The sequence below is a fragment of the Ciconia boyciana genome, chromosome 2 (assembly GCF_034638445.1).
Source record: "Ciconia boyciana chromosome 2, ASM3463844v1, whole genome shotgun sequence".
In the NCBI taxonomy this organism is placed as follows: domain Eukaryota; kingdom Metazoa; phylum Chordata; class Aves; order Ciconiiformes; family Ciconiidae; genus Ciconia; species Ciconia boyciana.
Window position 1 is genome coordinate 151,425,303 of NC_132935.1, and position 72,089 is coordinate 151,497,391.

Sequence of the window (72,089 nt, forward strand, 5' to 3'; positions counted from 1 at the left end):
CATGAAAATTCTCATTAGCCTGTGGGAGGGACACAAAGGTTTGGGTTATAAGGACCTATTATTATTTCAGATTACATAAGGCTAAAGAAAACTCCTTTATGAGACTTTTAGGATACAGTCATCTGTTCCCTCCTCATGCTACAAGCTCTCTGTCTCCTTCTTTGATGTGAGTAGATCTGTAACCTGGCTTCTGTAATTCCCGTCAAACCTCTTTATAATATTGTTCATTCTAATAATGCCACTGATAACACTAAAACCAGCCAGTTCCCTAGGACACAGTGCAATAAATGTTTTATATAGCATCCTCCCTATAAAGTATCCTGAGGAAAACTTGACAACGAGAAGTGGAGTAGACAGGAAAAATTTGGGGTAACATAACTTTCATATGGGCAGTGGGAGAAAGTTTTGTACATTATAGCAAGGTTAAATATAGGCTGAGTCAAGACAAAGAGAGTGAACTGTGGTAGAAGTGGGAAATGTGCACTGAGAAAAGGTTCTTTTTCTGATAAGCGGAGAAATGGAGAATATATTTTGAGATTCAGGTTCAGAAAGGTGATAACTGATGAAGCAAAAGAAGTAGTGAAAGAGCAGATCAGGGAACAGACATGGGGCAGAAGGGCTGGGAAAATGTCAGTGTCCGGGTGCTCAGAAGATGAGGCAAGCCTGAGATTTTGAAAATTAAGGAGGACTTTGGCACTGGAGGGGAAACCACCAACAGGAGCACAATGTTCTGCTTCCAGCAGGGAGCACTCGGGCAGTGCACTGACCACTCTCCTCTTTGAGATACAGGATGATAAGAGCGCGTCTGAGCCTGTCTACATCAGGCAACTCACTGAACCCACTAACATGATGGATCTGATCCAGTTCATTTTAGATGGAGAAGGCTCAGGAGACTCAATACGAGACGAACCAGCAGGCGTTCGCTTGATGCGTGTGACTGCGTTGTCCCCATCTTAAAACGGATCTTCTCTCACCACAGGAGCTGCTAGCAGTTGCCTTGAAGAGCACTGAGCAGTCGTCTTGGAGGAAAACCCAAGGTCTTCTCAAACACACTTGTTTTACTGCACTGAACATGAGGCTCAGCAGACATGGTTGTTGGCAATGTGCTGTAAGACAAAAGAAAAAATGGCTATGAAAAGCTGTGGCATCTGGGACCCTGTTTCCAAAGTGCAGGCAGCATCTGAAGCCTGGCCTTATGGGGAAAAAGGGAATGTGAACATTTTACACCCCAGCAGCCTCTCTGCAGCAAACAGGCATGAGCCCATGAGGATTTAAATATAAATGTTTCTGATTTTGACCTGCCTCTAATTCCTTTTGATCCTTAAGACTAAACTTTGTTCTGCTCATACATGTGTGGTGCTGGTACTGTAGAGCTGCTCTTTTTTGGAGGACTAAACACTCAGGATGTGTCCTGGGCCTGTCCTCTATTTGGTAAGGTACAAAAACATCCTGCAGCCTACTCTGTCAAGGGCTTGTTTCTCTGTGAAAATCCTTTCTCTTAATCCTTGGTTTACGATTGTCTGAGAAAATACTCTAATGAGCACTGAAATGCTGAAGGGGACTCTCCCCTGGGAGGGATGCTGCTGCCCTGATGCTGCAGTCCCTGTGCCGTGCCCTTCTCACACCCTGACTGCTTGATGTCAGGAAATCCTGGCTGAAAGGAGGAGTCTAGTCCTCAGGAGAAGAACAAAACCTGAATCATGAAGTGCTCTTAATCTCATAGTAAAGTTAATTTATATTTTCCTTTTGTCTCACTTAGCTCCTGAGAGTATTCAAGTGACCTCTGCCTCTAAACATTGGACATTTCCATTTTCATTCTAGCATCCCCATGTCAAAGACACAATTGAGCTTTCAAGGGAAATCTGAGAAACAGAAGCAAAAGAGATAACGGAGGCTTCTGAAGCAGTGGTGGTGACAGCCCAACCGGCTTCAGTGCATTTGAGTCCTCCCTATTGAGAATTTTTCTCACCTTCACATAAAGGGCCGGTATCTGTTACAGCCACATGTGTCGGCGCTACAGATGCACCCTGTTGATTAGGTGAACTTTGTGTACCTGATCTCGGCGGTGTTCGGAAGCCCAGACACAGACAAGATGTTCTTGTTATTCATGCCTCCCCTACTCAGGTGCTGTGTGTCACTACTGTAACTCAACCCCTAAAGATTTAGTGCTGAAGACCCCATCCTGTGTGCATCTACCACCAGCTATAATGCTGGTTATTGTAAGCTTCTCTGTGGTTGCAATGGGGCTGGCTACAGAGGCAGCTCTGTGTGCTGGTTGGGCCCACTTTAAAACAAAAATGCACTCAGTAGGGATGGAGAATATGGTAAATATTTTGAAAGATGCTGAGGCTTTTGAAAGGCTTTTGAAAGGCTAATCATGCTTTCTAGCTGAAGGTATGGCTGCTTCTGTTGCAAAACATTGAAATAGGATAAATTCAGTTATCAGACTGTCATGGGACTTGAATTATAATGCATTGATATATTCAGAAACAATCTGGAGAAACAAGCTGAAACTGAGATGACAATGTTCACTGATGGGATCATCTTAGAGAAAGCAAATTTGACTGGCAAGGTGCAGAGGAATCTCACAGTGCTGAGTGACTGGGTGACAAAGTGATAGCTGAACTTTGTAATCCTGACAAGTGAAAAGACATGCACAGGAGGCTGGGTTGTGTAAATAACTGTATAAATAGCTAGTGCAGTGTAGCCAGCAGATTGAAGAAAGTGAGGCTTCCCCTGTACTTATTAGACCAAACCTGGGACACTGTGGCCAGTTTTGGGGCCCCAGTATAAGAAAAGCTTTGGTAACTGGGTCCAGTGGAGGGCCACCAGGATGGTGGTGGCTGGAGCACTTGCCCTGCAAAGAGAGGCTGGAAATCGGGACCTGTCCGGCCTGGAGAAGAGATGGCTTTGAGAGTCTTCCAATATCTCATGGCTTTGAGCAGGCTCTTTGGTTCGATGACCTCCCAAAATCCAACCTGAGCTCTTCTATTATTCTGTAAGCCTTAGGAAAGTTAGTTCCAGTAAGCAGTTTTATCTAAACATCAACTGCATGGATGGGAGCAATCACAAGAAGTAAATAGAACATTAGGAATTATTAGCAGAGAAAAAACAGGAATTATCAACATCAAATAGTATAAATACAAGGTGTGCCTGGATCATGAACATCATGTGCAAACCTGTTCTCCCACCGATAAAAAAGGATAGACTACAACTAGAAAACGTAGGTGGAAGGGAAAGAAGGGTAATTAAAAGCTTGAAAAAGAGACAGTAATTCATGTAGGACTATTCTTTTTGGAAAGAAGGTAACAGGGGAGGTATAATATGGTAAATAAAATAATGATTATCACAAGAACAAGATTATCACAAGAGGGGGAACCAGGTAGCAGGTTCAAAACAGTCAAAGTGAACCCCATCTGCATTGTAGATAGGATGTCTCAAGAAAGCAGCTAGCTTGTGACTGGATAGGAGAAAAAGGCTGGATTTTATACATGACACGTCAAGATTTCTATGCAAGTTTTTCAGAAAATGAAGAAAATCTAAATAAGAATACATTACAGCAATACTGCTATTCAAATGGATCTGGACAATGCATGTATTTAGCAGTTTACAGGTTTATTAAAGAAGGGCTTCACCTTCTCTTACTGTTAGTCCTATCTCTAGTCCAGTACAGCTTCCTGGAAATAACAGGTTAAAATTTTATTCTATAAAAATCAGAGGCTTTGCTACAGAACTAATTCATTACTGTATATAGCATATACCTATTTATATGTACCTTCTAAAGGTGTTTTGCATTTACCTGGTATTGCTATGTATGTATGGGGCAGACAGGGCAGCTGGCCAAGTGGGGTGTTAGCCTGTGGCCATGCTTGTGGGCAAGGGGGCTTGCAGTCCCTCCTGCAGCCCTTGGGGCAGACACTGTTGCTGCTCTCTTGTCAGCGGTACTCAATGTCACGGCTGCCTGATGGAGCTCACATGCTGCCACTGGAAAAGTGATGGCTGCATCACACACGTTTGCCCACACCCTGAGCAAAGACATTCCCAGTCCCAGCAAACGTAAGCCTAAGTACTTTGATTGCTACGGTTTTCCTGCTTTTATTCATTTGCGCTGGGTTTTCTTTTTCTATCCACACCAAATAAATTTTTAAGTCCACTCAACATACTGTATTTTCTTTTTTTCCTGAAGATTTCCACTTCATGTAATTTAAAAATACTTCTGTGTGAGTTTACTGGCAAATTTTGTCTCCGTATTTTGGAGTAAGCAGATCAGACCCAGCACTGAAAATTAACTAATATCTTTTTTTTTCCCCCTGAAATCCAGCTCAATTTTTCATGTAGTTACTCAGTATACAGTTCACATACTGGTTGCATTTTGTTGAAAGTCTTATTAAAATCTCTGATGTTAACAGCCATAAGAACACCCATAAAAGAAACCAAAGTGATCTAGGAGGGTTTCATAAAAACCTTAGGTTTCTGATCTACTTGGTTGCTCTCGCATGCCGAATATTCCCAGTTTCATCCAGGACTGGGTTTAGATGGGTTTGTAAAATGAGAATGTTTTATTACTCACACATTCCCATTTCTACAGACTGGATTGAATTCAGACCCCTTTGGTGCTATGCCCAACATCAAAAAACCTCAGTTTGAAGGTAGATTCTGCTTCTTAACTCAGCATTGGGAAACTTACATTAAAGAAAAAAAATCACCATTATAACTAGACTTTTTAATTTTATTCCACATCTTTAAAGTTCCTCTTCCAGCTTTGAATAGGTTCAGTCTCAGATAGAGCTGATCTTCTTATGATTACTGGAAACTTTGAAGCTGTTTATCCCCAGACAGAAAGCTGAAGGTAGAGAGTCTGTAAAATTTTCCACATAGCGCAGGAATACGGGGAGAAAAGAATTCAGAAAGGAGACGCAGGGCCTTTCTCACGAACTTGAAATCCTGGCAAGCAGCTCCTTGAAGTTGTAATTGAAAATCAATCTGATATATAATTAAATTCTAGTCATCACATATGCACCAACTAGTCTCTTCAGCTCTTAGCCAAGGCAGCGGAGGAACGGGGCTATCGATCAGGGAGGGCTCCTGCACCATCAGCAGCACTAAGTGGCTCCGCGCGGGGCTGCCCTGATGCACGACTGGCAGGCAGCGCCGCGCAGCCCCGAGACGGGAGGACAAACAGCCGACTCCAGCGAAGGTGTCCAATATTCCCTAATCATTTAAGTGCATTGCACAGCGAGCCCGGACTAGTCCCACAGTCTCTGTGCTGCCATCAGTCTTTCCAATAAATGAGCCTTGAGCAGGCTCCAGAGAGAAAAGGAAAGAAGGCTGATCAATTTTTTCCAATATTAGGTTTTCATTTTAACTTCTCCCCCTCAGCTGCTGCTTGGGTTAGGTGCTCTGTAATTATACTCATCAAGGTCTGTCAACATAAATTGACAGCCTGGTTTAAGGGCATAATTCTAGTTTCTTTACTAAGTCAGAGAGAGAGAACTAGCATTGATTATTTCTTTAAAGAAGAGGAACTAGAATGGCTTTTTTCAAATTATTCAATGTTTTTAAAGCCAAGCTATGCAATCTATACATGGCCCTTGCTGATCTCCCTTTATTCCTGACAAAGAGAAAAATTATCTTGTCTGCTGCTCTAGACTATTTTGATATTAGCATTAATATTAACTGACTTGTGTTCCTCTTTGGCGTTACATTATTAATTTGTCTAGGTATTTACAATGCCCTCATCACTGTATGCATTGAACCCTGCCAAAGTGTGCATGCTCACACACTGCCAACACAGAAAACCTTGCTAACTTAGAAATGAAATAGCATCAGTAAATATCACTCTTATACGGAACAGGAACATTATATCTAAATGGAAAAGTAATCATGTCTAATGAAACTAATGGAATTCTTAAAATATGTCACTAAATAGCTGGGCAGGGGGACTGATTGACATAATTTATTTGACTTTCCAAATGAGCCATTAATAAAGTCCCTTAAAAAGCCCCTAAGAAGGTAGGCATGAGACAGGGGGAAGAAATATCCCAAGTCAAACAGTAGAAGAGCAGGGCTGATAGCAAACCCTGTGAGGCCGGGCCGGCGGGTGGGGGCTGCAGGCACTTGCCTGTTTAGACGCCTCCCAGTCCTAATTATAGGGCTGTTTTTCATGCTTACAACTTTAACTGTTTGTGCAGAAATTTTCCCTGCCGGTGCCTGCCTCAAGCTGACTTGTTGTCTCTAAAAGAATTTTCTCTTCAAACCAATCCAGCTCCCGTAGCAAGAGAGTCATGGAAAAAAATGTATTCCTTTGCTACTTGAAAGAACAAGCAAACAAACTCCAAACCAGTAACTTTTTGTCTGAGACTCCAGTGCCCCCGTGCTGTGCCTGGAGTGTGTGGGAGGGACTGCCGTGCTGCAGCGGTACCCAGCCCTCCCGGACCCTCACACCCGTGCCCTGCCTCAGGCTGCCCTGCTCACAGCATCCCACCCCAAAAGCGATGCTGCCTGGTGCGGGGAAGCCCCCCAAAGTAGGAAAGAAATGCAATGTAATGTGGTTGCTACTAAGACAGCTATGATTCAGCGGAGGGACAAACTTGTCCTCGTGTTGAGCATGACTCTGAAAGCAGGACAGGCCACGGGGTCCAGCTGGGCAGCCAAGTGTGGAGGGAAGAAAAGACCTTGTACGTGTCCCCGGGACAATGAAAGGATTCAGGAAAGGACAGCAACGACACACAGCAATTATTTTATTTGGGTGTTCTCCTTCTGCTGTGCATATAGCTGCTACACTGTGTCCTTGGACAACAGCCAAACCTGGACTTTTTCAGGACATTGGTCTCATGTGGGTTGTTGTGCTAATCCTCTGCCTTAGGAGGAGAGACCTGGGCTGTCCTCTCCTCCTGCATTTTTGCTGTTGTCCCCATAACCATTTGCCTTCCCCTGTTTTCTTTTCCTGAATTTCACCACTCTGCATCTCAGGGGCAGCTCTGTGGTTTTATTTAGGGATGGGCTAAACCCTGCCTTTAAAGGGACTGGTTAGGGAGAAGTTAAGATGGGTGGGTAAGAGGAGAAATGGCAGAAAAACAGAGATAGGGACAGGAGGCCCAGATGGGAGACGCTGGGACTGCAAATCAGGCAGACTGATGCTGCGATGGGGTCCTGGGAAGCAGGGCTGTGGTTAGCAGACGCTCGAGGAGACAACCGGGGAAAAGGCAGCCTGGAGCAGAAGGGGTCAAGCCCTGGCTCAAGTGGGCTATGGCACATTTCCCTCGAGAAATGAAAGAAAGTTTGCTCAGTCTCATCATTCGTCTGACATCCTCATGCAAAGCACCGCATGCCCTGCCACTTTTTTTTCCGTATTAGGGATAACCGCTTGCCACTGCTGCTTCGTTTTCTCAGGTGGCTAAAATCCAAGCACCACGTCCAGCTGTCACTGAGGACTGCACCAGTGTCACAAGGATGCTGCCTGAGGGTTGTATTTTATTGTTTTTTCCAAAAGGTCCCTGCTGAAAAACAGTGTTAAGAAACATAATGTAAAAATGTTACCTGCAGTATTGAAGTAAATGTTTATGATGCATAATTCTTTCTTTGCAATGTGTTTTCAGGACATGGAATAGTTCACTAGTTTGTGTTGAGGTCAGTGAATAGTTTCTGCAAGAAAAAAGGTAAAAGGAAAACTGGAGCTATTTCATTTTGTCATGTTACATATGAACTTGAAATGAAAGATTTGATTTACCTATACTTTCTTATTAAATGAAGATCATAGGTATGCACAAGATGTTTTTATTTGGTTTGAACAAAATGATCTTCTGGTGGGGGATAGCCCCATTTTCCAGCTGGGAAGCTAAGGCACAGAGGCTGAGGTCAGAGACTACTTGCTGAATTTGGAGCACGTGCCTGAGATGCCGGGATCTTGATTTTCTATCATTTGGCATCAGGCTGTACTATGTATGTGCAAAGCACAGTTTGCATTGACTTGGTTCATGACTGAGAGCTTGGGAACTTCAACAAATCAGATCCTGAATCGCATCGGGCAGCCAGGAAAAGGGACAACCCCCTGTTCCTCTTCAACATGCGTGATGCTCTGAGGGCCTTGGGCTTCCTCTGATCACTGTCTCTGCAGTGGGGCACTACTCATTTAAGAAAAGATCATATTCACATTTCTAAACAAAAAATAAGGAACCTGAGGGCCTGATGCCGTGTAGTGCATTTTGCTCCAGAGTGAGGATCCCCCACAGGCAGCTGAAACACCATTCCTTTTTCTTCTCATTAAAACAATGAATTCCACTTGGGTTTGTGTAGGCTGCCTGGAAGGAAATGCACAGAGAAATAAGAATTTCTATTTTGACCCTTCCCAGCAAATTCAAGTCCTTGGTTACAAATTAAAAATGAGCCCAGGGGCTATGGAAATACCAAAGAAAAAGGGCCGTAAAATTGTTTTCCTTTAGAAGGAATAGAAGACTGTATGCAAACCTTCTTAAGCATCCTGTAAGGCTCTCTCACATGCTCACTAGAAACAGGTCTTTCCCTTATATTCAGAAATAAGAATTTGTGTAACTACTTTGAGTTGGTTGGAACTGCTGTTTAATGTGCTTGGATAGGACTCACGTAGGGGCAGCGTGACTGCTTGGGCTCCAGTGTGATCACAGAATCATAAAATCATAGAATGGTGTGGGTTGGAAGGGACCTTTAAAGGTCATCTAGTCCAACCCCTGAGCATTTTGAGTAGAGTCTTTTGGATTAAGTGATACCTGCAGGTACAATTACATTGGAAGCTCTCCAATGTAAAGAGCCATCATTTTGTCCTGTGTTTGCTGTGCACCATTTCAGGACAGTGCCCATTCTTACATGTTGGTAATCATGTCCATAGACCCTGGTTTGCTGTGTTCTCCCACTCTGCAGTCCAGGAGAACCCTGCACCGGTAGCTCCTTAGTGTGCACTTCACTGTCACCAGTCCCCGGCCAGGTATCTTTTCCCCTCTCCTGATACTTTTTTTCGTTGCTGGCTATTTCTCTTTTTACAGAATATGATTTCCTCATGACAGAAGCCAGGCCTTGTGGAAATTTGCTATCAACTCTTGGCGCTCCTTAAAATGCTTAACTAATAAAATCATGGAGCCTGGTGCTTTTCCCTTTCCAGTGAATGGGAACAAAATATGAATTACCTCTCTCTCAAATTCCTCTACCTGGCTCAGTCAAATTTTGTTCTGATGAACCTTAAAAACCTGGATTTGAATAGGGATATGTATGGTAGTTGCTCCATCTTTTCAGTGCAGCACAATTCCAGGTTTAAGTCTAGTCTCTTCTGCCCTCCCCCAGCCCCATTTCTGTTTGCTTCAACTTCACTTGAGTAATTTGTCTGCGTGTTGCTTTCTCTCTCCACTCCTGGAAAGCCATTAGAATTGATTTCTGTAAGAATTTTAAATACTTCTGCCGGTCCCTGTAGGGCTGTCTCAGAGTCTGCACAGATTGCTGTCGGTTGGGATGGTACTGGACGATGCTGCATTCACACCAAGGGAGAAATCCCTCTTCCCACATCCTTCTGTTTCACATTTCTTTTCTGGGCTTCTAAGCAGAAAATTTTCCTGATGCTTTGAAATAAATGGTCAGTGGAAATAAATATGAAATCCTGGCTCCATGGAAATCAATAGCAAAATGCCTGCTTGACTTCAAAGGGCTGACCTACAAGGTTAATGGCACTAATTTAATGCTGCACATAAGATAAAATCCACTTGTGAGCCTTGTACTGTACCTGAGGAGCCGAGGGTTAAAATGTGACATTGTTACTAGCTGGTGTAACTGAAACAGAACCTCATTTTTCTCGGAGCTTGGACAATTGTGGACTTTGTCATCCTTTTCCTATAAGTAAGCTAATCTCTTTATTGATATAGTGCACACCAAGTACTGCAGTGATTTGCGATGTGGGAAAGCCTTTTGTTGCAATTTCAGCATGGCCCTGAAAGCAGCTTTAACGACAGAAATGGAAAAACCAGTTACGCACGCCAAATCATTATTCCGAGAGTTTCTCCAAATGATATGAAGGAGAACAAGCCTTACAATACAAAGAGATTGTGGAAAATCTGTAGGCAGCGTGTGAATCACATTGTAATGCTTCTTTATGGCACACATGGCATCACACACTTTATTTAAGTCAGAGCCTGACAGACCAAATCCGTTTGGAAGAAAGGTGATCGGTTCTGCGGAGCTGCTGGGCATGAACCAAATAGGTGTGGGAGGCATGCCTGCAGTCATCTGTGAAAATGTCAGGGCAGAACAGGGGCATTGGGAAGACTCCAGAAGCTGGATGTGAGGTTTTAATTCTTGTCCTAACCGGACTTGGAAAGGTATTTCTCTAGATTCAAGTTAACCGGTTCAAAGCCTTATTGCTTTGGGTCACATTTGCACAATGGAATTATAAACACATATTTGAGGAAACCTGAAATTAAGTAGTTAATTACTAAGTTTCAGGATTTTTTTTCTTTTTTTTCAAAAGAGGGCCTAGGAAAAAAGATCTGGGTGGCGAAACGATTCATTGAAACATTTTTGACATTCAGTCAAATGTCTTAAGTAATCTGACAAACTGGTGGGATTTGAAATTGCTTTTGTTCTTGTTAAGGCATTGTTCATCTCTGCCTGCATAGTCCTGCCTGCCCCACTTCTCTCTCCGTAACAGCCCTGGTTTGTGCACAGCAGAGGAGTGAAGAGAAAGCCATGATAGGGCCCAAATGGCTTTCCTGCTGAAACATGCCTGCACCCCACCCAGTCAGAGGGATGTCTCAGCCAACTTATTAGCCCAGTTAGAGTAAGCAGGTGGTAATGTCCATCTTTAGGTGCATTTCAGTGGTTTTGCAGCCTGAAAAGTAAAAAGAATGGATGTAGTACTATTTACTGCCTTACATTAGCAGCCCAAAGAAACCTAAGAGCAGCATCTCGATTTGGCCATACTGGGAACCCCGTCTCAGGGCTGCCTGGAGTTTATTGTCATTTTATTATTTGCACAGACTGTACTGGGATATCAGGCTGGGCTTTGTAATAACTCCAACTTTGGTCAGAGGTCATGGGATTTGCTGGCAATTATGTTCTGTCCTTGGAGAACAGTCACACTATGTGCAGGGAGGTTTTGACATAATCTGCCTCCCTCCAAAGGGAATTTCTTCAAAAGCTGCTTCCTAGCACAACTCCTGCTACACCAGGCTGGGACGGGAAGGCATCTCCCTCACCACTGCCTTTCCTGCCAGTTGTGAGGGGACTATGTGAAGGTCTCCAGAAGCAGAGTGGGTTGCATTAAGCCTAGAAAATTGCAGACTTTTCAAGCTAGAGTTTTAGACTCATCTTTTTCTGCCACTGCAGCAGCTAAAAATATGTTCTCAAAATATTTTATCCAAAAGTCAGTTAACAGTTCTCTCTACTACATGATTCAGCTATTGCCCCTGTGTACTTTTCATTCTAAAATCACCCTATTTTTAAAAACTTTCTACAGAAAAGGCAACATCAGGATAAAATATTAATAAGTATGTCTACTATGGTAATGAATATTCTGTTTAATCAATTATAGCCTAACACAATTCAGGTAATTCATATGATTTTCATATAGTGCTATGGGTGCCACAGGTACTACCTGAGATGGGGTTGCCAGAACTTATTATTACATGGTGTGGAGCAGTTGTGCAAGTTATACTGAAAAATGGAGGAAAAGAAAAAGATTAAATTCACTAGCAAAGCATGTTGCTTAAATATTTGCTAAACTTTATGCTTACAAATATTTCCTGTGTACTCAAAAATCATTATGTGTTTTTGATAGCTTCACAGCATCATAGAAACTTGTTGAAAAACTTGTTGAATTGGATCTCAGCCCTAATTCTTATAATATGATATTGGATGATTTGGGTAAATCCAAATTATTAACATCCCTTTCCTCTTTGAATACAAAGGAACTGTCTCCTTAAAACTGTGATCTGGTTAGCTGGACACAGAGAGAAAAGTCTTAATTTATGTGACTACTTTATTTACATATACTAGTGCTTACCTCAGTTCTTATGAAGGAGAGCATGACTTCTTCTCTATCCTGTTCTGCATCCCAAGTTGCTTACAAAATGGTAGTTCTCCTGTTCTGAGCAAGGAGAGATACCTTCCCCAGCCAGCTTTGGACTCTGACAGCACAAATTAGTTCATGCTAACAGCTTTATGTGGACAAGCAATGTACCTTTATTGTTTTAAGCTAGCAAACACTGTAATAATATGTATTACCTGAAATCTCATTAAAAGTCTCATTTTTTAATGAACTGTGTGGAAGAAAAGAAGTGATTCTGCTTTCCACGTGTGGCACTTTGACCTGCCCAGGCTGCAGCACTTGCACTGTGTGCATCCCCCACTGGGCAACTGTGCAGGGGTAGTGGTTGTGTGACCACATTTTCCCTGTTCACGTTGCTTTGCTGTCCGTACTGCTGTGAGAAGTCCTTTAACACCATTATACTATGAATTCAGTGGAAAAAAAACCCTGCAATTCAGCCACACATGCACGCAAGTGCTTCCACTTTTATTTTTTGATCGAGCCCTGCTGTCTGCTCTTCCACTTAAAAGTGACCAGAACATCTAATCTGTGATCACAGAACATACCTGAGGTAACCACAGCAATGGTAGATTGGTGTGCGGAAACTATTTAAAGTGTTTAAGCTTATTTTCATGACATTTAGCAACTGGAAACAACAAAAATCTCATGTGATCAGTGTGTACTTTGCAGACCATCGATTACCATGTCCCTAGCCAGCAAAATGCCACAGCACTACTTGCCTTGCCCCACTCCCCAGCTCTCATCCCTTCCCCCGTGCAGGGAGCCAACGGGCAAAGGTTTGCAGCTGTCAGAGTTTCTGCCTCTATTAAGCATCTCTTTAAGACCAGGAAGCTTGGAAAATGAAGACCTAGAAATTAATATCATTTTCTCTACCTTTCTGAAGCTAATCATCGTTCTTTGGGGTCTCTTCAAATCACAAAGTTTCATCAACAGCACATAATAAGGGATGTCTTGTTTCCATTAGGGTTAATATCACAATTTTGCATGATTATTCGTAGTACATAACTCAGTGGAAACAATGCATCTTTTGTAATAAAGCTTCTACCAGAAACCTTGGATGTTTTACAAGAAGGAAACATTGGCTAAGACTGCAACGTAAAAATGTGGTATATGATTCCCATATAGATGCGTAGTATTAATATATGCTGCCATGCCAAAAAGCTTGGTGGTATGCCACATTCAGAATGGGAGGGATGAGGGAAATGTATTTTTCTGCTGCCTTTCCATGCATTTTTTTTCAAGTGAGGGATGTAGTACAATATATTCATGTAATAATATGCTTAAAATCACTTGTGTTCAAATGAAGCAAAGAGCTCCAGAGCATTCACTGCATCCAAAACTATGTCCTTACGGTTTCAATTAAAAGGAAATTATTTGCTTTGTGAAACTTTCCCTGGATCTTTTATTCTTCCTCATTGTTTGAATACAGCTCTAAAAAGCTACTGTACTTGAAGTTGCTAATCAGATTTCAGTTCGTAACAGTCATATGTCATATCACATCATGTCACATGAATATTGGTGATTCAGTCCAGTCTGCAATAATGAAGGTTTCATATCGTCTTCTTTCTGGCCTTTGTAATACATAGTTTATGCACTCCAGTGCCCAAGAGTATTTTCAGGTTTTCAGATTACTTTTTCTGATACTTCCCGACAAAGTGGCAGTTTAATCTTTCAAAACATGGCGTTGATTACATTAGTTTTGTGCCGAGCATGTGCTATTGATCTTTCCTTGACAAAAGAGGAATGCATATAAAAGCAAGCAGCAATGGCCAACTAGTCATTAACTGTGAACTTTCCTATACTCCTTAACTGTCCAGTATAGTAAGTTCTTTCAAAACCGAGCATGAAAGGAAACTACATCCAACCCAAAATGCATAGTGTACATACATCACTCTGTGCCCAAATCCCTGGTGTGTAGCGGTGGTTTTGTGCAGTTGCAGTTACACAAAGCGGACTCAGTGTACATAGCTGGTGGGTCCACCTTCTGTTTGTTCATTGGTTTTCTTCTCAAGAGCTCAGTGTGCCGTACCTTCATCTTCTATTATTTTTCCCTGCATCAGCCGCAGCTGTGATGATCCAGAGTACTGCTTCAGCCACTCCAGGGAACTGGGTATTTACTGTATTGTCCCCAAACCCTGCAAGATACCAGCATCCTTCAGCCATAGCTTCATGTAGAAGTAAGGACTTGTCCCTTCCACAGTCCAGTGTGAGTTACTGCATCTGCTTTCAGAAGAGGTCCACTTAACACAGCATACAGCAGTCTCCTCCTGCTTTACACCATGCTCCTACCTACTGAGAGTGGGAATGCTCTTGTTGACTTTTTCGCATAGAGGTATTTTCTGCAATCCCACATAAAGAAATGAATTGATGGTCATTTAGATATGGTGATATGAAGTTGTAAGTATCAGCTAAGCAGCTGAGTAAAAGAAGGAGGGTTTTATTTGAAGTGCCGAGTGGAGCAGATGCGTATCTTGTCAGTTTCTCACTTTACATTATGATATTTTGTTGACTAATTGATATTGCGACAATGAGGGAACTGCTTCCAAAAGAGTCAATTACTTAGTCCAAAATGGCTAATAAAAATGTCCTATGAATTGAAATGTAGTTCAGTTTGAAAGGAAATTATATCTCCCTGGAGACTAGTAAATGGTTTGGGAAAAATATGTTCCACTGTTCACTTCTTTGTTGCAACAATATATGCTGGAAAATATCCTTTTATTACATTTGGTTGACTTTAAAGACATACTGGTTCAAATAAATTGATGGGAGAATGAACCAGGAATGACTTCTTGTGAATGCTGCTAAATTAAAATCAATGAACTGTAGGCACTCAAGGCAAACGAGTCTTCATCTACTCAACATTTCCTTGGGCATTTTGCTGGCCAATTTTGCAGCCATCGGCAAACCAGCAGCTTTCTTTTCCTACAGGCTAGTTGTTGTTGCTTTGTGTTGTTGTCAGCCCTAATATTTTACTAGCTGCTGTTTTATTTCCTTTTCATCCACTGTCATATCTGATCACATCACTCTAAGACATCTTTCCAAGAGCAGTCAGACCATCAATAACATCTGTTTTATCTCTATATTTTCCCTAGGTTTGGCGTCTTCAGCATGATAGTTTATGACTGTTTTTCCACCTTCATCAGTCAGACTACTTTATGAAGATGGATAAACAACATTATCTCCACTTACCAGCTGGAAACAGTGATGCAGAGAGAGAATGAGTGGCTTCCCAAGGCCACAATGAGTCAGTGCTGAGCTACCCAAAGATCCTGGTCTCCTAATGCCCAGCCCATGTCTGACCTGCTATGGCATGGCTCCTGCATCTATGGGAGAAGCGAGGCCAGAGATTCATGCAGCACTGGATCCTCTGGGCATTGGTGTTATGGGTGCAGGAAAATACTGTCAGATTTGCAAAAATGAAAAAAAAAAAAAGTGTTTAAGTGTTCCCTAAAAATATTTATTGAATATTATCAACAAAACTTTCGATATGAGAGCTAAATGCTATTCAGCTGCAGTTCAGCAGAGATTCCCCAGCTGGTTTTGGCTGAGATAGCCTGGTGCCAGCAGCCATCTGGCTGTACCAGCACCTTGCCAAGACACAGGGCATTGGACCAGCTCAGCTATTTCTAAGTTATATTGATGCTGTTTCTGAAGATGAGCGAGCCCGCCTTCCAAACTCCCAGGATGTGTTGAGGCATTTCTTGCCAAGTAATATGCACAATGGGTTACTTGTGGTGTGCTCTGGGAAATACAGACTGTATAGAGACCCCAGCCTTTATTCCTAATTATAGCGAAATCCCCAAAAAGCTGAGACGTGGGTGGGTTTTATACTTTTCCAAAAGCCAGAGAAATCTACATTTTCCTTCCCCTCAATCTAGATTAATGATTTCATAGCTTGTCAGTAGCCTTTAAATAAGGTTAGCCTCTGGCCTAAGAAGTTTCTTATGGTTCTTCTCCAACAGAAGAACTGGTCTATATTTGCCCTGTTGTAATCTTTCTAGAAGCATCTGCTCCTTGCCATGGTCAGAGACCTGAAATTGGAGTAAGATGGACATTTGGCCTGTCCTGGTGATAAAGTAAAATTGAACTTGTTTTGAAACTTCCATGCTCATGCACATAGAAGGACAGAACCAGACAATAAGTACAGTCTTGTGGTGCATCTTTGGTAGACTGTCATGTATTAATGCCCCAAGTTTGTTAAAATGAATAAATCCCATTTGAAATCCAGAGCAGTGAAGGGCCTGGATTTATCTCATTTGTTTAGGCTATGATGAAGAAATGGAAGCACAGCATCCTTTGATGTGAATTTCATTCCTAGAATTAAGATTTCCTGTTTTTCTCTGTTGCTGGTGCTTTTGATCTCTTGAATTGTTAAAAGCCATCTCATTTTAGAGTGATATAGTTGAACTGAAATACTTAACTATGACTCTTGAAAATATTAATAACAACAAATATCTAGTCCATTGTGATTGTCCTGTCAAGACTCCCTCTGAACAAATTGCAGCCAGTTAAACGAGGGCAGGAATTCTTCTTACAAAGGGTTTTGGACAGAGAAATATCTGGTTTCTTATGAACACGAAAAGCATGTTCAGTACTTGTTGATAAAACACCAAAGAAGCAAGCTTGTTTTTGAAGAGTATTGCTGCTGCTTGTGTAGGAAAATGCTGCAGTTGTGTTTAGTGAAAATATGCAAGCGTACTTGGATTGTAATCCTGAGTGTCCAGCATGCCTGCTGCCGTGTTTCTACATGATAGTCCTCTTTCACAGTTGCTGTAGCAGCACTATTCTGCATGTATGAATAAATAATACAAGTTATGACCCCAGTATGGAGATTTTATATGACAGCGAACAACTGGTTTAAAGTTCATTCTGGCTACTGCCACACACAGTCGGCTTTCTGGCTCCCTCTTCTTGGGCTAATGTCTTTGGTTTGCAGTAGGCATCCATTTTATCACAGTGATTTGTGAGCCCGTGTAAGCACCCATGACATACAGCAGAGCCCTTAGAGTGAAAAAGCTTTTTGTTTTCTTCTCTTCATCTTCACTGAGCATCTGTTTGGCTGCTGCTTGATAAGATGAAAGTAAATTAATGAACTTTAATGCCTTGGATGCAGGAACAAAATACACAATTGTGAAGTAACTGATAAAAATGACATAACATTATATGCAATTGCAGCTTAATACATGCAATATGGTTTCTGCAAGAGTCAAACGGTGTCTTTCAAGTTAATATTTTAATGCAATACGAGGTCTTTGCCCTGAGAGAGTCTAACTGGTAAAATCCCAGATGGGCTCCACTCTGTCTGTTGCTTATTCTCACAAGACTATCATGAGGGCCATTCAGAGGATATCTTTTCTCTTTCAAATTAACCCATCATGAATAAGCAGTGGAATCTTACTACCACGTCCCTGCAATCCAGCCAGTATCAACTTTCTATTTCCTTTTTATCACTAATCTAACTGACAAGATACCAGTTTTAAAGAAGACCTATGGAGGAAACAGATACACTGATTTTGCATTCCGTTGCTTCTTTATCCTGTGTGTAAAGAAGGTCTGAAAATGTGTTTGTTTTGGCTTTTTTTTAATACCTTGTCAAATCTGCCTGCATGGTTTTATTGGGTGATTTGTTGACGTGACAGAGGGAGAAGCTCTTACTGGCACCCTTCTATCGTGCCTTTTCAAGCCATTAGATAGGTAACATCTACAGTGGGATTAGGCTGTGCTTGAGGGCCTGGAAGAGTTAGGGTTCTCTTGGGGAACTTGAGTTTGAAAACAAAAATATCACAAAAGCCAAAGCATTAATTCCATTTCCCTTTTACATGAACACCTGAGTGGTGAAAATAAAAACCTCAGTATCATGAAACCTCCTGAAGAAACTGGTGGAAGACAGCTAGCTCATGGCATCTGAGCATGCCCTCCCAAACCCACAGTGGGGGAAATGGCAGGAGAGGAGGATGGATGGGCAGAAGGGCTATATCAGGGCAGGGCACAGCCCGCAGTGCTTGGGGATCTCATGCTGCAGTTAGACGTGCGGTTTCTCTGAGAACAAAGCTGTTTAAAAAATCCAAGCTCCAAGCCGCCATTCTTCCTGCCTGCGCTGCAGTTCACGGTCTCCTTCATCATGGCATTATACTGTTTGCAGGGCTTTCTCAACCAGACATGGAAACGACGCATTAAAGACAAAAACAACTCCCGCAAGCCCACAACTTTTTCTTGGAAGGTTTCTTAATTCAGATCGTTTGCATGATTTGCATGATGGCATGGTTTAACAAACAGTTGCACTGGTGCAAGCAAAAATATGCTGAAATATAGCACGAGGACAGAAACAGCAGGCTGGGGGCAAGAACTTCTTAAACAAGCTTTACTGTTACGGAAAACAGTCTCCTAACTGCAGCCTGGGGCAGTGCTGTACCAACTGGGCAGCTGTGGGAAATGCTTTTGCAACTGAAGCCTCCTTTATTCTTTAAAATGTTGTTGTTCCCAGCCCCTCCTGTAATAACAACGCCAGCAAAAGCTGAAGCGTGGACACAGTTACAAAAACCCATGCAAACAGTAGTTCAAAATCTTCTGGAATACAATTATTTTCATCAGTCCTATAAACTGCTTCTTTGCTTCTGGGGGGGTTCGTAGGAGAGCTATGAAATGGAGGAAGGGCCTCTGATGGGAGTGCAAGCTCTCTACCTTGCACTGAAACATTTTTCAATTTGTACGTTAACTACTTAAAGTGGTCTTAGATGCACCAGATTCCTTTCCATTCACTACGATGTAAGCTCATGGTGTAAGACAGAGCTCTTCCCATGCTGTGATCGCACCAGGGTCATGGTCGGGGCTTTCACAAGCTCTGCTGCAGCCCTGTGCTGACTCCTTCTCCCATAGGGGACGTGAGCAGTGGTAGAGCCACTGTCTTGGTCATTTTCTCTTGTATCTATGGCACTGGAGGAAGAGGAGGAGGTGCAGGGAATGGGGTCAGTCTGGCAATATCCCTGCTAGCATCCCTGCTCTTTTGCTTAGGGGGTACTTGGGCAGGCGATTAAGAGGCTGCCCGTCTTCACTGAAAGGGACCCATTTCAGGGTTCCCATTTTAGCCTTGCCTTTGCTGACTCTTGGACATGAAAAAAAAGTCCCTGTAACACTGGTGATTCCAACAGCTGCAAGAGTCCTTGCATTTAAGATAATGCTTTACTCACTAGTTTTAAAAATCTGCTTTTCTAAACTAATCTTTCCTCAAGCTGTAAGATCTTGGGCACATGGACCTTGTCTACTTTTGCATTTGTACATTTCTTAATATATTGGGAGCTGACACTATTCAGCATCTCTGCCACAAGCATAACAGATGCAATAGTGAAAAAGAAACCCCAAGGCTTGTCAGCCCTGATACAGATAAATTGCAGCTCTGGGCTGTGCCTCAATACAAGCTGCAAAATGTTATTCAGCCACTTGAGTATGAAGTACTTCCCCTCCTGCTCACTAATATCTCTCAGCAGCTTCCTGAGAATAAGATTATAAACTGCATATATGGAGCAATCCCATGTGTGTGCTGTTCCAGGATAGCCCTAATCCTTCCTGAAGACACTTGGAGTATTTTTACTCCTCATTTCTCTCCTGTTATGTGTCCATCCTGACAAGCTTGCAGCATTTGTATTTGTTCTTGAATGATGTGATTAAGAAAAAAATCAGATGTCTCAAAAATTTAGAGACTGCGAACAAAGAGCTAATCATAACTGGTCAGTCCTTGCATAGTATTACTCTAAGAAGAGTTATTTAGGTGCCTCATTGTGCCTTTGTGTATCTTTTTAGTCTATTTTTTAATGTTTAATCACAATTTCCTAGATTTGGATTGCCTGTCTGGGGCTAATCATAGTATTTCTGTAATATTTTACCCTTAAGCTATGATACAATCTCAGACTTAACAGTGGCTTAATACAGATTTTAAGAGCTAGAGTGCCTTCCAAACTATCCACATTGGATGCAGGAGGGGCTCCAAACTGTGATATCCCGTTGTTCCAACATATGGAAATCACATGTGGGGAAAGCCCAGTATCAGAGTTAATATCTGCTGGGCAGTTTGGACAGCTATTCTGCTGTAGCCTTCTGTTGTAGCATATAATAAAAAAAAATGCAATAGAGATAAAACTGGTAGCTGTGATTCAGTTTTAGTGTTACTGCTGACACAGGAGAAATTAGGTTGTGATTCTGGCTGTTTAGGATGGTGAAAGCAGCCTAAGCAGCTAAATCAAAGAGGATTTGAGGGACTGTGAAGGCAATGGATCAAAACAAAAGCAATTCTCTTCTTTCCCCATCTCCCTCTCTACCCTCTTTGAGTCTGTTCTAAGTCGCCCCTAGCAATTATGTTTTAAAAAGGATAGTCGTGCTTAGTAGGACGGTCTTCTTCTAAACAAATGCCAGTGCATTGGTAATAGCAGCTAGGAAACAGGCGAAACACTGAAAAATCTGTTCTTTGTTTTCTGCAGGAAGAGATTAAGAACTGATGGTAGGGATTTTTCTTAAGCAGCAGCAAGTAAATATATTTATTAAAGATTACCTCAAAGCCATGTATATTCCAGCTCTGTGTATAGTTGTATTCTGTGATAAAGACTAAATCATCTGCATTGGAAACAATGGGATTTGGATTATGTTCTTTAAGGATTATGTGCTGTATGGTTTGCAATAGATGAAGAAGAGCCGCTACTTCATTGTAACAAAGGGACCAAAAGTGTAACTGCAGGATGATGACTAGGTGTGACTCAGTTCTGCAGGACTTGGAGCCATCTCAGTCCTGCAAATCACTTAAATGCATGCTGACCTTAAAGCAAGTGAATGTTGCCCTTCACCCCAAGGGCCTGCAAGGTCTGCTGAACTATAGACACTGATGTAAAGAACTATGATTACCTACAGCCTAGGGGGAGGCGAAGATCCGCCTTGGCTCGCAGGAGGATAGATGAGCTCATGGTCCCACACACGCTGGGGTTCCCAGCAGACACAGCTGAACGGGCTCCAAAGCTGCTACCGCTTTCCCAGCAGGAGAAACTATTCCCGCTTTCAAGAGTTTAGAAGCAGATTTTTATAGCAATTTGAACTTTACCCTTTTCCTCCGGAGGAAGTAAGCACCTTTAAAAACATTCTCTAAGAGAAAACAGGGAATAAGCACAACTATGGGAGAAATCGGATGTCTAGGATCTCCCTGCAGCTCACTTTTGCAGTGCAGCGTTGAGGTGATACAGGAGGGAAGGGCACTCACAGCCAATTTGCAGTGTTTGAGATGCACTGTTGTGATATACTCCTGTAGAGTTCATTCTTTATCCAGGTATGTTGTAGTAGGTGTATTGACACGTTCTGACACGTTCCTGCAGACAATATTCTAGTCACCAGTGACTGACCCCATGTGAATTTAAAAACTTATTTATTAGGAAATCAGATGAAAGGTAGCTTTATGCAAGCCAGCTACAGTTGTGAAAGGAAGCCACAGTCTAGATGAAAGGGAACGCTTAGTCCAAAGTAAAACATGTACTGTGTTTGGTCACATCCCTGGCGTGACAGAGGATGGCTTCCTACCCACAAATGATGATATTGTCTTCAGATAATTGCTCCCTTATCAGATAAAACACTGAATTTCTCATTAAGAAACGGGTATATTCTTCTTGGGGACGCCGTGGTGCCAGTCCGCGACGTGTGGGTGGGGAGAGAGCCCCGCCGCGACGCCGGCAAACCCAGCCAGCTCTGCCGGGACGCCGGGCTCGGCACTTCCCAACAGTTTCCTTTTGTTCGCCTTGACAGCAATTTCAGACAGCGCTGCAAATGCCCTGTAACTCCAGTGCCTCTTGCTTGTTCCTGCTGTGGCACTGGGAGCTGTGGGTTTTGGTGCTGCCAGCTCTGCCTCTGCATCCAGCGAGGAGAAAACCACGGCCTTGTTGGAAACTGCTCAAGTTCGTTTGGATAAAGGATGTTTGTGTCTCTGCGTTGCGCATTCGTATGTGCGCACAAGTCAAAATGGGGGGTCTGAAGCTCTTGTGGAGTCTCACAGCCATGTCCGAAAAGTGCAAGTGCACGCTTCTGGATATTTTGGAAAGCTCTGCTGTTGACCCTCATAGATGTGCATGTGCATGTATAATGGACACCCCTCACACACTGCGGTCCCACGTGGTGTCATTCAATCTGCATCACCAGAACTTCAGAAAGTTCCCCACGAGGATGAGAACTGGGAGCTCAGGGTCGTTTCTAATATCTGCCTTCAAACAAAACACTTCTACACCCAGAGGTAAGGCTGCAAGTGTATTTGTGTTGTGCGTGGCTCGTTTCCGAAATGAAATTAAAGATCAGAGACAAGAACTCCATACATTAAAACTTCCTCCAAAGTGGACGCTGGAGTAGGTAACACTGAGCGGCTGAGGAGGTGGCCTGTAAGGGAGGCAGCCTACTGAGCACAGCCAGGTGCTCTGGACTGGCATTTCACCCACGTTCCCAAAATAGCATTCTGATGAAAAGGTGCAGAAGTATTTATAAGGATCAAAATTACCCATCATTTAATGGGAAAGTGATTTTATAAAGACCTGGTAGGCCAGGCTGGTGTTGTGTTTGTGCCTCTAACATGCCATCGTTCAGATGGTCTCTATGGCTCAGGATGGCTTTTATCACTCTAGAGTGGAGTAATGCTTTCATGGAAGAATGTTTTTGCAAGTAATAGTGAGTAGTACTAATGAATGAATAAATTTCTGGATTTTGCTGTGTTTTCAGATAATTCACAAACACACATGTAAAATTAATCCACTCAATGACTAATTGTCAATTCACCCAGCTGCAGTTGGGTTGATCAGTGATTTTCTTTTTAAATAAATAACTAAATAAATGTAGATTGCTGTTTTTAATTTTGTCAAGATTCCTCAAGAAAGAACCAGGGAACTACTGTCAATGATTGGCTATTTCTCCAGAAAGCTTTCAACACATCTTGTGGCCTCTCCTCCATGCCAAGTACAAAGCGTATGTGAGCCTTGCCGTAGTAAGCAGCTTACCAGATTAATTCTGGTGGGAGGCTTTACATTTATTGTTACGACCTTTCACTCTAAGCACTGATGGGGAACCTAAACCAAATTATTACTTGCTGAAGCTCACATGCAGTAATTTGATCACAGAGAAAATATAATGAGGAACTTATTTGTATTAGCCTAACGTCACTGATTAAAATTGAATTAGTCCTGATTTACACCAGCCTGAACTGAATTAAGTCAATAATGCCCATCTCCATTCAAGGAAGTACTGTGAAAAGATGCAAAAGATGCCTAATCACTAGGACTACTGGAGGAAAGGTCATTTCTTTCTTATTAGTTCAAACTTTGTCTATCATGAATGGTATGGTAATTCCTCTTTGTGCTGCAAATGAACTGCCAGCCTTTCTAGCCCCTGCAGTAACTTTCAACACTGATTATACATGAGATCAGCTGTTCATCTGGACTTTTAGCACTTACTGTTTGTATGAGAAGTGCCATAAACTATCTGGATCTAATGCCCTTAATGATTGTAAAAGAACTGGTAATTCAAGTCTTGCTTTTTAAATAAAATTTTTATCCTATCAGTAGGGTTCAGAGATGACTGTAGCTGGAGCATATTATCTCATTTTGAATGGCCAGTTTAAAGAGGTTTTCTCATTTAAACAACAAAAAAAAGTCTTTTAACTGACAAATATTGTAAGTCTTTGGATATCTGCTTTGTGCCCTTAAGGGACAGCTTACTGCAACTGCCCAAGTCTGTAAGTAGAAGACAGGATATTGTCCACATAAATTTAAAAAAAACTTTGCAACCTTTAAATCAAAAGAAGAAGTTTTCATATTTTTCAGAAGAGCAACTAAAACCTCTTCAGGCATAATTTATGCCGTTGACAGCCATTGCATATATAACATCAGGAAGTCTGGTTTTAATTCATGTAATATTCCTGGGGAGGTGGGTGGCTTAGTTAATAAACTTGATCTTTCACCTTTGGAATCAGATTGAGTTCCCTTGTTGAAACACACCTGTCTTTAATTTGGATGCTCGTTTACTTATGAAGGTTACCTGCTGACCTGCAAGAATCAGAAATTGATGTCTAACACACATCACCAAGTCCACAGGCAGACGTGCAGTGAGAGGAGCACAGAAGTGGTCATCCGCACCAGGCAGAAAGCCAGAGGAGCATCCTGTGGTGGACCAAGAGAGCCGTCAGCATGGGTGGAGGGGAGGAAAACCACAGCTTCACCAGGTTATCACGGTAAGGAGACATCTGTTGCTACTTCCTTCCTGAAGTGTCTAAGGCTGGAGACACATATCCTGTCCCATCTCCCCTGCGCTGCCATGGTTGGTCTGCTCAGGGGGTTGCCAGCACCCACCTGCTCCAAAGGGAGCAGTGAGGCTGGGGTGGCGGGGGCGGCTGATCCTCGGCAGGTTGTTCAGGGCCGTCAGGGGCACCACTGAAGGCATTCGCAGACAAAACAATTCAGCATTTACGGAGCATGGCCCTTGTAAGATGGAGGCCATCAGAAGCAGGTATTTTTTTAAAGCAACTGACTCCCGCATGCTAACCCAAACCCCAGCCTCAACCCTATTATAACCAGGAAACAAAGCCCTTCAAAAACAGAATATTCCGCCTTGATGCCCACACATATCCGGTCTCTTCCCAGCTCTCATGTCCCTGGGACATTCAGCAATTAAAAGGATCCTGCATGCCTTAGATTCCTTGGCTCTTGCTTGGATCCATCATAAAATACCCAGAAAACAGTCCCTAAAATAAAGGACAGCATCAAATTTTGACTCCTGTTGACTCAAGACACTTCAGTGTCCTTAACACGGTCCCTGACCATGAAGACAAGGGGACCAACTTCTACTCATGCCCTAGCCGGCTGTGCAACAAGGCACCAGGTCACTTTGTCAGGGGCTGAGAAAGGCCTCCAGCTCCCCTAGCAGCGGAATTATATGTTACTTTATAGGCCCTGGAAAGTATTACAATAATAATGACTTGAAATACGGTAGATTCTGGATCACTAGGCTAATACCTTAGAGTGCTAGACAAGGCCTTAGCCCGCCAACAAGTGTCTGCTCACTGACTTACTGTGCTCTGCCTGATACAGCAAGAACAGCCTGTCTGCCTGCTTTAGATTTTGAAACCCTAAACCTAACCCTAACCCTAACCCCAACCTGAAATGTACCTGGGTAGCAGTTCAAACAGCAAGAGACCCTCTGCTCGATGTGCTACAGTCCCCTCTTACATCCCGTCTCCCTGTCCGGCCACTGCAGGATGCTGCAGTAATGATATCCTAAAGTACTTTAGGCTCAGGACTCCTAAACAGCTTTAACCTCCAATGTGCTCAGGGGACCAGCCACTTCTGTGAGTCGTGATGTGAGTGCAAGTGCCCCACTGAAAGCAGCTCTCTCCCTGCCTTTCTGGGCTCCACGGGTTATGACAAGAACAACCTGTCTGGCTGCTTTCGCTTCTCTGACTTAACCAATTTCAGCAATGGGATGGCCCCATGGGCTACATACCACTTTAGGGGTAGATTTCTCATTGCAGAAGTTAATGTATTTGAAGACTTTTTCAGAGAGGCATCCTGTAAAGCCTAGGCAATATACTATGGGGGCTGAAGGCTGTTGTGTCCTGTTATATCGTTGCATCTCACAATACTTTTCAGGTTAGAGTTAGAGAAAATGAAGCAGCCAAACAAGTTATACTAGCTGTATCCTGCACAGGCCAGAAAGATAGGGAGAGGATTCATACTAAAGGGAATCAGGGCTTTTAACGTAGCTTATGGTCCCCTGGGAAGTTATGATATTAGGGATGGGATTACAATTAGGACATGGGGATATAAAGCATCTGGACTGTTTTTATGCAGGGCACAGAGAGTAAGAGAGACATCTATTTACGGGCTTAAGGCTGGAGCTGTCTTGGATTATATTTACTACTGTCAGGGTGATGGTTAGAGCTAGGGACAAAACCTAAAGCAGTCAGAGGGGCTGTCCTTGCTGCATCCTGCAGCTCCTAAAAAGGCAGGAAAGGCCAGAAGTTAGAGACACGTGGGTAAGGCAGGGCATGGTCCTGTTTACATAGCTGCCTTGGTTGTGGGGTGCAGATCCCCATGCATTTACAGGCATTTTTCTTAAGTTGCTCTGCAGCAACAAGGCTTTGGGAAAGAAGAGTTCTGCTCTGGAGGTTGAAGTCATTACATCATTGTGCATGACACAGTGTCTTTTATATTCCAAGAAAAGGTCCCATCAGGAATGAGGGAATAAGCTAAGTCAATGTCAGGTTTAAAGTTTGAGTTGGAGAAGTGAAAGAAAATATTATTGATGCCTTCTGCAGAGCTAGGAGGGTTTTATGGAGAGGAGTGGTATTTGAGGGGCAAGATCCTTTTATCGTGACTTCAGGTAGGTATGGCCTTTCGGTTATTTCTGAGCTTATGGATAGGGATTGGTCGTGAGACCCAAATGCCTTCCCTGTGGGGTGGTGCAGGGACCAGGCAGAGGGTGAAAACCTGGTGACGGGCTGAAGGCTTTCCCTCATGTCTCCATGTACACGGAGAGTCCTTGTACATCCCAGTCTGGGACTTCTGGTTGGGAATAGGGATAGGAACTGGAAGCAGCCAAACATGTTTTTCTTGCTGTATGTGCAGAGCTCAGAAGGATGAGGTGAGAAGAGGTGTTTGGCAGCCCGGAGCCCTTCTGCGATGATTGCAGAAAAGGTACCGCTCCCCACCCACCTGCCTTTGGGGTCCAGGTCTTGATGTGCCACCTTGCATGCTACAGGCAGTAAGGGTGGAGACAGCTGATAGGATTGAGAAGCTTAGTTTGAGTATGAAATAACTCCTGCTTAAGTGCATTTCAGGCTGGGTTTGGGTGGGGATTTGGGGTAAAGCTGGAGGGAGCAGAGTTGTTTTAGAGAACCAAATGCAGCCAGAAAGTTTATTATTCTTCAGTACTGCAGAGCACAGAAAATTTTGATGGGAACAAAAGCTCTGGTCCTTATATTGTTATTTATTTTATGGGATAGACAACTTTTTGGTTATCTAGATTCTGTCCCCATCTTCCTAGAATAAAAAAGGCACGGCAAGGATAGACTTTCTCGCTGCTGTAGTTTCTTAAAATGCAACCCTAAGGCCCCCACCTTCGTTTAAGGCATTTTCTTATGAAAATCACAATATACTCTCAGTGAGATGTCTCCAGGAAGCCAAATGGCACTTGAATCTGCAAACAAGCTCCTGGACCTCACATGCACCACTCCCCCCCATGATGCTCCTCCACCTGCAGGATGCAACAAAAATAACCTGTCTGACAATTTTGCCTCTGTAACCCTAACCCTAGCCTGAAGTGCACCCACATAGGAGTTCAGAAACCAAGAGTCAGTCTAAGCCCTTCAACTCTACTATTAGCTGCTTCTCCCTTAGTGTCTGCGGGATACATACTCATACTTTTAGCTACATTAGTCCCCAGACCACAAAAGGTTCCCTCAGCCTGGTAGGTCATCAGGGAGCCAAATGCACCCCTCCCTCTAGCCCACTAACACTCATCCTTGGGTTGTCACAGCTCTGTGAGAATAAGTTCTGAGTCTATTAGTTTCTCTAACTCTAATCTTAAAATGTGACTTTCTCATGGGATGAAGTGCTACCTTAACATGTAACATACGACTTCAAGTTTGAATTTCACAAATCCTTTCTTAAAAAGTCCCCAACTTCCTAGACATAGACCTAATAGTGAAAATAATCTGCCTGACTGCTTTAGGTCCTAACTGTGATTCTAAATCATAATCTTAGCATGAAATGTAGAAGAACAGTAGTTCATAGCCTGGGACACCACAGAAGGTCCTCACACCACAAGTAATCCCTCTTCCTTTTTCGTCCCCGAAGAAAGTCACAGTAATGATAGCGCTAGCTCTGACCCTATCCCTGGCCCTATTTACCCAGTCAGTAATTCAGATGCTCAGAGGTAGCATAAAGCCTTCACCTCATAAATTTGCAGTATTATCTTATAGTGTGGGCTTTTGACGACACCACAAAAATAGAGTCTTTAAGTGCACTAGGTTGTATTACTCAAAACCCCCAACGTGATATGTAGCCAGGTCATTTCTTCTTCTAACTCACAAGATAAACCCCGGAACTCCCCCCTAACATCAGTCCTATCCCTAACTTCCCAGACTTTTCAGGATGGTGCAAAAATAAACTGGCTGTTTGCTGTGGGTTTTCTAACCATAACCGAAGCCCTCGCTGCCCTTGGGGTAACTGTAAAACTGCACTAACATCAGTCCTGTTCTGTGTTGCTGTGCCCTACAGGGTGCAGCAAGACTAGCTTGTCTGGCTGCTTTAGGTTGTCTAACACTAACCATAACCTGAACCTTAACCTGAAAGGTACTCTGGCTCATGGAGTAGATCACCCAACAACCGCACACAGGGCCTTCAGCATCACTAGGAACAGCATTGTCTTGTATTCTTTTTACTGCAATATGCCCCAATAACAATGCTGAGAAATGCATTAGGTCCTAGAACTGAAACTTAAACCCAGCCTGTTCGTTGCCTCTATTCAATGGCAACACAAGGCAGAGAATCCTGCTAATACTAGTCTTCGTCATATCTGTCTGAGCCTTGTGTGATGCTGTCAGAGTAGCGTGTGTAGATCCCCTAGCTTCTCAAACGCTAAATCTAAGTTTAACGTCCACCTATTTGGCAAGGCTTCTGGGTCAGAAACCCTACATTACACAGCATTGAGTAGTATCACTCTTCTCCGTAATGATCTGGGATCTGAAAGATGCAGCAAATGTAGCTTGTCTAGATGTGTTTTCTGCCAGAATAAAACCTGATCCTGTCGCTAAATCATAAAGAAAGGAAGTGGCTCATACAACAAAAAGCAATATAAGATGCCCAGACTCCCTCTGCTTTGGTCTTTCTCCCAACCTTTCCATCTTCCTCAATGCTTAACAAATATAGTTTGTTCTTCAAGATGCTTTTGGTTCTTCATCCCCAATACAAACTTGTAGGGTGCCCAGGGACCTGCCATTACATAAAAATTAAACAAGGCTGAGAAGTACTTATACTACTTAGTATGTTAGTTGCTTTCTAGACTCTGCAGAATGCAGAAAAAGTTTGGGAAAAAAGTTTGAAAAAGTTGCCCTCCTTCCTTTGTCTTTGGAAATGATCTCACATTAGCAAATACTACTCTGACTTAACCAGAAATTCATAACAGTCCCTGGTTTATAAAAATGATTCTTCAGCATTTCCCCTTGCCCTTACCTAGCCCAGAGCTTTGCTCTGGGAATTGGCATTTTCTGAATCTTATCGAATTGAGACCAAGAATGATGTGTGCAGAATTCTTACAAGGGATTGTCAAATATCACGTCTCTGCTGTTTTCTAAGGATGAAGGATTACTTCATTGATTCATATTGCTTCTTCCCTTTACTTTTTTTTTAAAGACTATTGTACCTATAAAAAGTCCAGTACTTTTGTTTTGAACTAGTCTAATAGAAATGCATTGAACAGTGCATGATGAATACATAAAACCATATAATGGCAAAACTCTCCATAACATCCAGTAGAAGTTTAGTTATTGGTACCATGAAGCAAAAAATGTGAGCTTGTACAAAATAACAGTTCAAATGCATGCGTTAAGCTGGTAACAAATGCATGGTGTATTAACTTAGCCAGCAATGAAAAAAAGAGCTGCATTTGTGTGTGGACAAACTCCTGGAAACTCAGTTGAGGGGTGAGATGGACCTTTGGGTGGAACTTGCTCTCCCATAAGAATCAGTGCTCCAAAACCCTGCACTCAGCACCAAGCCAAGTCCCAAAGGGCTATGGAGACCGTGTCTCTGAGGCACGACTTGAAATCACTTCGACTCCCAGTGACCACTCTGTGCAAGGGCAGCAGGATTTCCCAGCGCTGGCTCACCACAGCCGTTCCCCTGCCAAATCCCAGCTGCTCCCTAGGGTACAAGAGCTGGGAACAACTAAGCAGAAGAGGGAGATCTTGCCAGATTGCCAGGAGATACGTGGGCAGAAGGAAGACTTTCTCTAACTCTCTGTTAAGTGGAAGATCTCTTCCTGTCAGAGAGCAGAAGGATGAGAGTGTATGGGAGGGAATAAAGTGGGTACAGAGGTGAAGGCACGTGGGAAGGAATGTCTATGTAAAACACAAGTCCAGGTGGATGAGTATGACAGCAGCCTAAGCATTGCCTGCATTACCTGCTCTTGATGGACAGATCAAACCAGGGAAATTATTGGTGCTACTGCCAATCTGAATTACAGTCAGTGCAAAGAGGGCTAGGATTAAAATTACACCTAGCCACCAGGAGATAAGCATCCTTGATATTTAAAGGGGTTGGGTACTAGGTTGGGTACTATGCAGCAGGCAAGAACATCCTGGTCTCTCCCCATGTGACTGAAAGGGATCTTCCAGGTTGAGCCCAGTGCCCAGCTCTAGCAGCAACTGACTGTGTAGCTCTCTTCATAAAATTATCAAACTTCATTTTAAAACCAGGTAGGTTTTGTGCCTCCACTATTCCTACTGGTAGGTAGTTGCAGAACTACAGTCCTCTGATGGTTAGAAACCAGCTTCTGATTTCCAAGCCAAGCGTACAGCTGGTCAGTTAGAGGTACATGGAGCAGAGTCTTGCTCTGTTGCTTTCTCTAAGGATTTATGTTGGTTGTGAATGGAAGGGACAAGGGCTTTGTTTGGGAATTGTGCATGAAGCGACTCCATTATCTAAGGAAGACTGATGGCTTCAGACTCCGCTAGACCCTGAGAAGGCTTGCAGGTGCAATATATACAACCTCCTGGCAATGGGAAGTGGTATGTGACATCCCTTAGTTATCTAAGGTGGCTTGCCCATTGAGGCATTAAAAGCAGCTGCCTAGGGATCTCAGGCACTTAGCACGCAGAAACATAACTTGACCCAAAGCTCAGCTAAAACTGTATAAAACCTTAATTTGGCCAGCTCAGCATGAGGGCAGTTTGATCTATGAAGGCAGGTCTCTGTCAGAGGTAGGACTACACCAGTGACTAGTGCTGATGCTGTGCTTGTCTTCATCTGCTGTTCCTATTTATCATGCAACCTTCTCATTACCTGGTGACACAGCTGGGTTTGGGAACATGGCTGGGGACATCTGTGCTATAGCTTAAATGCAAGCCTCTGTGCCAGCATTAATCTGTCTCACACTCTGATTTTTTGAACCCAAGCTCGTGTTCATTTTGGAGCCTTTGGAAGAGACCAGAGCATGATCTGGGAGGGGAAGTTGGACAGCTTGATTGATTTTGCCTGTTAGCTTGTTGCAAAATACAGCCCTCTTTGCAGTGCGGATGGGACAGATCCTGCTGCGGTTATGGCTGTCCAGATGATCCTCTAACCTGTATATCCAGCTTGTGGCAAAACGGCATCCCCACATCAGACAGAAAAGCTGTCTGGGGCCTTTGCTAGAAGTCCTTCATGTTACCTAAGGGTAACCAAGGAGGCACAGCTGCCCTCTTGGGTCTATGATGTTAAATCAGAGCTTCTGAGAGATGGCAACACAGTGCTCTTTGCTGCTTCGTTTGGACATAACCTGAGCCACCATCGTTGTGCTGCTGTATGCAGAGCACACAGGGAGATGGGACTGCGTACCTGTGGTGCCCAGGACATCGGGCTGTCCCACTGCCAGGACTGTTTCAGCCTCTGGTTTGGGACAGCAGCTGCTGGTGCTCCTCTGTGAACTGTGTGAGCAGCTGCATCGAGCCACAGATTTTCCAGGAGTGAAGAAGATTTTGGTCCATGACAGTAACTCTGGTGAATGCAGTGCATGGTCCTGGAATGAACGTTGAAGTTTCTTGCCAGCCTCCCAAAACAGAGTGAGGCCATTTCCATCCCTAATTAGCTCTATATAAATTGGATCTGCGTGAGTCTCCATGGAGAGCGGGGCAGCCTTGGGAAGCCATTCTGCTCATGGCCCAGGTGCTAACCAACATCTGTGCTGTCTCGGTCTTGCCTGGGCTGAAGTCGGATACCATGTCAGTAAATACGTATTTATTGCTTTACACACATAAACCTTGCACAGAGCACAGCCCACATATACACGTATTTGTCTTTGTACTGTACACATATGAATTTCTTATTTTCTGAGGACAATGTTTTAACTGGAAATAATGTCTGGAAGCAGATGGGCTGAGCAGCCTTTGATGAGCAAATGTTTATTGTTAGCTTCAGCAACAAAAGCAGTCATCAGTTAGGGCGAGTGCCACGACAATTGAATGATGATGGTTTTTAGTATTTCTTTGTATAGAAAAAGGCTGGGTTGACTGAGCTTTAAAATCCAGCGTTGTGCAAAGGTTTTATCTGCATAGTCAAGTTTCTTTTATTGGTCTAGCTGGAAAAAAGTCAGATGCATGCAAGCTTTCAAGTGCCTCTGAAGCATTTGTTAGGGCTTAATTTGATTACAGACTTCATAAATGTTTTGTAGGGTCAGTTTTGTTTCTTTAGGAGTCTTTTAGCTTATTCTCTTCAGATTTAGAGATTAATATTACTTTCTGAATGGAACACAGCCTTGTAACAGGCGGAAAACTATTTCTTTTGGGACACAATAGGTAGCACAAAGCAAACTTGGTATATAAGAAATAGTTTAGCTGAGAAACAAGGTCAAAATCATTGGGTAAATCATTGGGTACGTGGAAGGGGGGATTCCACCTGTGGAATCACTGCAGTGGATGAGAAGACACCTGTGGGGTGAGAAGACAGGCCTGTGGGGAAGGGTTAGTGCTTGAGTCCAACCAGCCCGTGAGGACCAGCTCCCCAGCCCTACTCAGCAGTGGGGAAACTGTGAAAGAGATGCCAAGTCGACTTTGCATGTTGTGAAGTCCAGAATTTCTTTTCATAAAAGCAGAGTCTTTTATTTTTTTTTCTGAAATCTGATTTCAACATATGATTTCATTCCTGTTTCAATCACTCAACGTCCTATTTAGAGAAGTGGGTCCCTAATTTATCATGTGAAATTTTCAATACATTTCTAGAGATCCAGCTACAGTTATGCCTCCTGGTCCTCCTCTATATTAATCCTACAAAAAAAAGGTAATTGGGTTAGTCAAGTGTGATTTACTTTTTACAAACCCATACTGGCTCACAGGATTTCTGTGGTATGTTACAACATTCACCCTCAGAGGATTTCTAAATATACTTTCTAATATATAAGTTCAGTCCTACAGTATAAATCTCTGTGAAAATAATTTCCTGATTTTGTTTGGTACTAACAGTGAAATAGAAAGGAAAACTCTTGCTTTAGAGATTTTTTAAACTCTACCCATTTTATAACTCTAAGAGGATTAAAAATCTCACTAGATGTGCATTTTTTTTTGCTGCAGTTGCCAATATAACATCTTGATAAAAAGAAATGCAGGTTAATTTTGGTTGTATTAACATTTTGGGCACTTGTACAGTCCGAGTCCATGCATTCTTTAACACTAGACTTACATGATGGGAGGTGCTATGAGGTGATATTTCTGATGTGAAGCTGCTCAAGAATGAAACGAATGTCAGAGTCCCATGACTGGGTCTCCTCTCTTGCCATGTGCTCCTGCTGGCCAGCTCTGTGCCTTTTGGGACTGCAAGGCGAGCAGGGATGAGCCTACCAATGTTCCAGCTTTGTGGGGAACATTTTACTTGCAGAGCTCTCTCATAATCTTTTTTCTTTGAAAAGTTCATTGACAGTAGCATACGCCTATGAACTCCTACAGCAGCTATGTACAGGAGAGGAGGTGGAAAGAAAGAGTGAAAGAGGACTATACATGCATGGTGCTTGCTTCTGCATATTCACGTTCCCTTCAAATGAGACTAACTTGCTGCCTTTCAGTTCCTGTACATTGGCTCCAGGAGGCTGCGGCCACGCAGCCCAGCGTGGCTCTCCCCTGTGGACTGTGCCCCAGGCGGCAGGATGGAGCTGGGCGCAGTATTTCGGTGGGCTGTCCTTGGTGCCCTGCTGTGACTCCAGGCAGCCAGCCAGATTTTCTGCCTTTACCTCCAGGATTTGTGCTACCTTGGAGGTGCAAACCAACTGGAAATCCTGCAGACAGGATCAGTGGAGATTTTTTCCATGCTGAACAGAGAAGGGAGCTCACCCACAATTCAGACGAGCTGCAGTGAGCTCTGGCTGCCAGACCTGCCCAGCAGGCTGGGTTCAGCTCCCTGGTAGGGGGATGGCTCCAAAGGGTTAAGCCACCTTTGTTCCCACTCTCTGGACATATTTCAGCTGTTGCCGGGGATCTAGCTGCCCAAGATAAAAAGATCACAAGCTCACATTTTTCTTAACTAGCAGCGTTTCTCTGTAATTCTCTAATTCAAAGCAGGCTTTGCTCACTTTTGTGCTCCCTTTACAAGCCGTGATGATGATAGGATTTCCGAAATCAAAGCAGAGTGCTGAACTGAATTAAGAGAGAAAAAGCCACACTGCCTGGTTCAGGACAGCAGAGGATAATTGTGGAGGATCCTCCCAGCCGGTTTGGCAGTGGTGGTGGGGGAATGGTTTTCTTCTATCAAACTTGTTTTATTTTTATTGTAAAAATAAACATGTTCTGGGCATCAGATGGCAATTACTCACTCTGCCCCTCCAGGAATGAGGTCGCACCAACCACACATCACAGAGGAAGGCAAAACTTTCCCATTTAGATTAAAACTTAAATCAAACAAAGCGAACATCAATGAAGCAGCTTGGTGTTTGTTCCTTTCAAGACTGGCTCACACTATTTCTCTAAACACTACGTCTGTATTAACACACTGGGCTTTGAACTTTGATTTGATGGATAAACTGCTCTTCAACTTTTTGCCCCAGTATGGCAATAAGACTTATTCCACACTCCTTTACCTTCTTCTTTGCAGGAAAACATGTTAGCTGGGGCAGGCTAATCCGTTCAATAACTCCAAGTACAGTATTACAAAAAGTTAATTAAATGGGGTAGTAAGTTTATTAAAAAATAACTGGTTATTAGCTAAGGTCACTCACCCTTGCAGAACATAACAAAAAGAGTAATTAAATAAGCTATTCAAAAAATTATGTGAAATTGAGCCTAGAGGAACAGTTATCTTTTGGACTGATCTAAATTTAAACTGCACAGCTCTGCACACAGACAAGGTGATCGTAAAGTCAGAAAGATGTGATTTCTCAGCTCCTTAAGGTTATCCTTCCTAAATGTCTTCAACTAACACTGAAAACAATCAAGGGGTACCAAAAGGTATGTTAAAAAATGAAGCTTTCCGTGAAGTTACAGCTGCTCTGTTAACAATTGTTTCCTGCTTCACAGGGAGAAAGTAAAGCAGTTTAAATGCCACTTCAGGGTGACTGGTTTGCTAATGCTGCCTAAGTAATGGTTACCATTTCACTTTTATTGTGCTCTTGTTAATTAACTCCCACAATTAAACAAAACAGAAATTCAATAAGAGGAAATAAAGAGTTCTTAAGTTATTAAATGCTATACATCTGTGAAATCTGGCCAAGAAATGTGGTTTCAATACTTGATTTAGCATTTAATAGTTCTTTATTAAGCTTTGGGAACTGAAACGAATCTTCTTTCACCTACATAGTCAGGATAAACCTATTTTAAATGTTGTTGAAGATAAATAAGGAAGGAGAAACACTGTCTGCATCTTAGACTTAAAATGATGTGTGGAAAATCATGGCCTGTTAAAGTCAGTGGAAATTTAGACTCATACTGGCTTATGATCAAGATCCGTGACCTCTGATGGTACAGCGGGCTGCCCAGCAGCAGCAGACCAGAAGCCGATCTCACAGGCTTCTTGCCTGTTTGTTTTGTCCTGCCAGGGCAGCCGCCTCTCATTTGTACAGGGATGAGTGCTTGAGACCCGTCTCCGAACAGGCATTGCTCACACATGGAGCAGATGGACAGATGGACGGGATGGGGGGATGCTGCGAGGCAGCCCAACCTGAGGCAGCGTCCATCAAGGAGCAGGTCCTGCCATGGACCATACCTGGCTCACACCTACCTGCTGGGTTAGCCATTGGTGACTAACCCAAATGGGTGACTAACCCATTTGGTCATCCATGCAGAGTCACTACCGGGACTTGGTTACAGCTTCATTTCAGTTTTCCTGTTCCAGTGCAGGTGTTTATGAAATCTAAAACAAGAGAGCAGAAATATATTGAACACTTAAACAGAAAATAATAAATTATCTAAACTGTCTAATTAAGCAACTTTTTTTCTTTTACTTTGATGATGAGGCAGGTGTATTGGCCTATTTATTATCCAGGCTGCCAATTCCCAGGAGCTGCGGATAGCCAGGCTGCGGATTCCCAGGAGCAAGGGTCTGACAGCAGTGTGATGCTTCTTGAATGCATGGTGTTGACCCCAAGCATACGTCCTTTGGCTGTTTGGTTCTAGCACTGTTTTATTTTATTTTCCTGAAGATTACATAGGATAAGCATTTTCCTCCAGAAACATTTGAACAGTGGCCCAGTGGAATTGGCTTCTTTTACCAATATGAAAAAGTATATTAAAAATTATGCTTGGAGAGCACATACTGAACAACCATGAGTGAAATTATCTTCCAGTAAGTTTTTCCAGCTTTCTCCATGGCAAAAGGCACCCATTTACTCCCACGTTCTTCAAATTCCAATGTTTACTTCCTTTGTATATTAGTGAATTTTTTAACCAAAAATATTTCTGGTTTAGGCTGTAAGATTAAGTGCTATTTCTGCTCTGTATGTATTATCTGGATGCATCTCTCTGACAAAAGCTGAAGTCTGCATCAGCTTACCTTTCTTGCACTCCACCTGTTTTTGACTATTAGAGATGACTGACAAAGCAGAAAAGTAGTGAGGTTATTTTTTGCTCGTCTGTGGTATATAAAAACGTTCTCTTTGCATTAAAAGTCCAGGCCTAATCTGCCCTTGAAAATGCTACAGATTGCTGTAGGAATGAAAAAATTAAACACAGCAGCCCCAGGAAATAGGAAATTATTCTTATCCTACCATGTTTGCAAATGCAAAGCCTGGTGTATAGGACAGCTGTCCCTTAAAATCCAGAATCATGGAAATTGCACTGCATATTGTTTTCTGTTTCATGTGTTGTTATTTGATTCAGCTATGTTCACATGCCTTTTTGTTCTATTTTTTTAACAGTAACAGTATGTGAACCATAAAAATGTGTATGATGTTTCCATGGCTAGTCCAAGTTTAGCTGTAAGTTTTTAGCACCTATTTTACTGACACTGTAACTATTTGATGTAAACAGATAAAAATGGCTGTAAAAATGCAGTCTTGTGTGCATCAGGCTAACCTGTGCTATTAATGTACCATATTTAAACATGAAAGTGACAAGGATTTCACCATTCCTGTATACATACAAACATATCTTGTAAAGTTAATTGTTTACATATTTTTCTTAGGTCTATGGTAATTCACAAGATTAGAATATTTAAGTAAAAGTGCCAATTTTTAAAAAAAGTTATTTTTTAGCCTGTATGGAATACGTATGTTATGTTGACTTTGAGTTACAATTTTTTAGACCTTACATGAAATGTTTCAGACCTCATTACCATGTACATTTATACTCACAATTCAGCCTGTGAGAGCATTTGAGATAAAAACCATCAGGACTTGGAAAACAATTCACAGATTCAAAGAGCTGGTGCCCACAAGAACCACACGGGCGGTCTGACGTGACCTCCTATATCCACAGGCTGCGGATTTCTTTCCTCCTAAAAGCTGACTTCATGCATGTTTCTAACACGCACAGGCACAGATGGACACTCTGGCCCAAATCTCATTGCAAAGACCCCGAGCGGTGATGAGCCTACCACCTCTGGTGAGTCTGGCCAAGTTTAGTTACTCTTCCTTATTGGCAGTCACTGGTTCTTACGTAGTCACAAGAGCAACGAAGCCCTCGGCTTTCCCATGCTGCCTGTGAGCAGCATCGAATGGCGTCCCCACTCTTGGGTGTCTTTGCCATGGATGACTCCACCACGGTGGAGTCCCCTTGCAGCTTCTTCATTCCTGACGTGACCACACCGACCTGCTGTAAGCCTCCCTTGTCACTGCCTTGTCACTGCCTGCATCGCTTCGGTATCGGCCCTGCTGCCCACACCATTGCATTGCACTGGTAAAAGTACTAACATAGCAGAGATCATAAGAGAGCCAGATTTTTAATCTCGGGTGTGCCCATTTATTTATGTATAAACATTTCAGTTAAAGTTTAGTGTAGTACCAAACCAAACACTTCGGAGAAGTTCAAATAAACTGCATCAGTCAGCATGGTTGCCTTTATCAACAAGAAATGTCATCTTCTCCAAAACAGAAATGGTTTGTTTGACAAGATCTGTACTCCATGAAACCGTACTCGCCTGTGCTGGTTCTGTATTACTCTCATAATCTTTTTTTTATAGAGAATATGTTCCATTATTTTGCTTGGGTAGAGAAGCAATGTAGCAGTTCCTGGGTAGATCCTCTCCTCCTTTTTCAGTCTTGGAAAAGTAAGAATGTATCAAAGCCAGGGGAAATGCCAATGTGTTTACTTCTAAAGTATAAATTTCAGCAATTCCCCAGCCTTTAGGACCCTTTGGGGTAAGTTATTTGGTCCTTTTGATCTAAGAACATTTAATTTTAGTAGATTCTGGCTTGAGTCCTCCTTCACGAAAGATGATTAGCTTTCCAGTGCATGTATGTCCTATGAGTTGAATCAGTTGACCCACTTTGTTCTGAAGGCAAAAGAATCTATTAAATATCCACAGACCCTTTGTTTGAGCTCCTTTTCTTCCTAACACATTTTATACACCACATTATTAATGCCACCAATGACTGAATTTTCATTAATTTCTTTACCTTTTGTCCGTTTTATCAGCTGGCTCCAATTTCAATTTGTACCTCACGTGTTGCTATTAACTTTCCTTTTATATTCAAATGTAAATGTTTCACTTGTGTTGTTCTGTTCAGAGCTCCTTCTAACCAGGATGTTTTTGTGGCCAGGATAACTGTTTTTCCCCTCTCTCTCCAGATTGTCAGTCTGGGAGCATCCAGTAGTATGTCCTTGAGCAATTTCCAGCTTTTGCTAATATTTCCCACTTCAAATGATGTACATTGCAATGGCAATGAATCAGGAACTGACAGACAGAATTAAAACCAGTGTTCAGCCCTCCTCAAATTTGTAGAAGAAGTAATGGAATAAACAATGTCAGAATAATTTAATACTGAGAGAAGTAATTGAATTAAAGCCCTTTTGTGTACATAATGTCAAAATGCATAAAAGAAAGTAAGAAACCCATATGTGGAAAGGAAATACAGATTTTCAACAAAATCCGTTTCAGAACATGCAGTTTTCCTACAAATTTGCCTGTTTTGTAAATGCAGACAGTTACTCACTTTCTTGCATAAGACACAGCAGACGTCTAGATGCTCACCCTCTGAGCTAAAATACAATGCTCAGTCTGTATTGCTGTATCTGGGTTTTAGTGCCCAAAGGTCTTGGAAGAACCCTCTTTTAGGATGCAATGAGTTACCCCTGGAACTGGCTTCCCCAGTGAACTTCATTGTATTTTATGTTATTTCATTTTACTCTCAATAGCTAGCCCAGTTTAGGTGCCCATGGTTGTCTGAGAGGAATGCCATCTGCGGGGAATGTTGCAATGGAAGGTGGCACAGGGCCACTGGGGCTGGGACTGCCATGCCACATGGTGCCTGAGCACAGCACTAAGCTCACAGCCAGGCTGGGAGGCAGCACTGGGATACAGCTCAGGTAACTTGCTCTGAGCCCTCCAGATTCTCAAGGGATCACTCCCCAGATCTGGAGGAGCTGAGATACCTTGGGACCCATAAAAGTGAGGATAAAGCCTGGCGGGAGGCTTTGGAGCAGCTGAACTGAGGCTTAGGGATGCCACTGATGGCATTGATATTGGACCAGGGACCCAGAGAGACATACAGCGTCCATGCTGTTGCCATTTTGGTCCTTGAGGCAGCCTCTCAGCATTGGGCTGTGGTCACGCTGGCACGATGAAAAAATATAGGATGCTGAATAATTTCATAATTATTTGCAACATAGCAGGTGCTCTCACCTAAGTATCCAGGATACAAATTCCAGCCCGAGAAGGTACTGAGGGATATTCTCCAGTTCCTCAAGGATATCAGTCCACATCGCCCAACATGTTGATGGCCTGAGGTGCATATTACAGCCACGCATAGGATGTCTATCTGGGAATGTCACCTTTCCCTTGTGGCCAACCCCAGCACAGCAGTATCATCGTAGGCTGAGGTGTGGGAAATCGCCCCAAAAGCATGCCTGGAAGTCCCCCACCAGCTTCCCACTGGTACCAAATTTATACATCCTTTTTTCACTTCCCTATGAAAGTCCAGGTATTTTTCCTCATCTGTGCTCCCTTTGGTTAGAAGTGGGCAAATATCTTCATATAGGCAAAGGCCACATTGCTGAAAAGAAAACAAATAGAAGGAATGGAGATAAACGTGATTAGAAATGAGAATTTACCTAGATTATTATAGAGCAGGGGTCATCCTATGGCTAGAGTAGGTCTCAATGCTGTGAAGCAGCTTGGGTGGAAGAGACTCTAGTCTGGAGTAGAGAGCAGAGCAGAAATTATGGATTAAATCTGATAACACCATGCTCAAAAGGGGACAGAAATATCACAGAGGTTCTTGGAAGCAAACTGGAATTACTTTCACAAAACCTTTGGAAATGCCAGTGTTTATGAGGAGTGTTCATGGTTAGAGTCATATTAAGAATAATATGCTTTTTTCCCCTCTTGTAATTTGTAATTTAGTGGATATCTCTGACCTTTTTTTCCTACTGCTTCGTTCTGATACTACTGCTGAGATTAAACTGGACTCATTTCTTTTAACATAGGCTATTATCTGTTTGTAGCTTTTTACGCCAATCTTTCTATAAATACTTACTGATGTTTGACAGCTAGCTTTTCAGAGTAATGCTTTCCTTTCTATAATATTATGCATCTGATGATGTAAAAAATGTAATTCTTAAAAATAAAAAGTATATTGACTAGATTTAATGATTCTATCATCTTTCCTTACTATTTTTTTGTGTTCAAGCATTAAGTTATGGTGAATTTAACTCTATAACTAAAATATTTTAGTATGTACAAAAGAAATGCCACAATCATTAGTGTAATGCCCATGATCCATACCTTATTTTCTGGTAAAGTGTGGGACATAAAAACATGGCAAAGTGGGTTATTTAATCAACATACCAAGGGTATGGATGGAAAATGGGAACACATGCTTCCAGGACCCTCACTGAAAATTTTCTCTGTATCTTGTGAAGAAGTTAGAGGCAAGGCAACCCCCCCACCTCTGTTTTTAGGGAAGTTTTGAGGCATACCAAACCAGAAATGCATACTGTAGAATGTCAAAAGACAGCACCAATTTCACTAATGGCAGGCACTTTGTTTTCAGGTTTTCCTAATACTTTAAGAACCAGAGACTACATTAAATACTACGTGCAGCTTGTGGCTACAAGCCAAAAGGAAGCCCACATGACATTTAGTGCCCTTGTCTGCAAGCTGATAAGAGAGTCTGGATTCTCTAAACTTTTTAAGTACTCAGTGTCAAGCTGGAATTCAGTAACTGCAGCCCGAACAACTTATGTTATTTAAAAATGCACACTTAGCTCTAAGAGGTTTCCAAGCACTCTAATGCTGGGGTATTTGAACAAAGTAATAGGGTGCTTTTAAAAAAGCTTTTTATTTTGCAACTTTATGTTCTTCATCTTGTTCAAATATTATTTACTTTAGAATTCATCTGATAGACTCATAAAGTTAAACATGCTACTCAATAAAATGGGACAGGGCTCTGACAAGGCTCAGGAAACTTTAAAAATGTTTGAAGTGTTTAGACTTTACTATATCACAAAGTAAATTTCGCACAGTTTGAGCGAGTGCTCTGAGATCACATAAACATGCTAGACAGAATTATTCCTACCCAGTCATTTGACCTACCCAGACCTGCCCGTTTGTAATGTGCTAATGAGCCTGTGTGTTTGCTCCTGCCTGGGAGCTCCAGAGTTGTGATAACTCTGCATAAAACTGTGCTGGAATCTCTCTGCAGGATAATCCCAAATATCACTGTAGCAGGCCCTCAGTCCATCCCAGATAGGAACTAAATTGCCTGGTCTTTGTCTTGCCTATAGACATGCAAGTACAGCTCCTTAACTCACTACAGGCACTACTACATCTGGCTTGCAAGGAGATCAGGCTCGTTTAGCTCCTTTCCTCCCCATCTGCTGCTGCAGAGCCATGGCAAGGAGGGGGGATCACAGGCGCTTGGTAGGACTTTGCACAGAATTGCATTGCATCCCTAATTCCTTTTGTTAATGAGCATTAAGTGAAACACTCTGTGCCCATGGGGTAGACTGAGCATCTTCCACCATCTTCCAGTGAATTAATGGAAAATGGAATTCCCCAGAAAACAAGCTATTTTTGTGTCTGATCGCTGAAGGAAGAAGAAGAGAATTTACAGCTAAAAATTAAAATTAAGGCATCCTCTGAGACTGAAAATAATTTATTCCTCAGTGGAACTCCTAAATTCCTAAATCCTACAGCTCCCTACAAGGGAGCTCCAACAGATATGCTTTGTACCTCCATTTTTACCTGCAGAGGTCTGTCAGCAAATTTAAGTCACCTCCTTCCCCTGTCCCACACCTGTGAGACTTAGGGCACGAGCGGAATTCCTCTGTCTTAACATTAGCATCTTTAGGAATCACACAAAACGGAAAAGGATTTTAAATTACTTTGCCTCCACTGTTGTAGCATCCAATGCAGTATCTGAAAGAGAAACTCCTTATACTGAAGTGCGTCAAATGGTGCTAGAGAGGGCACAGGAAAGGTTCATCCATCAGGCGTGAAGCTTTCCGCCTCTCTGAGATGTAGGTGCTGGCAGCTGGGGCCAGCGCTTAGCCAGGTGGATCCACCTGGGATTTATCCTATGCTTCAACCAGCTGATGTTGTCCAGCTGAGGATCATTACAAGTGAAAATGTGAGGAAGAGTGTGGACAGAAAAATGTGAGTGGATCCTGGGAATTCTTTAAAAGGAGCTGCTTAGATGGACAAAATAAACACAGCTAAGGAAGTCAGTCAGGAGAGAAGACAACTTTGGGTTAAAGCTCATTCTGGTGCAGTGGTGAACTGAGAACAAGTTATAAATAAATAAATAGCAAGTAACCCCCCAAAATGCCAGTGGACAGAAATTGCAGGTTCTGTAGTAGAAAACACTGAAGAGAGAAGATGAAAACATCACTGGTGTGGCAAGATGGCACCAATGTGACTAGTGAAGCAAAGGACACTGAAAAGGAAAACTTTTTACCTGTATCAGGAACAAGAGAAATGGAAGTGATGATATAGGACCATTATTTGAAAGAGAGAGATAGTAATGATATAGAATAAAATATCCAATAAAACCCACTATTTCCCATTTAGGAAAGAGCAAGATAATGGGCTACTACCACATGAGGATGATAAATGACTGCAGTCTGTTAAAGACTAAGTAGGCTGTTGGACAACAGCTATTAGAAGTACATACTTTGAATAGCTGGCAGATGAAATCTTTCATTTGCTGATGCTTAGTTGTTATAAATCTTGAAATACCATGTTAATTTCAAAAGTGCCAAAGAAAGTTAATTTGATGATATTTTAAAAAGATATTTGGATAGGTTGGACAGCTATTAATCTGAATTTCATATCATGGAAAACCTGATGCTAGATTCAATTACAAAATTCGTCCAGAGCTGTTAGTCTGTTTTAATATGATAAAATTTGAATTTTCCAGTTAGGAGCAAAACTATACAACAAAAGGAGAGGCCATGTCCTAAAAGCAATATCTATGAAAATTATTTAGTGTTTCTGTGGTTGAAAACAACTCAGTATAGCAGGGCTGTAGAGCAAGGAGACCTAACATGACCTAACATGACATGAGTGTAAGGAAGAGCAGTGAAAAGATCAGAAACTGGGTTACAAATCTAAGTATAGCACTGATTGTGCCACTCCTGCAAAGCCCTTTCCAGGTCTGGTGACTTCTCGTGGTGCAGAAAAGAGCCAGAAAAAGATTTTGGAGATTGAGACAATGCCTTATAGTGAGGTACTTTAAACTGCTCATTCCGGCTGGTCATTCAGAAGAAAGACAGAGGTGGAATGATAATTTTGTTGAATTACATTAATAGGATATTCAAGGGCTCTTCCAAAGCAAAGGCAGACATTGAAAGAGGAGAGAGACACACAAATTTGTATCTGTGAGGATGATCATACTGTAGAACAAACTTCCAAGGCAGATAGGGTATTCCTATGTCTTGATGTCTTCTGAACATCAGATTTCAAGTAGAGGCAGTAAATGTTAACACAGAGTGCAAAATGGAACAAGCTGTTCATGTTTCACTAGATGTGGTAATTGGATGGCCCACCTGTGTACAAACATTGTTTGTTCCTGTGGAGCGAAGGGTGGGATGCTGCAGACAGAGAGGTGATAATGTGGTTATCTCAAGGGAAAAAGAGAGAGCAGGAGCCAGAATGAGGTTAGAAGGGGGAATAATATTGAATTAACCATGAAGTTAAATCCATGATTTGTAACATCCAGTAGAGTTCCACCAGTTTAAAATATTTAATAGTTTTTTCTTGAGAGCCAGGATTGAAGGGCTAGAAGAGCCGTTGTGTGAGAAAAGCTCTCCTTCTGGCAAGAGGTCTATCCACTGTCCGTGTGAGCTCACCCCAGCGCACGGCGGTTGCTCCCTTTCCCCTGGGTGGTTTCCACCAGGTCAGGCACGGGGTGCAGTGTACTGCCTCCAGGGAGGAATGGCTGTAGGATGCGGGATGCTGATGGTGTGGCCTTGGAGGGCCTTTTGTGTGGGTAGGTTTTGTGCTTGTTGCTCAGACAGAGTCAAGCCACTTCACACATCCGACAGGAGCTTTGAAGCTTTGAAGTTTGCCGTCTCCATTTCTGACCTGGTGAAGAGCTTGCATGCCCCGATCTTTTTCTAACTAGATCAGCTGCTCTAATAAAACATATTATTTCTTCCTACAAACATCACCTTTCTTGTTTCTAGCTCTTTAAAGTGTATATTGTGTGAGGATGTGTATCACATACAGAAATTGCATACAGAAATTTGATTAAAGCCACTAGGTTTTTCCTCCTTTTGTAAATTCTGTTGTTTGGGTTTTGTTTGGGTTTTTTTGTCACAAACCATGAAGTAACTCAATTTTTGAAGAATTTTGTGCAGGTTTCCTGCAAAAATGCGCTGCTCAGTAACCTCTGCTCTAAGCACAATTGAACCGAGGTGTCCCAGAATAAACCACCAGTGATTCAGCTCTACAGAGCAGGGTAAATGCTTCTTTAACAATATTGAACACTGTGTAGTAAATAGACGGTTCCAAAAGTAAGAGAGAAAATCTAGAACAACATGGAAATCCCAGCATCCTTAGCTAGTGCTCTAAAAAATTCCCATCAGTGTAATTTTGTCCTGTTTGGTGCTGGAACTTCAGAAATCTTGCTTCCCATACAGTTTATTTTCTTGCTCCCAGGCTTACAATGTGGGCCTTATGTGGAAAACATTTATTCTATTTCTGTCTGTGCTAGAATAGCATAGGCTTAATCTACAAGTCTGATCCAATGACTCTTACATTCCTTCATCATTGCATAGAAAAAAAGCATAAGGTTTTGATTAAACAACAACAAAAAATTAAATTGCAATTACAAATCCAGCAAAAAAAGGGCATAAATAAATTCAAACATTAAAAGAGGGAGGAATTAATTGTGTAGTGTCTTGTGTTCATGAGCTATGACAAGTTCAGGTTATCTCCAGAGGGATAATTCAAATACCAAGTTTGTAACATGCATTGAAGGGGCTCAATGAAAGCCAAACTGTCCTCTGAAAAATAGGATTCCTAAAATCACATCTTCTGGAACAGAGGTAGGATACACTGCTTAGGCACTGTCATAATAGGCTTTTTGACTAAGCTCATTCAACTGGAATCCCTACACAGACATCAGGTTTAGGTTGGGATAATTCACCCTTTAGTGAGACCTACCCTTGCTGTAGCAAGAGCCTGGTGAACCAGACCCTATATTTTAGATAGCTGCATTTAGGTGTGATGGATGCTAGCAGGCATATTTACAGGCTGGACCAAACTTGTTCTACCCCTGCTTCTGAATGTCCCCCTTTCTAGATCACTGATACTACACAGATAAACTTGAGATTTTTGAAATATAAGTAACTGCTGGGTGCTTTCAGTAGTATAAATAAATTGTAAGACTATTTTTGCATTGGCTATAATGGAAAAGCCACAAGGTAAAATTCAAAACTGCTTGTCAGACTGAAAGCTGTGTTATAACTTTCCCAGTTCTTACACCTGAGGGAAAACTCACCTAAATGTGTAACAGATTCAGTCTGCAGTGAGTATTCAAAGACATGCATCTGTGTCACACCTGCCAAAATCATACAAGTGCAAATGGGCACTTGTCTGTGCAAACTGCGTATGTTGGCATGCAATAGGCCGCTTCAGAGTCCCTAAGTGCCAGTCTCTGTTTTCATACCAGAAGTATCTTTCTCCTTAGGTGGCAATTTTAGAAAACAAAATTAATTGTCTCTGTCTGCAACATTAGTCTGGCTAAATAACTGTACATGAGCTCAGACAGAAAATCAGAAAAAAGCAAATTGAAATTTGAGATGAAAATAGAGACTTTCAGGACAGCCTAAATTCAGTCACTTCTGCCACACTTTTTTTCCCCAATTGCATATCTAAGTTATAAAGTTATTTCTTTATCCTTTCGCTGTACAAATGTGTGATCCATCCTGTTTTCTCATACTACAAGGAGATCTCAGATTAGAATATTTGGGCTTACGCTACTCAAACCACCCAAGAACAAGCCTCTTCTCATCTGGCAGGAGAGAGGTGTGAAGAGCTCTGCTGTGCTCCTGAACGTGAAGGAAGCATGCAGCAGAGTAACAGCAGCGATGTGGTGACTAGATTTCATCACATCAGAGGGCTGCAGTAGTTTATTTGTAAGATGCAGATATGTTGCATAGTAGTAAAACGTGTATAAATTGCACCCTGATGTTTAGGAGGGCTGCCTGCTGGCTGGACTTGGCAGGTACTGCAGTGCTACGGGCACTGCCGCTTTCACGACCCTGCTGCCATGTAACAGCCTGTGCTCTGCTCCGGGATGACCACAAGAGCCAATCGATAGTAACACAGCTGTGGCTCTCCTTCTTTCTCACTTAACAATGGCCTTTTGGTCTAAAAGACTAGCAAGGCATGGTCTTAGCTCAGGGAGTCAGAACAATCGACTTCATTTCTGGCATTGATCTTCTCTGATCCGAAGCAGACGATGGATTTTTGCTTCACTATTCCTTCACTTGCAAAATAGAGGCAACGCCACAGAGGCATGAGGCCTTCAAAATGTTTATGTTATAATGCCTCAAAGGTGTTCTTATTATTTAGAAGTACCTCCTCTTCTTCCAGAGGTGGATGACATTCAAGACTCTTCAGACATGCTTTTGCAGTGCTGCAAATGGAGGAGAGACTCTTGCCCCTGATGGAAACTTTGGAAGACGCCTTTGGCTGGTGCCTCCTGGGAAGGCGTTAACAATTCTCTGTGAAACATCGGCAGCGTGGGTCCTCTCAGAAGACCGACATCTGGGCAGGAACCCCATTTGCTAGCTGCCAAGACTGATTTTATGGTGTCTTACATCAGGTACGACTTTCTACTCACTGTGCAAGTACATGTCTTATGATACTAGTAGTATGGGGTGGCAGGCAAGGCAAATAAGGCAGCAGAGAATGAGAACTGCTGAGATTTTGGGCTGCTTTTATGTCTGCACCCCTGGCAGTGGAGTTGTATTTCTGCAGCCACTATATAGTCAGAAGCACTTGGGAGTGTTTCCAAGTATGTAGTAGCTGGAAACAAGGAGTAAAACCTTTCCAGAAGCCAGAAACCATTGATTTCAGTCAAAGGATTTCTTCCTAAAACGTACAGCCTGCTAGAGAAGATTTCCAGTAGTCATTAAAGGTGCCCTAGAGGTTACCAGAAGTGAAGTGTGAATTAAGACTAACATGGGGTATTGCATCAGGTGAGATAAAACACAGATTCCCTCTGGCTGAATTCATGATAAGCCTGTCTCCTAGGAAAATAATTCTGCGTATATCTTGCAGGTGCTTGCTTCAACCAAATAAAAGCTTGGTGAGAGATTTCTTTAGTGTTCTGAAGATACTTAAAAGCAATAACATCTAGGTGATGTAAAATACCTAATGAAAATCTCCAGCTCATGCTCAAGAAAGTGTTTGAAGTAAAAATAGCAGTATTTTATGATTCTGGAGGTGTATAAATTAGTATAAATAGACATCTTGTAGAAGCACAAGGACAGGATGGGGATATATATTTGGAAAGTATATTTAATAGAATATAATAATATATTACACTACACAAACAAATCCTCTCTTTACCATGTGCTATAAAAAATTGTTCTTTGATGCCTTCTGAAGCAAGAGACATTCATTTAACTCACTGCCTTTCTTGTCCTGCTAAACAGAGAGATGTCTAACTGCCTCACAGAGGAGAAGTCATTGCTCCTGCCGTTAATGAAACAGGATTCACGATCATTTCCAGACCAGGAGGAGGCCAGTAGTTTTGATGATCTGTTTTCTTTACTTACATACTAAGTAATTTAGTTTAAAAATAGTCAGGCGTCTCTTGTTGCTGTTTTAGTTTGGATTTTGTCTTTTGGAGGAGGATGGTTAGCTACTGTGAGTGCAGAACATCTCCAGCTATTGCACCTCTGAAGCTGGGGAGCTTTTTTCATTTTAGTTATTTATACACCCTTCCTTCCACCCTGCGCTCCTGCACTGATGAAGAAGGGAAGCGCTGCATCCGTGGGGGGAGCGGATACCCCTGATCCTCACCTCGGGAATCAGATTGCAGATGCTCAGCATGGCAGAGTGCTGGTGGCGTGAGGACTGGGAAACAAGGGGAGAATTTGCCCTCCAGCTTCCTCATGCTGTGTCCCTCCTCCTCCTCACACCCCATCCCCTCGCTGTGCACGGCCTCATGCACTCACCGCAGCATGGTTTGTCCAAAGGAAGCTGAGTCAGAGCGAGGCACTAAAAGCGGGGATTTATCTCCTCCTTCCATCAGGCTTGCCTGAAAGAGGATGCTGTTTGACTAGTGGTCCTGCAGGAAACTTTCTTTGTGGCAGCTGCTGGTTTTAATGAAGCAAGTCAGTACACTGCTTTGATGGCATCTGCTTCTTTTTTGCTCCCTGTGCAAAAGCTGGTAGGCTCAGCCCTGAGCAGCAGACATCCTCTGAATACAGGCAAGCATAAATTAAGGTCTCTGCCTAATCACAGACTATGAACCTCAGCGTTCCTCTGGTATTTTTTTCAATTTATAATTGATAGTATGGCTGCGGTGTGCTGATTCTGAGACAGCTCAACTTGGAAAAACACATTTCTCCATATTCATTGCCTTTCCACCAACCGTGCCTTTAGAGAGGCTCTCTGGGAGGCTCCTGGGGCACTGGGGCCATGTCAGGCCTGAGGGTGAACACAGTGGCTGAGCCCACCAGGATTTCCGAACTGGGATCTGCAACCCTCCTTGGGAACTGAGATGCCCTGGAGCTTGTCGGGTTGTGTTTGTGCCCGTGTGACCAAGGACAAATGGCTGGGGCAGGGATGTATGCAGCATCTTCTGCATGGGGGACTAACGCTACAAAGGTTGTGAAAAAGTGAAAGTTCCAGTTCTGCTATTTACCAGAAGCTTTCATACAAGATGAGTCTGATGTGCAGACAGATGAGTGAGCTAATATATAGCTGGGTATGAGACATAGCAGATGTGTCCATAGCACTTCACTGGAATCAAACACAGTCCTCACCTGTGTATCTCTCACTTCTGCCTCCATGCCCACGCTTTACTCCATGGACTGTGACTCATCTTTTAGTTTCCTAGTGCCTGTTACTTTCTTTTCTTCCTTATTTTTTTTAGGCTGGCTCTGCCTTCTCTATGGACGTTCTTTCTGTTCTTATACTTTTTCTGAGCCTTTCAGTCCTAACACTTTTTCATTCTCTTTCTGTCTTTCCTCTCTCTCTCCCCCCCCCTTCCCCCCCTTAATCTCATCTGGCTACTCCCATCAAGGTATTTTTTAAAGTAAATATAAAATTAACTGCTTCAAAATCTTTCCCTCATAGACCTCCTTGCCTCTATCATTGTGTTTGACCCACCCTGTGAGGCAGGCCATCTGCAAGTGTCCCTATTGCCTGCAGTGCAGAGCTAACTCTTGTCCATTGTAACCCTGCTCAGATGAGAAATGCACTCTCATCATTTGCTTCAGTCAACTTTCTTCCCAACTGGCCAGCCTCTGCCCGCTTCCCAGCTAAACCAGGCAAACCCTTTTTGCTGGTTCTCGGTGCAGACCTGTAGTTTCACTGGGAACACATATGCTCTTCTGTCTCTCGTAATTACTGGATACATCTAGTCTTTGTTCCACTGCCCTCACACATGGCTTCATGAGCAGCAATTATCTCATACCATTGTTTTAAAATCCCTACTCAGTTTGTGAGGTACAGCTCCAGACATGCCACGTCTTAAACATCAGCTTCGCCACAAGTACGTAGTGTAAGACAGAGGCAGTAACACAGCTGCTCTCTCTCAGTTATGTATATTCATTCCTCCAAGCAGTCACCATCGCCTTATTTCCACCTTGTCCCAGTCTCCTCTTGGCCTTCTCAGAGCTCCCATAGGCTCTCAGGTCTTAATCCCATTTGTGGTTTCACTCCTTCCTGTAAGCCCCCAAGGACCACAGAGGTAAGGGGTTCAAAGGCAGCCTGGTCCGTGGGGCAGGAGAGGAGCAAGGAAGAGGCACTAGGCTTTCCTGAACCCATTGCAATTTGTCAAGTGACTTGCAATGGATTTCCTTCCAAGTACTTGTCCAGTCTCCTCTTGAACTGATGAAAACTACTTCTGTCCATTGCGTTCTTCTGCAAGGAGTTCCACAGCTCTGCAGCACTGCAGTTGTGTCTTTATGGAGTTGTCTGTCCTAATCCCAAAGCCTTGCTCCTCAATAAGAAACGGTCAACTCAAGGACCAAAATTTGACATGTGAAACTAGGACTGGTTTTCATGGTGTTTTATTGCTTTATCTTTAGCTATGCTAAACTTTACCTGACATTTCATACAGTCTCATAAGATGCTTCCACAATTTGTCACAACCTGCCCTTATTACTTTAAACAGCTTTGTATCATCTGTGACCTTTGTCTCTCACTGCTCATGCCCTTTTCCCTGTTATTTATGGGTATTTTGAACAGAACAGACCTCAGTGCAGATGCCTGAAATTTGCACTGGTAACTTCCCTCTATTGAGTGAAATGACCATTTATTCTGTGCTCTCTTTCTCACCTTTCAGCCATTTCTCTGTGCCAGGACTTCCCCCTTCCCCTGGCTCCTTAGTTTCCCTAAAAGTCTGTGGGGACAAACTTTACTAGATAACCTTTATCAGCATGTTTGTTACTCCTTTCAAGAACTTTGAGAGACTGGAAAGGCAGGATTTCCAGAAGCCATGTTGGCTCTTATCAAGTCGATTGTATCTGTCCAGATCATATTTTTTTAAGGTGTCCACTACTTTGATATTTTATTATAACTTTTATTATTTTGGCTGGTACAGACCTCAGGCTTACATGCCTCTAGGTCCCCAGATCCTCCTAACGCCTTTCTTAACCTTAGTGGCACATTTGCTTCCTGACATACCAAGGAAGTGTTCAGCGAGGTGGGCACTATCTCAGTAATTGAATCTGGCTATCCTTAGGTTGTCTTGTATCTCTTGCCATCTGCTCCTGGTAGTCTGATGGGCCCCATCCCATCTATTTGTGCCATGGCTTCTTCCATGCGATCCCCCCAAATTTTGGAGACACCCTGGCCGAGTCCTCTCCCAGGAAGGATTCCTGTGTGGGAATCTCCCAGTTTCAGCTGCAAGAGACCATGGGCACCACGAATTCACCTTGCTTCTCTGCAGTGGTCTTGTCCTCCCTGGGCATTGCTTTTAGACCCCAGGATTCAGCTGGCCCCACAGACTTCTGCCAAACTTTTTGATCCTGATGTGTTGAAGCAGTGTTTAGAAGCCGCTTTGATTCTTTTTATGCAGTTGCTTCTTAAACTATTTGATGGCCTAATTATATTTTTAAATTTAACCCACTGGAGTGTATCATCACCGTTTGGATAAAGCTTCTTGAGTGATGCTTTTGGAAATCAAACAACCTCTTTCACCTGGTGATTTAGCCAAGCAAACCCCTACCCTTTCTTAAGCCTCTTCTGCTGGGTGCTGTGCATGTCACTCCACTCCCAGTGTGGTGCCTGCCATCCAGCGCTCCCCTTATTGTAGGAAAGGTTTAGCTGCCTTAGCTTCCTTTTTTAGTTTCCTCATTTATAGTTTACCTCTTTGCATTTTATCACATCTGTGGAAGAGTTTTGGGGCTCTGTTGCTCAAGTAGGGATGCTGGATCTAAGTGTGTGATGGTGACTAACACAGAGGGATGTTTCCATTACGAGATCTTGAACTGGCCCTGTACATCACTCTGTCCTGAGGACAGGGCTGGATTTCCGCTGTAGAGCCACTAACCTGCTAATGCCAGGATGCTGTCAGTAGGAGCATCCCAAGAACTAACCTGTGCTTCATGTCCCCATGTGGGGGGACACAGGACAGCCAGTGGACATGGGAGTGACTGAATTAGTCCAGTAAAATCACTGTTCTGCTTTTGCTACCTCTCTGATTTCTCTCAGCATACTGCAGTCAGTGCTGCCATCCCTGTAAGACAGACAGTAATACAGACCAAATACCACATTATTCCTTTTTAGGCCTGGAAAATATATGTTTAACTGTGCTTAAATATATGTTAGAGTAGTCTTCAGCAAGATTTCTGAGAAAAATGTAGTTGGTGCCGGAGTCCCATATATTAACCTCTATTTATTCCAATTAAATTTACAGTCTAGTTTTTGCTCTGATTTTCTATAAATATTCTTGCTGGAAGAGCAATCAAGATACACATTTGTAATAAGTCCTTGCTACTGTTTTTCTCTTAGATCAGTAGAGTTCGTCAACATAAAAATATTTCAGTTCTGTTTCCTGGTCAGACACGCCTTGAAAATTATATACTTTCAACATAAAGCGTAATTGTGTATGTGAAACTAGTGCTCATTTTTCTTTATAACATGCTTCTCATAGCCTGTGGTCTTCTGTCATATTTACCCTCTCCCCTACTCCCTTACAACTGTTTCGAGAAAGAAATAACCTCAGAAGTCTGGAAGTATTACATTTAACTGCCTATGCAGTTTCTAACGCGATCCCTGCCCATATTTCAACCAAGATGCTGTAGCACCCACTGCTTCAGCACTGAATGGCCATATTTTCACAGATGTCGCAGGCTGAAGAGCATCCTGGCCACGCCGTCTGCCCCATAGCACACAGGGTCCATCTGACAGAGCAAGTCCTGCTGAGCTGGGGCTGGGGGGACCACACCATCCTTTGGAAATTAAAAACAAAAGGAATATTAGAAAGCAACTGAACGAGCAAGCATCAAACAAGCACCTCCTCTTCCATCATCTCCTCCTGTTGTCGCTGTAATCCCCAATACAAGCTGGCTGGAAATGCAGAGAGCCTTTCACAAGATTATCTGTATCAGTGCAGGCTTTGAAGTACAGGCTGCTGGCGTCTCATTACTGACAGAGATCAAAACCCTGAGATTAACGTGGTCCTGGGCCTGCTGGACTTCATTCACACATCACAGAAGTGCTAAGCTATCAAAGTGCAGGGCAGTGCTTGTGTGTTACCTTCTCAGCCATAAATCCAGCAGCACACACCCACTGCCATTTATTTTTTAAAACAAATGAGTCCTTTTGGTCTATAAGGTACCTTTTTTTTTCATGGGGCTGAATGCAGTTTGGGAAATTGAAATAGTCTAAGCTGAAAGATAAATTGAAATAATATCCTTGGAATATTTGGGCTGGATGCTGACTGTATCTTTTTTGGGGGGTAAAGCAAACAGGAAGCCATTTTAACCACAGACTTGTCCGCAGACTGGAAATCCCAGGGTGTAAAGGGCCATCCTGGTGCCAGCCATTTTCTGCTCTCTTCTGGCACTGACGGCTGTGCAGGAAGCACACCAGCCAGCGGGGTCAGGGCCTGCGGATACTGGTTTAAATTAAGCTTATGGCCAGCGTGTCCCCTTCATCCCATCCCACCCCAGGCCATTAGGTCCCTCAGGCAGCAGATGTTGGAGGTACAGATGGTTTTGCTTCCACCTCAAAATGAGGAGAAGACGGGAGCTGACTACGAAGCTCCCGTCCTGCAGCTGCATTTAGGGCATGGTTGTGCTGTGGGCACCAGAGCTCAAAGGCTCAGGTACGCCAGCTCTCCCCAGCACTACAGCAGCAGCTGGGAGTTCACAGAGGCCAGAAACACAGGCATTTACCCTGTTTCCGGGCTGTGTTTTGCAGACCGTGCTTAGCCTTCTGCTGCCATTACCATGTAGCAAGCTTAAAACGAACTGTGAAATGCAACACCAGGGTTCTGAGTCAGTTTTATTCATGAAATCTACTTACATGCTCCCAAGCACTGGGAGAGATGGATACTTGCCTGGATGGAAGTTTTCCAGCTGGATCCACAAGTGCGCCTTGCTGAAGGACGGGTGACCGGGCTCTGAATGGATCATGCTGGGAAGGTTGTTTGACTTTTAAGTTACGGTCACCTGCATGACTAGCAAGCACATTAATGTCATGTGCAAGATTTTCCTACCCAAGAGAGAACTCAGATGGTCAGGTTTTCTGAAGCTAGTCAGAAAAAAAGGACAATCAGCTCTAGCTGCTATGCCACCATCGGCCTACACACAGTCTTGAAGATAACCAGGAACTGGTGGAGACAGTGTCAGTACCTTGACAAGATGAGCTGCTGTTGCCTTGCACCTCAGCAGGGGGTAGTGTGGCCACCAGCCTCCAGTTTGCAGCTGGGCTGTATCCGGCTGACCTGTGTGTGTGAGCAAGGTCTGCAACCATCTTACCGTCATGCCTAGTTGGGTGCATCTTTCCCCAGGCACCTCTGACATTGTTCCCTTGTCCTTTCATCATCTGGCATGGAGGATATTGTTTTAAAACACTCATGCCTGCAATTTAACAGAATTTTGATGGAAGAACCACAAATACACCAAAAAATAAAACAAATTGTCCCATCTCCCTCTCTCCTTAATACATGAAAGAAACAGTCATCTCCTGCTTCCCAGTGGACGGAGGAAATAAAAACTCAAGACTTCACTTTCTACACAAATCAGAAATTCACCGTGGTTTCCTTTCCAGCTTGTAGATGTTTCAAAGGCGTTTTGAAGGAAGGTGTAGTACACCTGGTTGTGCAAGCTATTATAATTTTCTTGGATTATTTATCAGCCTCCTGATAGCACATCTAGAAGGACTGTGCAAGGAGAGGGTACGGGAATGTATGCTGTTCTCTCACATAACTTTCTTACATTTTCCTTTCAATTACACTGTAATTGCTGGCATCACAACATTAGTTTCTGCTGTTGAGGAGAGCCTGTGAAAGGAGCAATGAGAAGCAGAAATGCTGGAGACTGCTTACTGCTGGGAAAGGACCAAAGAATGCAGGAAAGAGAAAAGCGGGGGGGGGAGAAGGAAAGCATGAAGGCAAACATTGTTAGTAGACGTTTAAGTATTACTTAACAGCAAATTCTTTGCGCCAATCTGGAAGGTTCCTAAAAATATCTTTTTATCTCTTTTTATTGTTTGAATTTGGTAAAAATGCAGAATGACCTCTCTTTTGGCCAGAGGAACCTGCACACCCTGGGCCCATCCCACCATGGTACCTGAGATCTTCAGAGGATTTGCTCCTATAACCTTCCTGGAAGGGACAAAGGTATTATTTGCAGTTTCCCAGTGGGAGACTGAAGCACAGCAGTGGCTAGAGGCTGCATGAGCAACTGTATGGCATAACTACAGGACCATAACTCCCCATGTCAGCCCTTACGCTCCAGGGTAAGAGCACACAGACGAGGAAGGTTAGCAATATAGCTACAGCATTAACAGCACCCTAATGACTTACTCAGGAGCCTATGGGGCAGCAAGGACTTGAAGCAGAGTTTCCAACAGTCCAGGATAGTGCTTTATCCACTGGAGGCCACTTCTGTGCAAAACCTGAATGTACTCTGTTCTATGTAGAGATACCCGAGCTAGTTTTCAATTCTAGGGCTCATTTCATGCACTGTAGCCACAACACCAACCTTGGGACACCCTCTCGAAAGGTGGAACACAAGTTTTTTTGTTCCCTCCCAGCTCTGCTCCATTGAAGGGGAGATTGATATCACCCAAGCTCAGAGCAGATATGCTTGCTTGGATGGGAACCATGAAGTTTTAAAGTAGAGATGACATTTTAAAGTGGAACAAGAACTGGAAAACTCTCAAGACGTCAATATCCAATGCCACCTAATTCCAGGACAGAGGGTAAAGCGGGGGAGAACAGATCCTTTAGGTTTGCAGCTCTCCCACTTCCAGTGTTGCTCCCAGCAATGACAAATATCTTCTTAAAAGTCCTGAAGAGGGAAAGCCAAGCTGATCCAAGTGCACTTTCAGTATGCAATTAGCAAAAATATACTTTGTGCTAAACTGCCCAGAGTTAGAAACAAAGAGCTTGTGAAGGTCCTAATTGTTTCAGAGGGAATACATGTCATGGAGAGAAAGACAAAGGGGAGTCATGTCCAAGAAGACATGAGAGAGAGGCCAAACCAGCAATTGCCTGAATCCAAAACAGCCCCAGAGGCTGTCTCTGAAGACCTGCCAGTGGAGTCAGCAGTGGAATTTGCCAGGAACTTAGCCTAAATGCAGCCACAAACCTTGCTGCTCATTGCAAACGATACATCTCAGTTGGCATTGTGAACCTGCCACACTTACTATGTGAGTGGCCACAATTACTGATTTTATTGCTGGAGTCCATCAGATGAAAGAAGCAACATCAAGCACATCACCAGAAGCACCACATTTAAGCTGAATCTTTGTAATTGCAAGATTTCTTAGGAACAAAAATGTTTGCTTGGAGCTTTTTTCTCCTAGCTCGTGGTCAGCATAGCGAGTAGCACTATGTGGCAGTGTAGCGAGGGCACAGGGGAGACCTTCGACCTGAATCAATGAAGAACAGCAGCTAAGTCTAGCCCTGCTCATTTCTGAGCCTGTCCTCCCATGGGATTGCCAGCATTTACTCGTACCGTCTCTCAGTGGCCACCAGATGAGACTCAAAATACAAACTCCTCCATCTGCAAACCTCATCCCTCCCCCCAGTGACTATGTCTGTGCTTTCTTGCTGCGGTCAGGCAACACCATGATAGCCGTGATCAAAGAGCCCCTCGTGGGCCAGCGCAAAGCCTGTGCAGGCAGCAATGTGCAGGCAGGGCAGCAGGTGGGGAAAGCTCACGCTGCCTTTGATCCCTTCCACTTGTGTCCGCTGGGATTCGACTCTGCACATGCTGCAGGTTTGCTGAAGTGCCCTCTGGCTGCACAGTGCTGGGTCAGGTCTATTGTCCTTAGGCTTTCAACATGCCCCAAGTGTTTGCAGCCAGGATCCTGACAGCTTTCTGTGCCAGGGCCTTTCATACGATGCTGCAGTTGAGTCCTTTGTCCCCAACTCAGACTTTCAGACTCCTCTGGATCTAAAGTTTCAAGACTTTCTCTCGGACCAGCTCCCTGCACTTACTCCCCCTCCAGATAAACAAGGTTTATTTGACTTGGAAGAGAGACAATAGTTTTCTTCTTAATTATGAAAGATGCACTGTACAGACTACCTCTCCTAAGACTGCGCAAAATTGCATTTAGCAATGTTAACAATGAAGTTACAGTGTTATGATCTGAGCAGGAATGCAGCTCACAACTCGGGAGCCATTTGTCTAACCTTCAAACTGGTTGACAGTTTTCATCACTTTCCTTTGTCACTGAGAATTCCTTTATTTGTCTGTACCTCTTTCTTTTATACGAGATGCAATCTTTTACTATGTAGGCATGAACATAAATATTTAGACACAACTGGTGAAGCTTTCAGATGTTTGCTCAGGAATAAATCTTTCTATGAGTCCTTGGTTCAAGATGGAGGCAGGAAGTAATTGCCCATGAAATTCCCTGTGGGTTGGCAAGAGGAAGGGATACTTCATATCTGTCGAAGGATGGCTTTGGGTGAATGGGCTGCTGGAAGCAAAACTGCTGCTGAAGAGCAAAACTGTTTCGTGAAAAGTTTTGTGATATTTTGTTTTGTTTCCAAACAGCTTGGGAGCGTCTGAAAAGGAGAAATACCAAAAGGGTTGTGTTTACGTGTTGAGGCTTTCTTCCTGTATCACACTAAATGCAAAGGGGAATGTGCGTCTCCATGTCAGAAGTACTGTGTAGGTGTAACAGTTCAGTAACTGTTGTGGCTCTCCTTTCACTTCACTTTTGGCTTGGGCCAAAATCCACTGAAGTGAAAGGAGAGCCACAACGAGCTCCTTACAGCCTTTGCACCAGACAACATAAACAGCAGCTGTGGCTCCAGCTCAGTCATCTGGGACCAAGTTCCCATGTCAGCTGAGGCAGAGATTGTCCATGGGCATATGCAGGTTAGGCTGCAGAAAATGCAAAGAAGTAATCTGATTTTCTCGAACCTTCTTTCACTTAGGCATTACTCGGCATTTTGAGAGTACATACAGCTCAGCTGATGCTCAGCAACTGAAGTCTCAGGAACTTGACCTTGTTTCTGGGCTTTTAAACTTTCAGACTCATCCCATTTTCAAAAGTGACTGAGTCTCCTGTTTCAATGGCATAACTTGCTTGCTCAGCTTCCCTACGTTTCAAGGGATTTCCATTAGAGACTTTTTTTCCTTTCAGGTTTTCTGTCTTGTGAGGAGTAAGTAACTTGAAATGCTTGGAGAACATCTGCTTTCAGGCTTATTGTCAGTCCAATTTCCAGGCATAAGATGCTAATGATTCCGGAGTTAGCGGGAAAATCCAGAATGATTTTTTATAAAATGGCACTGGAAAATGTTGAATTTGAAAATTTTCCATAAAGGAAAAGTTGCACATACATGTCTTTTTGTGGACACTTCCTGTTTTCAAACACTAACAATTCTGTTTAGGAAACAGAACAAGCATTTCACAAAGTATTACAACTCCAGTTTCAGTTTGTAGTGGTATATTTTGCTCCAACAGAATAGGAGGAATAGGTGCCACCCATGGCTGTGAGTCATTCCTTTAGCAACTGAAACTGCAGTCCTTCACCCAAGTCTCTTGTGTTCTGGCTCTCTGCAAGTGTTCCTCCTACCCACCCTCTGTGAGTGAGACTCAGCTCTCTGCCTTGCACTGGCCAAGAAGCTCAGGAGCCTTCCGAGACCAGCAGGGTTGCCTCTGAAGTTCCCCACTCGGACATCAGACCAGCCCATGGCTCCAGCCTAGGAGGTTGGGGGGGTTGGGTTTGTTGGGTTTTTTTAAACCCTTTTGTGCTATTAAACCCTCCTCCTGGATGCCTTGTCTGCGCACCAGCACCTGGTAGCTGAGGACACCAAAGGTACGGCAACTCAGCTTCAAGAAAAACAAAATTAGAAACAGGAGAAGCAGATGCCAAGCAGTAGCTGCATCTGGATTTTGGGTGATTGACTCCACATGTATTTCCCTGTTACTGCACAATATCCTAAGCAAACGTTTTAGTCTTCCTTTGCAGCCCAGGATCTCTTCATGTCTAAAACCTGTCTTGAGCAAGTTGAGTGAAAAATCTGCTAGACCACAGCTGGTAAGAAATTGATGCTGCAGTGGTTACACTGCTTATTGGAACCGTCTCCCATGTGATAACCGTACAAAGGCATTTCACAAAACACATGCCCCACAAGCCGGGGAATACAAGGCAAAATGTGTAACTTGAGACACAGTGTGCCCAGGTCCCAAGGATCTGGCCCTTGCTATATTTAGCTTATTGAAATCAGGAGGTCTTGGTCACTCCCAGTTTCAGCAGCTACCAGACAACAAATTGGACATGAGGCTATTCCAGCTTTTCATTCCTTTCTTTTTTTAATGCTATTTTTTCCTTTATGCAGATGTTTTTAATACAGCATCCTGAAATGCTTACAGCTGTCAGTGTCTAATGAGCCTCTAACATGCCATTTTGTATTATCGCTTCACGTCATTAACCCATACCATTTACAGAAAAAAAAGTGGTTTATTTGTATGGTTAGCAGTATTTCTGGAATAATATAATTCCTGTCTGTCAACATTTATTGTCAATCTCTTTTATACAAAGGTTTGCATTTGTGGGGAGAGATGTACACATACATATACATATTTTGTATCTTTTTATTGTTACAGCTCAGTAGGAGATGAGCCAACAAGAAGGTCTTCTGAACTTCTGGTAATTATTGCAGTGAAAACATCTCTATGACTTGATAAACTGATTACACAAGTTCTTGCACAGGAGTTCTTGGTCCCTGCATCAAAAAAGTGAGGAAAACGCAATTTGATTCCTCACAAGAGTAAATCTGCTCATAAATATAAGGGCTAGATAAAATGTGTCTGTGTACATTTACCATAATTATTTTTAAAAAATCACATCAAAGTATTTTAGTAAACAAAATGTGGCTTTAATTTCTTTTAATGATAATTCCAGATATACAAATAAAAGAAGTTATAAAAATCAAAGGAATAATGAAAAATAAAGGAAAACCCAGATTTTCCAAAGAGCAACATCTCTCATTTCAGCATGGCACCAAAGCAGCTCTCTGTGCAAAGCACTTAGCCCTCAGCAGAAACCACTGCTCTGAAGTTTGAAAGCACAACCATTACAACTAGACTTCTCAACTGGGTGCACTAAAAGCCTGAGACTAGAGCAGGTTTTGACCAAGTTTGAGAAATATGGCCCTAAATGTCGAGCGGTCCCTCTTCTGTTGCTAAGCAGTTGGCTTTATGGTGCAGCTCTTGGCTTAGGAAGAGTTGTGCATGTTCCCAAATGCTCCATTATAACCCTGCTGCTAGTCTGCCTCGCAGCCCGCTGGGGGTGTGATGTGGCACCCTGGGGCTTGACAGACATGGCTTTTTTTTTTTTAAGTCATGGAAATGCCCTTTTATTCTTCTCTCCTCAACAACAAGGTGCCATTGTACCATATAGAGAGCATACAGATCTTGGGTGTCCAACCCTTCTTGGAGGAAAACTCATTGCTGCTGCCCCTTCCTCACCCTTCTCTCTTCCCTGTCTGAGGACACCTGCCATGGCCTCCTGTATCTCTCCAAGGCTGTCCCTTCCTCTCTGCCCCTTCTAAACCCCAGAGCCCTGAAAGGCAATGGGCCAGTAGTCTAAGGATGCAGTGTGGCCAGTATGGGGACAGCTTTCAGCCAGCACAACATTATGTGGAGCTCAGCATTGCTGCTGGCCTGGCCTGGTTTTGAAATATTGCCTAAGCTGCTGAAAAGTAGCAGATGGGCTCCTCCACATCACTGTGAATCAGAGGAAATACTAAGCAGCACTTCAGCTGCATGGGAGCATCTCTGGCACGGATGCCTGAGCAGAAGCAAACCTCCAGGAGCCGTAGGCAGTTACCCGTGGCAGAGCCTGGCTAGGAAAAGGCAACTGCGTGCCTAGAGAAAAGGCACCCAGAGAAGTCCTTATCAGTGTGATGACAGTGCTCTGGAGGAGTGAGCCTGAGTCAGCCCCAGTGGAGGTGACAGAACCGCTTGCTGTGTCCCTGCCAGTCCCAAGGGCTGCCCCACACCCAGGCAGCACCATAGGTCTCTTGAGCACCAAAAACTTTATCAGCTATTAGTTCTTGCAGCATCCCTGGCATCACTGTGAGCGGTCTGACCCAAGCACAGAGGCTGACATGGCAGGAAGAGGGGCTATTCCTGTGTTTCACAGTGTCTAGTATGGTGCTTTGCTGGCCTATGTCAGGAACCATAGGTGGCCCTGGCAAAGTACATCACAAGCAAGAGTAGACACCGCAGCATGGGGGAAGACCCAGAGCAGACATGCAAGTCTCAGCTAAAATAGTGTGTGCTGCTTGTCACAGCACTGCATCACATCCCACATGGGCATTTCATGGTGATCTCTTTTCTGGAGTAACAATAAGTTGGGTTTGAGTAGGGACAATAGAGGCTTTGTGGAAAGGCATCACTGCTGAGACGGCAGCAGACAAACGTTGCGTGACCAAGGGCTCTGGGCACCCAATGCCTGAGCCTCAGCTCGGGAAGACCAGCTCACCTGCGTTCAAATATACTGGTGGAAGACGGAACACAGTGCCACAGAGGTAAGGGCACACTTACAGCCACACGTTCACACACTCATGGCGAAATCACAGAGGCCTCATCGTGCTAGAAAAACAGGCTAAAAACCAGCCACAATGGGTGCCTCGGAGCAGAGCCGTCTCCCCTGGATGTATGCAGGAGCTCAAGCAGAGGGGAGGCAACAGCTTGCTCCCCTCTTCCCCTGGGCAGGATGGGGAACAAGCCGAAGGCGTGGGGCACTTTGCGTGCCCTGAGTTTTCCAGTGACGCTGCAGTGAGTCTGCTCAAGGTCATTTCGGGGACCATGTCACATGTGGCAGGCATCATTTATTTTACGAGACTGACAGATCGAGCTGAGCAATGCATTTGACCACACAACCTCTTCTTTGATGGTGAGGAGTTGCTCTCAGCCTGTACTGAGCACAAAGTTTCTGCTTCTGTGTCAGGCTTGGAAAAGGGCATGTGTGCCCGAAGGGCTTGTCCATTTTTTTCCAGCTCTGTTCCCTCTCTCCGCAAACCTTGCCTTGCCACCATGGCTCCCACAGTGCTCGTGCCATACGTGGATGGTCACCAGGGATTTACAAATGGGAAGATGTTCTCCACTGGCCCTTGGAGTGGGTCGGAGCTGGGATTCGCTCTGGCAAAGAACAGCCCTTATTTGAAGGTCTGGCTCCCTACGGCTGAGAGAGTACTGGTAGTTCATGGAGGCAGCTAAATTGTGGGCGTGTTTATTGGAATTACAAATAGCTTTATACAGACGGGTTAGCCTGGTCACTGGGAATTTGTATGGGTAATTATGGGCTCATTATTATCTTCCCTGCAGGGAAGACACATGACCCAGTAGTCTGAGGAAAAAGTTGGGCGCCAGGAACTCCTGGACTCTAATCCCAGCTCCGACACTCCCTTCTCTGGCCCCGGGCAAGTGACTTAACTTTGTGCCTTGGTTTCTCCGTCTGTAAAATAGGGATAATATCTCTGAGGAGTGTTGTGAGGATTAATTAGATAATGTTCACTTAATGCTTTGAAGATATGAAATGTGAAATCTTATTATGCAGCTTGGAATGCTTTCCAGGCTCTTTTGATTTCTGACCGCACGCTTTCATTAGATCACCTCCTTCCCCGCAGAGGTGGATTCGCTTGGGAGCCACCCCAGCTAATTTGGGAGTTGTTTTTTTCCAATAGCTTGGAGCGGTTCCCAAACGCTCTGACTCACACCGGCTCGCTGGAGAAGCTGCCTCTGACACCTGACCCTGGCTGGGGAACGCCTCGGTGTGCGCTGGCTTTCGGGAGACAAGTCAGGGAGTGGCTGGAGACAGGATGAATCAGGTTTAACTGTCTCTAATGAAGCCAGGGATGGATTTTGCCCTCTGGCCTTCTCCAAAAGCATCTGCACTTCTGGGATTCCTGGCTGACCAGGGATGCGAGGAGCAGCTCCTTTCCTGCTGTCCTGCCAAAGGTGCAGATGCTTTCTAAGTATCTCGTTAGACCCTATCTTTGTCTTGATATGGTGAGGCATGGATATGTGAGATGAGGGATTTTTTTTTTTTTAAAGGAATGAAATTATCTGCTCAGTCATTCTCTTTACATACAGTCAACTTCCTTAGAGGAGGGATTCCTTGGGAAAATGCATACTTCTGCTGTGCCAAGTCACTGTGCAGGACACAGTAAGGTCAATTATTGCTTATAAAGCAATAGCCAAAGCAGGCCTTGTTCCTCAAGTCTACTTTTTAAAATTGTTCAGTGGTCCTATCAGCCTTATCAGTCTGCTCCACACTGGGAAACTGCCCCTGCCCACACGGCCCCGTGCTGCGCACCTTTATCCAGCAGCGCTCGGGCCATGGCAGCTGCGGTGACAAGGACAGGTGGGAGTGCGCTGGGTGCCGTGGCTGCCCCAAACGCTGGGACACCCTGGGCTGAAACACAACAGGCTTCAAAATGCTTTACCTTGCCCAGGAGCAGCTTAGGCTCTGGCACAAGCATCTCCTCAGCCTTTCAGGAGGAAAGAAGTCCTCCCTGGGTGTAGCCTCCCCTGGCACAGGGGTTTGTCACCCGCAGGATTTTGCCTGAAGATGCTGCGAAGGTTTAAGTTCAGCTACTCAAAAGCATGAGCTCCCTCGAGTGGAGCAAACACCCCACTGCAGCGGCCGGCGGGGCGCGGCGTGGGGCCCCACTCCCTCCCACGGACACTGTCCCCCCGCGTGCTCTGCAGGGACGGGGTTTGCAATGCACAGGCGGCACCGGCTTGGTCAGCTCAAAGGGACAGATGTTGGAAGGAATAAGCAGCATGGAAGTAAAGGATGAAATACAGTAACTTTCAGAGCTAGATCTTGCTTCCTTTGAAATCAGGACCTTCCTCAAGGCAGGCAAACTGCTTAGGAAACTAACCCCCACCACACAAAGTGTAGAAGAGTCACAGAATCACAGAACTTTTGCTGGATTTTAAAGTAGCCCCAATTTATTTGCTCATCCCCTACCTTGAGAGGGAAATTCATGTTCAAAGAGAGGTCCTTTCTGCTCGCTGTTGTCCCCCCACAACATCCTGAGGAAAAGTTTTGTGAGGACACAGGTCTTCAAACAGGACTTGGACTCTAAAGTTTGCTTGTGGTATGCCCTCATCTCTAATGCCTGGGAGAAGAGCAGTTCTTTGCTGTACATCTCAACTGTCTATATTGCACCAGGTGAGTGAAAGAAACCCAGACACAAGGGTGGAGAACACTTGGGCAGTAGCTTTCACTCTTCACTCTGTAGCTCACGAGTATGGGAGTATCGTCTTGGGGTGTTGGTGGTGGAAAGGGGGAGACAGGTTCTCCACTTTGGGGATGCAGATCATTTAACACCTTATCAGTCACAAACAGCGTGGGCTATACCTAGGAGTTATCAAATAGGTAGAACAGATTGTGATATGGTGCAAGGAGCCACTGGTGTGGCACTCTGCTTGAGTGTATTGTCATGTTCTGCATCCAGCTGATGTAAGCTGTGTCCCTGAAAATGGCACAGGGAAAGAGGCAGGGAGAATGAGCCTAGTCCCACCTGGAATAAACTTTCTGGCCAGCTGATGGTGAAAAAAGTCTGTGCTGGGCATTGCTGCAGGGTGATCAATAAATAGCGAAAGAGGAATCCAGCAGTACTTCCAGACTGCAAAGGCACATGCCAAAGTGGACATGCACCTCCCATCACAGCAGCTGTGATTTGATCCTGGGAACATGGCCAAGGCTCATGGGCTTTCCAGTCCCTGTCCTTTGGCTCACCTGTGTTCAAAATGCTGATACCAATTTAGGCACATCCATGCAGACGCATGCACAGGATGCTGTAGTCAGCACCCAAGTACAGGAACAATTTGTCTGTAGAATGCAAACCTGTTTCTTTAGCTAAGCTTTGATTATATATGCTATCTGCTAAGTCATTGAAATCTCTTGGAAGGGATATATGGAAGAATTATTGTAATTGAATCTAAGTAGTGCTCAAATTAATGTAAATATGACGCATCACCCTAATAATTAAAGTTGTCAGGTACAGGTTTTATTCAGAGTTTGAATTAGGTTCATGCTTGAACTTGTTGATTTGCCTTGAAGCTTGTAAGGCTGAGCTCAAAAGGCAAAGTGTTGTGGGAATGCTGAAAACAACACAACAAGGTAAAGGACTCTTCTGCTCTGCTCTGGGGACCTTTTCTCATACCATCTGCAGGACCCCTCACCAGATACTTTGCACTATATGCAGTAGCCCCTTTGTTTCTTTTATGGAGGCATTTCACACCATATACGTGGCAGCTACAGTCCCCAAAGGTCTGTAGCAGCCTCACTGGAGGACCCTGGCGGAACTCCACGTCTCAGCCCATCCGGCTGCGGGGGCCGGGAGGCACGGCTGGAGCAGCCTGGCTCTCCCAGGGCCGCTTGGGCACCTCCCCAGTGCTCCCAGCTCCAGTGAGCAGCATTAGCAGAGTTTATTCCCTTGGGAACCACTGTCTCATCAGCTGGGAGCCACTAGGCTGGGCTCACGTAACGAACTTCGGCTTGAATGACCCCTGCAAGTAGCCTGGTTGAACTTGCTCTTCTATGCCCGGCCTCAGAACAGGCTGCCTGAAAAAGCACCATGTAGGAAATAAAATGAAGCGTCCCTACGGATATACCAGCTCAGCATCTGGCTCCAAGTCCTTTTATTTTCAAGGCATGGTTAGGAAAAAGAGGCTTAGGTTCAGGTTTCAAAGTTGAGAAAATAAACTAAGAATGGTAAAAGGGTTCCTTCAGAGAAGAAAGTTGCTAAATCAACTGGACCACACCTTCAACATATAAAAGACCAATTAAAAAAAAAAATAGAAAGAAAGAAAGAAAGAAAGAAAAGCCCTCCAACCCCCCCCCTCCCAACTATTCTCATTTTTTCTGGTCCACTTGTACTTGCTTTGTGTGTATAAGTCAGGCATTTGGATACAAACATAGATGATGCATGCATTTGTGCACACTTACATCTCAAGCTCACACAAGCAGTCAGATGAATGAGGGCCAGCCAAGCTTTTGCTTCTAATATGCCATGCAAAAGTTAATCTGGGAACTGAAAAATTCAGAGGGAAGTTAGACCCCTTCCCTGCATGGTCTGCTGGATTGCATCTGTGGGTGAGCTCTCTCCATGGCCTATTTCAGGGTGCAGTTAGTTCGCTGCTGTAGTGTTGCCTGCATTAGTGACCTGCTCTGTGTTTGTGGCGCGTAACAAGCCCTGCAGAAAAACACTGGCAGATACATGCAAGGGGAAAAGACCATGCTTTTGATCATCCATCTCAATACCTCAGAGTAATGTGAGGGTCCTTCTTTGCTCTGAATCTCTCCTGTGGAACATAAAGCCCTGAGCATCTTCATGACACGTCCATGTCACGTAGATGGCACATGATTATGGTGGTTCCTGGTGGCATTCACCGAGAGGTGGAAACTATCAATTACAAAGTTGACCAAGATTTCATTTTCCTGTGGGAATTTTTCTGTTAGCGGCAGAGAAAGCACAGAGAGACAGACATGTCAGCTAATTCTCTGGAACTCCTGGTGTTGGCAAGTCTCCCTACCAGCATCTCAGCAGCATACTCCAGGCCCCTTATGTTAAATGTGGCTTCTAGCCAGGTGATCTCTAAGCAGCTTGAGCACTGCTAGGGAGGCAGTAGTATATTTAGGGCAAAATCCTGCTGTCAGACTCTAGCAGACCAGCCCAATGCAGCCAGCTGCACTCACAGACAAGGTGGGACATTTGGCCTCTTGGCATGACAGAGAAGAGCCACAGGTGTGTGTGTCATTCCTGCAAGGAAAACTGGCTTGGACAAGGTATCTGCACTGTCTTGCTCTTTGGGGGCTTGTGTAGCTGTAACCCTGCCTCCTCCCAGACGGGGCCAAATCCTGAATAAATACTTAAACAAGACATGATGACATGGGAACAGACCCAAGTCCTTCCCTAGATGACAACATTGCCCATGTTGTCACTGACATTGCTAGGGGGGTGGGAAGAGGTCCCCATCCAGCCTGCTAGGGGGGCTGGGGCAAGGGGAACAGGGGCGAATTGTCCCGGGAGGGAAAGCGCAGGGGCAGGGGCGGCGGGGACGGACCATGAGGGCAGTGAGACTGTCCTGGTGGCTTTGGGCTCCTCTGCTTCCTGAGATGACATTACAGCACTGGTATTTGCTGAGATGTTTGGCAGCGTGTCCCCCGTAGCTCATGAAAAGGCTTTGTACGAGGGGACAGCGTAGGCTGCCTTGCCGAGAGGCTGCCTTCCCACAACACCAATTAAGTATAATCTCAGCAACTCAACTGTCTTTTTCTGGAGCTGGAGCCGTTCAGCCCACTCAGGCATTTTATGCCCTTGCTGTCGAGCCCGGTGAAGCTGAACATAGTCCTTGTTTTTCCTATCTCACACAGAGCTGAGCTCACCAAACTCCCATTTACCCACTCTTATATTTAGCACTTCCTCCTGCAGCATCACCACCCCCTGCTCCTCCAGGACAGCGGCTCCCATCATTTCAAGGCACTTGCAAATGAAAGGGGAGCACAGCAAAGAAAGAAAATAGACTGAGTGTCATTCCCTCTCTCTGATGCAGCTAAACATGGTCAGCATTACTGTTTGCACTCCTCTCTCCTTCTAAGCAAAAGTAAATAAATTAAAAGAAAATTGTTTACGAAACGCAGGACCAGCTTTCTTTGGGGAAGTGCCCTTTGGGTGTCATGCGCCCTCGTGCTGAGCCCCGCTGGGTTGCACACTATGGAGGCTGGCTCTGCACCTCCTGGAGGGAGACGTGCTCAAGCACCCTCCCTTATTTTCTTTCTGGTGTTTTTTCCTGGTAAAGATTTCTTTATGGTGCTAGCTGTGTGGCGAGTGGCGTTGGAAATTGGCCCAGAAATTTGTTGTTATGGTGACTTAGTACATATTGGCTGCTAACAGCACCCATGGCATACTACAGGTTTTCCACTGTTCAAGAAGGGGCAGCCCCAGCTGTGAGGAATAACTCCAAGCTCAAGAAGTGGATCGAAGAGAGAACAGAAATGAAGGGTAACAATTTCTGTAAAAAATCAGCTCTATGTGCTGTTGGGAGCAGATCATGGCACACTGCTGTATGGATGACCCGCAGCCTGTCCCCCCCAGCTGGCCAGCTGCAGGAGTTGTGTGCATCCGTGGGTGCAACAGGAGCTACCCATCCTCTGACCCCAAGGTTGGCATCCTCCCTGGCCGTGGTCCTTTGCCCAGCTAAGAGCGGGGTGACCCTGGGCCCCCCAGCATGGCTGCAGAGCAGCAGGCGCAGCGCTGGGTCATTCATGCAAGGCTGTGGCTTATCTGAGGCCTTATTCACAAGAAGCAGCATTTAATAGCGGTAGCCATTAATGGAGGCATGGGCTATAAGCATGACAATACAGCGTATCGTGTCAGAACATGAATTAACCCCACTGGTGAGGAGGACGGTGCTAAACCCTTGCAGTGGGGATCTTCAAAAATATGCTAGGCTGGAGCCAGCCCCTCCTGGTTAGGGCTGGGGTTTGCTTTTGAGACAATTGTCTTTTGTTGTGAAGAGACCTCTCTCTCCTGGAGTCAAAGTGCAAAAATACAATCAAACTTCTATTATGCCCATAAATTGCCTGTGTGATTTTATACTTTCTTTATGCTGGTTGATAGATGGCTATAATGATTGTGTTGACATTCATTTAATGGTACTCACTGGCACTTTCATTTAATAAAAGTCTTTTCTCACTTTGAACTGTAGCTTTTTCTCAAATGTGGCCTGTGGTGGTTTGCATTTGCTTTATTATTAATTAAAAGTAAACGCCTTTCTTGAGAACATTTCATTGCCATGCAGATGAAGCCAGCACCTTCAAATGGATTTTTTCCACATCTTATTTCTTTAAATGTATTACCTCCTAAAGCCTGATGAAGTAAGAATTTGAATAACTATTTTTGAAAGGTAGAATTCACTGATAAGGTTCAGATAAGCAGTTCAGATTCTTATCATCTCAATTTGACTACTTTGGCTTATTTAAATAGGGGGAAAATGCAACTTGCAATTCAACATGAACAGCTTCTCCAGAGGTTTTCACTTATGTTAGTTTTGGACAGGGTTCAAATGCTGTGAGGATGCCTTTATCCTGTCAGCACTTCCACACTCTGAATTCTCATACTGACTTTTCAGCCCATACGAGCCTGCCGAAGGAGTCCTTGTCGCTGTGCCCAAGTACGCAGAGCCAGTTTGTCAGAGTCAGTTCACCTGGGGATGCTCAGGACTGCCTGCCAGCCTCAGCTGTCTAACTTGTGCTTGCATTTTGATTCCAGGTACCTAAGGAAAAATTCTGATGCCATGCTGCTTCCTAAAGAAATCACCTCAGTTCGATGCTTAGTCTTTGAAAGTCTCCGAAATTCTCCTTTCCAGATGAAAATCCCATGCCCTTGCGTTTGTGTGTGGGATTCAATCCCTTTTCTCTCTTTGCTCTCATCTTCTCAATGGAGGCTGCTGCTCTCATTACCATTTTTTCTCCCTTTTTCCTTTCTTTTTTTTCTTTCTCTACATTGCCTTTATTTACTGACGACTACTCCCATCCTGGTCTACCAAACTGACAACTTGTTCACATTCACAGGTCCCTGTAAGGCCCAGTTTCCCTATAATGTCCGCAAAAGGAGCTGATAAAAAAATCATGCATCTAAATTAAAGCTTTAGGTGCTTCCTTCATTTGGGCTTTCCATATGCCTGTGTGCTCCAGTCTTGTCTTTGAACTTTTTAGTCTCTAGAGCTGTGTCCTACTTTTTATGCCTTGGGAAAAGTTGAAAGGAATAAGTGATTAATAATAAACTTTTAAAAGCCATAATCAAAGGGTATAGCTCCCGTGATGAAAAACCTCTCTCCTTTCATTTGACTCAGAAGTTCCTGACCAGGAAACATGAGAGACACTAGCGAAAGGATGTCTGGAGCTGAGATGTCACCACGACCCACCAGATCCTTCACTAGCAACAGCCAGAAGCCTACTGCGTGGGAGAGAGGAATGTACCAAAATGGAGCCCTCCTCCTTGTGATTTCCAGTGATGATTTGGTTTGCATGCCTGTTCTGTGTCCTGGGAGACACTTGCAAAACCCCAGGATCCCTCTGTCTTTTCTGTCCAGTTTCCACTGATGAGCAACAGAGCATGGAGGCTGCTGGGGTCTGGCCATAGGTCCTCAGTTTGGCACCAGTCTGCTTCAGGGCAAGCGGGAGCTGGGAGCAAAGTTGGACTCCCCTTGGTTCATGTATCGATGCCTACTGTGCAACTGATGTCATTTTATGTGCAAGCCACAGGAGCAAAATGCATGGGGAAAAAAGGAAAGAAAAAAAAAAAGGAAAAAAAGAGAGGACTTCCAGCCTGTCTCAGGGAGGCATCTTATCCTGACGTGAGCAGTAGAGCCACGCTGTCTTAGGTGGACATGAAGTATCTTGTGCACAGCAGAGCCCAGGCTGCAAAGGCCACCAAGAGATGGTTTGCAGTGAAGGCACCAAGACAGCAGCGCTGCCCAGCCTCACAGGGATTGTTTTATCGTGAAACTGCCCACGCTGTGCCCAAAGCCAGTGCCATCAGTGTTCGCGTCTGGCCCAATTGAGAATAACTTTAGTAAAGCAAAGGTCAAAGGTGAAATCTCAACACCTAAAATTTGTGTATCTGCAGCCACATTTAGAGATGCCTCGGTTGATTAGCTGATACCTGGCTCTCTGAGCACCCAAAAACCCAAGGCTTTAGTGCTCAATACCATGGAAAATGCCCGAGCTTTAGTTCCAAGCATTTAATCATGAAAAAAGTGGCCGAAACATTGGGAACACTTAGCATGGTGGCTTGTAGCTCATCTTTCTTTTCTGAACACGAGGGTTTCCTGCACACAGGAGTGCAGTGGTCACAGATGGGGAAAAGAGACAATGTCTTCTCATCTGCCCATCAAGGAGTGCTTTTCTAGGCATTTTTAGCTGCTGTCCATGCAGCCTTTGTTGTCTTATTCCCAGGGCTGCTTCCAGAGCCAGCAGGCAGCTCGGAGAGGGAGAGGTAAAGCAGCGAGATGGTTCCTCGTGGGAGAGGGGAGGGAGGACAACCTCCCTGCTGCCTGGATGTTTACAAACAGAAAGGCTGGTTTGGAAATCCAAAATAGCTATGGAAACTTTTATTTCAGCTTACACCTAAAAAAATCCCCAACCCTCTGAAGCTCAGGCTTTATTCTCAGTGAAGTTTCTTGCACAATCACTAAAAATGTGGGCTGTTTGCACCCTTAAGCAACAAATCTGCTGTAGCTACTTGTGCAAACTGAGTGTAAGTGAAGATTTGCTTCACTCC